Raw genomic sequence first — 66,959 nt, 5'->3', positions numbered from 1 at the left:
CTCTAACCACTAGTCTACCTGCTGGTTACTAGTCCAACGCTCTAACCACTAGGCTACCTGCTGGTTACTAGTCCAACGCTCTAACCACTAGGCTACCTGCTGGTTACTAGTCCAACGCTCTAACCACTAGGCTACCTGCTGGTTACTAGTCCAACGCTCTAACCACTAGGCTACCTGCTGGTTACTAGTCCAACGCTCTAACCACTAGGCTACCTGCTGGTTACTAGTCCAACGCTCTAACCACTAGGCTACCTGCTGGTTACTAGTCCAACGCTCTAACCACTAGGCTACCTGCTGGTTACTAGTCCAACGCTCTAACCACTAGGCTACCTGCTGGTTACTAGTCCAACGCTCTAACCACTAGGCTACCTGCTGGTTACTAGTCCAACGCTCTAACCACTAGGCTACCTGCTGGTTACTAGTCCAACGCTCTAACCACTAGGCTACCTGCTGGTTACTAGTCCAACGCTCTAACCACTAGGCTACCTGCTGGTTACTAGTCCAACGCTCTAACCACTAGGCTACCTGCTGGTTCTAAGTCCAACGCCCCCACTAGGCTACCTGCTGGTTACTAGTCCAACGCTCTAACCACTAGGCTACCCGCCCCTACCCGCCCCCCCCTCTAGGCTACCCGCCCCCCTCTGGCTCCCGCCCGCCTCCCCCTCTAGGCTACCCGCCCGCCTCTAGGCTACCCGCCCGCCTCTAGGCTACCCGCCCGCCTCTAGGCTACCTACCCGCCTCCCACCTCTAACCTTCCCGCCTCTGACCTTCCCGCCTCCCACCTCTAACCTACCCGCCTGACCTACCCGCCTCCCACCTCTAACCTACCCGCCTCCCACCTCTGACCTACCCACCTCTAACCTACCCGCCTCCCACCTCTAACCTTCCCGCCTCTAATCTACCCGCCTCCCGCCTCTGACCCTCCCGCCTCTGACCTCCCCCTCCCGCCTCCCCTCCCGCCTCTGACCCTCCCGCCTGACCTACCCGCCTCCCGCCTGACCCTCCCGCCTCTGACCTACCCGCCTCCCGCCTCTGACCCTCCCGCCTCTGACCTACCCGCCTCCCGCCTCTGACCCTCCCGCCTCTGACCTACCCGCCTCCCGCCTCTGACCCTCCCGCCTCTGACCTACCCGCCTCCCGCCTCTGACCTCCCACCTCCTACCCGCCTCCCACCTCTGACCTTCCTACCCGCCTCCCACCTCTAACCTACCCGCCTCCCGCCTCCCGCCTCTGACCCTCCCGCCTCTGACCCTCCCGCCTCTGACCCTCCCGCCTCTGACCCTCCCGCCTCTGACCTCCCGCCCTGACCTACCCGCCTCCCGCCTCTGACCCTCCCGCCTCTGACCTACCCGCCTCCCGCCTCTGACCTTCCCGCCTCTGACCTTCCCGCCTCTGACCTTCCCGCCTCTGACCTACCCACCTCCCACCTCTAACCTACCAACCTTCCCACCTCTAACCTTCCCACCTCTAACCTACCCACCTCTAACCTACCCACCTCTAACCTACCCACCTCTAACCTACCCACCTCCCGCCTCTAACCTACCCGCCTAACCTACCCGCCTCTAACCTACCCGCCTCTAACCTACCCACCTCTAACCTACCCGCCCACCTCTAACCTACCCGCCCACCTCTAACCTACCCGCCCACCTCTAACCTACCCACCCACCTCTAACCTACCTACCCACCTCTAACCTACCTACCCACCTCTAACCTACCTACCTCTAACCTACCTACCTACCCACCTCTAACCTACCCGCCTCTAACTAACCCACCCGCCTCTAACTAACCCACCCGCCTCTAACCTACCCACCCACCTCTAACCTACCTACCCACCTCTAACCTACCCACCCACCTCTAACCTACCTACCCATCTCTAACCTACCTACCCACCTCTAACCTACCTACCCACCTCTAACCTACCTACCCACCTCTAACCTACCTACCCACCTCTAACCTACCCGCCTCTAACCTACCCGCCTCTAACCTACCCACCTCTAACCTACCCACCTCTAACCTACCCACCTCTAACCTACCCACCTCTAACCTACCCACCTCTAACCTACCCACCTCTAACCTACCCACCTGCCTCTAACCTACCTACCCACCTCTAACCTACCTACCCACCTCTAACCTACCCGCCTCCCGCTTTTTTTGTGTGTATAGAAAATTGCGATCTTCTTATTTCAGCTCATGAAACCATGAAACCAAAAGGTTTGCCTTTTTATATTGTTTCCTCCTCTCACGACCTCTACGAGCCAGAATGCTGAATAACATGCTACTTTGTTTGTCCGTGTGGTTGGTCCTTTTGCAGGTAGGAATGTGAGACAAAATATCCACAGATTAGTGTCATCAACCCTTTCAGGACGCAGGATATCGTTTGTATTTCAGTTTATTTAAATTGTTAAATTCTGTTGCAATGAGACAAGGTCATCCCTAACGACCAAGCCCTCCCTAACCCGGACGACGCTAGGCCAATTGTGCGTCGCCCCATGGACCTCCCGGTCGCGGCCGGTTACGACAGAGCCTGGGCGCGAACCCAGAGTCTCTGATGGCACAGCTGGCGCTGCAGTACAGCGCCCTTAACCACTGCGCCACCGGGAGGCCCGTGTCAGAGCCTTAACCGAACACTTCCAGGACCTGTCAGAGCCTTAACCGAATGGAAAACACTTCCACGACCTGTCAGAACCTTAACCGCACTTCCAGGACCTGTCAGGCCTTAACCGAATGGCACTTCCAGGACCTGTGGAGCCTCAGGAGCCTTTAACCGAACACTTCCAGGACCTGTCAGAGCCTTAACCGAATGGAAAACACTTCCAGGACCTGTTCAGGACCTGTCAGAGCCTTAACCGAATGGAAACACTTCCAGGACCTGTCGGAGCCTTAACCGAACACTTCCAGGACCTGTCAGAGCCTTAACCGCCTTCCAGGACCTGTCAGAATGGAAAACACTTCCAGGACCTGTCAGAGCCTTACCCGAATGGAAAACACTTCCAGGACCTGTCGGAGCCTTAACCGAATGGAAAACACTTCCAGACCTGTCAGAGCCTTAACCGAATGGAAAACACTTCCAGGACGACCTGTCAGGACCTGCAGAGCTTAACCGAACACTTCCTGTTAAATCAAATCAAATCAAATTCTATTTGTCACATACACATGGTTAGCAGATGTTAATGCGAGTGTAGTGAAATGCTTGTGCTTCTAGTTCCGACAATGCAGTAATAACCAACAAGTAATCTAACTAACAATTCCAAAACTACTGTCTTATACACAGTGTAAGGGGATAAAGAATATGTACATAAGGATATATGAATGAGTGATGGTACAGAGCAGCATAGGCAAGATACAGTAGATGGTATCGAGTACAGTATATACCTATGAGATGAGTATGTAAACAAAGTGGCATAGTTAAAGTGACTAGTGATACATGTATTACATAAGGATGCAGTCGATGATATAGAGTACAGTATATACGTATGCATATGAGATGAATAATGTAGGGTAAGTAACATTATATAAGGTAGCATTGTTTAAAGTGGCTAGTGATATATTTACATCAATTCCCATTATTAAAGTGGCTGGAGTTGAGTCAGTGTCAGTGTGTTGGCAGCAGCCACTCAATGTTAGTGGTGGCTGTTTAACAGTCTGATGGCCTTGAGATAGAAGCTGTTTTTCAGTCTCTCGGTCCCAGCTTTGATGCACCTGTACTGACCTCACCTTCTGGATGATAGCGGGGTGAACAGGCAGTGGCTCGGGTGGTTGATGTCCTTGATGATCTTTATGGCCTTCCTGTAACATCGGGTGGTGTTGGTGTCCTGGAGGGCAGGTAGTTTGCCCCGGTGATGTGTTGTGCAGACCTCACTACCCTCTGGAGAGCCTTACGGTTGTGGGCGGAGCAGTTGCCGTACCAGGCGGTGATACAGCCCGCCAGGATGCTCTCGATTGTGCATCTGTAGAAGTTTGAGTGCTTTTGGTGACGAGCCGAATTTCTTCAGCCTCCTGAGGATGAAGAGGCGCTGCTGCGCCTTCTTCACGATGCTGTCTGTGTGAGTGGACCAATTCAGTTTGTCTGTGATGTGTATGCCGAGGAACTTAAAACTTGCTACCCTCTCCACTACTGTTCCATCGATGTGGATAGGGGGGTGTTCCCTCTGCTGTTTCCTGAAGTCCACAATCATCTCCTTAGTTTTGTTGACGTTGAGTGTGAGGTTATTTTCCTGACACCACACTCCGAGGGCCCTCACCACCTCCCTGTAGGCCGTCTCGTCGTTGTTGGTAATCAAGCCTACCACTGTTGTGTCGTCCGCAAACTTGATGATTGAGTTGGAGGCGTGCGTGGCCACGCAGTCGTGGGTGAACAGGGAGTACAGGAGAGGGCTCAGAACGCACCCTTGTGGGGCCCCAGTGTTGAGGATCAGCGGGGTGGAGATGTTGCCTACCCTCACCACCTGGGGGCGGCCCGTCAGGAAGTCCAGTATCCAGTTGCACAGGGCGGGGTCGAGACCCAGGGTCTCGAGCTTGATGACGAGCTTGGAGGGTACTAGGGTGTTGAATGCCGAGCTGTAGTCGATGAACAGCATTCTCACACAGGTATTCCTCTTGTCCAGATGGGTTAGGGCAGTGTTTGAGATTGCATCGTCTGTGGACCTATTTGGGCGGTAAGCAAATTGGAGTGGGTCTAGGGTGTCAGGTAGGGTGGAGGTGATATGGTCCTTGAGTAGTCTCTCAAAGCACTTCATGATGACGGAAGTGGGTGCTACGGGGCGGTAGTCGTTTAGCTCAGTTACCTTAGCTTTCTTGGGAACAGGAACAATGGTGGCCCTCTTGAAGCATGTGGGAACAGCAGACTGGTATAGGGATTGATTGAATATGTCCGTAAACACACCGGCCAGCTGGTCTGCGCATGCTCTGAAGGCGCGGCTGGGGATGCCGTCTGGGCCTGCAGCCTTGCGAGGGTTAACACGTTTAAATGTCTTACTCACCTCGGCTGCAGTGAAGGAGAGTCCGCATGTTTTCGTTGCAGGCCGTGTCAGTGGCACTGTATTGTCCTCAAAGCGGGCAAAAAGTTATTTAGTCTGCCTGGGAGCAAGACATCCTGGTCCGTGACTGGGCTGGATTTCTTCTTGTAGTCCGTGATTGACTGTAGACCCTGCCACATGCCTCTTGTGTCTGAGCCGTTGAATTGAGATTCTACTTTGTCTCTGTACTGACGCTTAGCTTGTTTGATAGCCTTGCGGAGGGAATAGCTGCACTGTTTGTATTCGGTCATGTTACCAGTCACCTTTCCCTGATTAAAAGCAGTGGTTCGCGCTTTCAGTTTCACGCGAATGCTGCCATCAATCCACGGTTTCTGGTTAGGGAATGTTTTAATCGTTGCTATGGGAACGACATCTTCAACGCACGTTCTAATGAACTCGCACACCGAATCAGCGTATTCGTCAATATTGTTATCTGACGCAATACGAAACATCTCCCAGTCCACGTGATGGAAGCAGTCTTGGAGTGTGGAGTCAGCTTGGTCGGACCAGCGTTGGACAGACCTCAGCATGGGAGCCTCTTGTTTTAGTTTCTGTCTGTAGGCAGGGATCAACAAAATGGAGTCGTGGTCAGTTTTCCGAAAGGAGGGCGGGGCAGGGCCTTATATGCGTCGCGGAAGTTAGAGTAACAATGATCCAAGGTTTTTCCACCCCTGGTTGCGCAATCGATATGCTGATAAAATTTAGGGAGTCTTGTTTTCAGATTAGCCTTGTTAAAATCCCCAGCTACAATGAATGCAGCCTCCGGATAAATGGATTCCAGTTTGCAAAGAGTCAAATAAAGTTAGTTCAGAGCCATTGATGTGTCTGCTTGGGGGGGATATATACGGCTGTGATTATAATCGAAGAGAATTCTCTTGGTAGATAATGCGGTCTACATTTGATTGTGAGGAATTCTAAATCAGGTGAACAGAAGGATTTGAGTTCCTGTATGTTTCTTTCATCACACCATGTCTCGTTAGTCATAAGGCATACGCCCCCGCCCCTCTTCTTACCAGAAAGATGTTTGTTTCTGTCTGCGCGATGCGTGGAGAAACCCGCTGGCTGCACCGCCTCCGATAGCGTCTCTCCAGTGAGCCATGTTTCCGTGAAGCAAAGAACGTTAGTCTCTGATGTCCCTCTGGAATGCTACCCTTGCTCGGATTTCATCAACCTTGTTGTCGAGAGATTGGACATTGGCGAGAAGAATGCTAGGGAGTGGTGCACGATGTGCCCGTCTCCGGAGTCTGACCAGAAGACCGCCTCGTTTCCCTCTTTTTCGGAGTCGTTTTTTTTTGGGTCGCTGCATAGGATCCATTCCGTTGTCCTGGTTGAAAGGCAGAACACAGGATCCGCGTTGCGAAAAACATATTCTTGATCGTACTGATGGTGAGTTGACGCTGATCTTATATTCAGTAGTTCTTCTCGACTGTATGTAATGCAACCTAAGATGACCTGGGGTACTAATGTAAGAAATAACACGTAAAAAAACAAAACACTGCATAGTTTCCTAGGAACGCGAAGCGAGGCGGCCATCTCTGTCGGCGCCGGAAGTCTGAGCCTTAACCGAATGGAAAACACTTCCACGACCTGTCAGAGCCTTAACCGAACACTTCCAGGACCTGTCAGAGCCTTAACCGAATGGAAAACACTTCCAGGACCTGTCAGAGCCTTAACCGAATGGAAAACACTTCCAGGACCTGTCAGAGCCTTAACCGAATGGAAAACACTTCCAGTTGATTGTGAGGAAATGTGCTTCATTGAAAGACATTGATTTATTTGTTTACATGTTGTGCGTTGAACTGCTACAGTCAGACACACAGCTTGTTGAACTGCTAGTCGGAGACACAGCTTGTTGAACTGCTAGTCGGAGACACACAGCTTGTTGAACTGCTAGTCGGAGACACACAGCTTGTTGAACTGCTAGTCGGAGACACACAGCTTGTTGAACTGCTAGTCGGAGACACACAGCTTGTTGAACTGCTAGTCGGAGACACACAGCTTGTTGAACTGCTAGTCGGAGACACACCGCTTGTTGGTCTGTTAACCTGCTACAGTCAGACACGCAGCTTGTTGAACTGCTAGTCGGAGACACACAGCTTGTTGGTCTGTTAACCTGCTACAGTCAGACACACAGCTTGTTGAACTGCTCCAGTCAGAGAGACACGCAGCTTGTTGAACTGCTCCAGTCAGAGACACACGCAGCTTGTTGAACTGCTACAGTCAGAGACACACGCAGCTTGTTGATCTGCTACAGTCACACACGCAGCTTGTTGATCTGCTACAGTCAGACACACGCAGCTTGTTGATCTGCTACAGTCAGAGACACACGCAGCTTGTTGATCTGCTACAGTCAGACACACGCAGCTTGTTGGTATGTTAACCTGCCACAGTCAGACACGCAGCTTGTTGAACTGCTACAGTCAGACACACGCAGCTTGTTGAACTGCTACAGTCAGAGACACGCAGCTTGTTGGTATGTTAACCTGCCACAGTCAGAGACACGCAGCTTGTTGGTATGTTAACCTGCTACAGTCAGAGACACGCAGCTTGTTGGTATGTTAACCTGCTACAGTCAGACACGCAGCTTGTTGGTATGTTAACCTGCCACAGTCAGAGACACGCAGCTTGTTGAACTGCTACAGTCAGAGACACGCAGCTTGTTGGTATGTTAACCTGCCACAGTCAGAGACACACAGCTTGTTGGTATGTTAACCTGCTACAGTCAGAGACACGCAGCTTGTTGGTCTTTCTCGCTGACATGAAAGATACGGGGCATATCAGCATGTCTTTCGGAAACCGGTTAGAAAGCGTGCGTGTTTAAACAGCGTCGGAATTAAATGTTGGCGACAGCTGAGAAGCCGACAGGGATTTGGTTTTAGGCTAAGGTGTGTGTGTGTGTGTGTGTGTGTGTGTGTGTGTGTGTGTGTGGAGGGTATTGTCTGTCAGGAGGGTTGTAGGCTAAGGTGTGTGTGTGGAGGGTATTGTCTGTCAGGAGGGTGTGTGGTGTGTGTGGAGGGTATTGTCTGTCAGGAGGGTTGTAGGCTAAGGTGTGTGTGTGTGTGTGGAGGGTATTGTCTGTCAGGAGGGTTGTAGGCTAAGGTGTGTGTGTGTGTGGAGGGTATTGTCTGTCAGGAGGGTTGTAGGCTAAGGTGTGTGTGTGTGTGTGTGTGTGGAGGGTATTGTCTGTCAGGAGGGTTGTAGACTAAGGTGTGTGTGTGTGTGGAGGGTATTGTCTGTCAGGAGGGTTGTAGACTAAGGTGTGTGTGTGTGTGTGTGTGTGTGGGTATTGTCTGTCAGGAGGGTTGTAGGCTAAGGTGTGTGTGTGTGTGTGGAGGGTATTGTCTGTCAGGAGGGTTGTAGGCTAAGGTGTGTGTGTGTGTGTGTGTGTGTGTGGAGGGTATTGTCTGTCAGGAGGGTTGTAGGCTAAGGTGTGTGTGTGTGTGTGTGGAGGGTATTGTCTGTCAGGAGGGTTGTAGGCTAAGGTGTGTGTGTGTGTGGAGGGTATTGTCTGTCAGGAGGGTTGTAGGCTAAGGTGTGTGTGTGTGTGTGTGTGTGGAGGGTATTGTCTGTCAGGAGGGTTGTAGGCTAAGGTGTGTGTGTGTGTGTATTGTCTGTCAGGAGGGTTGTAGGCTAAGGTGTGTGTGTGGAGGGTATTGTCTGTCAGGAGGGTTGTAGGCTAAGGTGTGTGTGGAGGGTATTGTCTGTCAGGAGGGTTGTAGGCAGGAGGGTATTGTCTGTCAGGAGGGTTGTAGACTAAGGTGTGTGTGTGTGTGTGTGTGAGGGTATTGTCTGTCAGGAGGGTTGTAGGCTAAGGTGTGTGTGTGTGTGTGTGTGTGTGTGGAGGGTATTGTCTGTCAGGAGGGTTGTAGGGTATTGTCTAAGGTGTGTGTGTGTGTGGAGGGTATTGTCTGTCAGGAGGGTTGTAGGCTAAGGTGTGTGTGTGGAGGGTATTGTCTGTCAGGAGGGTTGTAGGCTAAGGTGTGTGTGTGGAGGGTATTGTCTGTCAGGAGGGTTGTAGACTAAGGTGTGTGTGTGTGTGTGGAGGGTATTGTCTGTCAGGAGGGTTGTAGGCTAAGGTGTGTGTGTGTGTGTGTGTGTGGTGAGGGTATTGTCTGTCAGGAGGGTTGTAGGCTAAGGTGTGTGTGTGTGTGGAGGGTATTGTCTGTCAGGAGGGTTGTAGGCTAAGGTGTGTGTGTGTGTGGAGGGTATTGTCTGTCAGGAGGGTTGTAGGCTAAGGTGTGTGTGTGTGTGGAGGGTATTGTCTGTCAGGAGGGTTGTAGGCTAAGGTGTGTGAGGGTATTGTCTGTCAGGAGGGTTGTGTGTGTGTGTGAGGGTATTGTCTGTCAGGAGGGTTGTAGGCTAAGGTGTGTGTGTGTGTGGAGGGTATTGTCTGTCAGGAGGGTTGTAGGCTAAGGTGTGTGTGTGTGTGTGTGTGTGTGGAGGGTATTGTCTGTCAGGAGGGTTGTAGGCTAAGGTGTGTGTGTGTGAGGGTATTGTCTGTCAGGAGGGTTGTAGGCTAAGGTGTGTGGAGGGTATTGTCTGTCAGGAGGGTTGTAGGCTAAGGTGTGTGGAGGGTATTGTCTGTCAGGAGGGTTGTAGGCTAAGGTGTGTGGAGGGTATTGTCTGTCAGGAGGGTTGTGGCTGTGTGTGTGGAGGGTATTGTCTGTCAGGAGGGTGTGTGTGTGTGTGTGTGGAGGAGTATTGTCTGTCAGGAGGGTTGTAGACTAAGGTGTGTGTGTGTGTGTGGAGGGTATTGTCTGTCAGGAGGGTTGTAGGCTAAGGTGTGTGGTGGTGTCTGTCAGGAGGGTTGTAGGCTAAGGTGTGTGGAGGGTATTGTCTGTCAGGAGGGTTGTAGGCTAAGGTGTGTGGAGGGTATTGTCTGTCAGGAGGGTTGTAGGCTAAGGTGTGTGTGGAGGGTATTGTCTGTTAGGAGGGTTGTAGGCTGGTGTGTGGAGGGTATTGTCTGTCAGGAGGGTTGTGTGTGTGTGTGTGGAGGGTATTGTCTGTCAGGAGGGGTGTGTGTGTGTGTGTGTGTGTGTGGAGGGTATTGTCTGTCAGGAGGGTTGTGTGTGCTAAGTGTGTGTGTGTGGGAGGGTATTGTCTGTCAGGAGGGTTGTAGGCTAAGGTGTGTGTGTGTGTGGAGGGTATTGTCTGTTAGGAGGGTTGTAGGCTAAGGTGTGAGGGTATTGTCTGTCAGGAGGGTTGTAGGCTAAGGTGTGTGTGTGTGTGTGTGGAGGGTATTGTCTGTCAGGAGGGTTGTAGGCTAAGGTGTGTGGAGGGTATTGTCTGTCAGGAGGGTTGTAGGCTAAGGTGTGTGGTGGGGGTATTGTCTGTCAGGAGGGTTGTAGGCTAAGGTGTGTGTGTGTGTGTGGGTTTTAAACTGTGAACAGTGTGTGGAGGGTATTGTCTGTCAGGAGGGTTGTAGGCTAAGGTGTGTGTGTGTGTGTGTGGGGTAGGGTATTGTCTGTCAGGAGGGTTGTAGGCTAAGGTGTGTGTGTGTGTGTTTGGTATATTCTACTGTGTTTCTCTGCAGTCAGAGGTCCATGGCAGATATCTGGGAGGCACAGAGGACAGGATCAGCTGGAATAAGGCCTGCCCAGGTAGGTGGGTTTTAAACTCCATGATGAGCTGATGAATATTCATAAACTGATGAATATTCATAACACACTGTCCCCCAGGTAGATGTTAAATAACATTTGTTTATAATAAAACACGTAGGTACGTGTGTGTGTGACTGTAATGTTTGGTCTCTCACCCCTGCAGACTGCACCCCAGTGGCTGAAAACATGGAGTGTTCACATTGCCATGCATCCTCAGGTAACACACCTACACCCCCCCAAGGTAACACCTGACCTCTAACCTCTCCTCTAAATGGAGTGTTCACATTGCCATGCATCCTCAGGTAACACACCTACACCCCCCCCTAACACCTGACCTCAGGCAAGGTAACCTCTCCTCTAAATGGAGTGTTCACATTGCCATGCATCCTCAGGTAACACACCTACACCCCCCAGGTAACACCTGACCTCTAACCTCTTCCCTCCAGGTGAACATCTTCAGTGTGACCAGGAAGCGTTATGCCCACCTGTCATCCAAGGTGGATGAGGTCTCTATAGAACCGCGGCGTCCCGTGGGGTGGACTCCCTGATCACCCTGGTGTTCAGAGACCAACGCTACCACCTGCAGACGTCTGATAACCGCTTCCTGAAGAACGACGGCAGCCTGGAGGCCACGCCGGACAAGACCACCGGATACACGCTGGAGTTCCGCTCCGGCAAGGTGGCGTTCAGGGATTGTTCCGGGCGCTACCTGGCACCGTCGGGCCCAACACCATGAAGAGCGGGAAGACCTAGCCGCGTGGGGAAGGATGAGATGTTCTCTCTGGAGCAGAGTCACCCTCAGGTGGTTCTCACCGCCAGCAACAGACTAGAACCTCCCAGGCAGGTAGGACCAACACAACCTTTTAGAACAGTACTAGAGGTAGGACCAACACAACCTTTTAGAACAGTACTAGAACCTAACCAGGCAAGGTATGATCAACACAACCTTCTAGAACAGTACTAGAACCTAACCAGGCAAGGTAGGATCAACACAACCTTCTAGAACCTAACCATGCAAGGTAGGACCAACACAACCTTCTAGAACAGGACTAGAACCTAACCAGGCAAGGTAGGACCACCACAACCTTCTGGAACAGGACTAGAACCTAACCAGGCAGGTAGGACCAACACAACCTTCTAGAACCTAACCAGGCAAGGTAGGACCAACACAACCTTCTAGAACAGGACTAGAACCTAACCAGGCAAGGTAGGACCAACACACAACAACCCTAACCAGGCAAGGTAGGACCAACACAACCTTCTAGAACCTAACCAGGCAAGGTAGGACCAACACAACCTTCTAGAACCTAACCAGGCAAGGTAGGACCAACACAACCTTCTAGATCCTAACCAGGCAAGGTATGACCAACACAACCTTCTAGGCAAGGTAACAGGACTAGAACCTAACCATGCAAGGTAGGACCAACAGGCACAACCTTCTAGAACCAGGACTAGATGGATGGAGAGATGGAGAGGAGGGAGAGATGTTGAGGGGAGGGGAAGAGATGGGGAGGAGGAGAGGCTCCATTTTGTGTCTGGCTGAGAAACCGCTCTGACGCTCTGCCTGCCTGTTGTGTGTTATTCCGTAGCTATTCTGCCCCAGTGATCCTTGCAGTAGTTTGCTGATGATGCCTCCCACACACTCACTCTAAACACACACACTGTCTTTGGGCCCTGGCTGGGGGAAGTGCCGGGCTGGGCGGGAGGGGGCTGCTGCAGATTCATCTCGTGTGTAGCAGCTGCAGTGCTGGTGTTTGTCTGTATTCATGCCGAGGGGAGGCTGTCTGGTCAACTCCATCTGCTGTGAACACAACGCATGTCTTGCTTGTCTTCTTCATGGATCCAGTCAGGAAGTTGTTTTAGGAGCCCATGTTGTCTAACACAAAGTTGTTTGGGAGCCCATGTTGTCTTCAGTCAGGAAGTTGTTTTAGGAGCTTCATGTTGTCTACCTCCCAGTCAGGAAGTTGTTTTAGGAGCCCATGTTGTCTACCTCACAGTCGGGAGGTTTTAAGTTGTTTTACCTCACAGTCAGGAGCCCATGTTGTCTACCTCACAGTCAGGAAGTTGTTTTAGGAGCCCATGTTGTCTACCTCACAGTCAGGAAGTTGTTTTAGGAGCCCATGTTGTCTACCTCACAGTCAGGAAGTTGTTTTAGGAGCCCATGTTGTCTACCTCACAGTCGGGAAGTTGTTTTAGGAGCCCATGTTGTCTACCTCACAGTCGGGGAAGTTGTTTTAGGAGCCCATGTTGTCTACCTCACAGTCGGGAAGTTGTTTTAGGAGCCCATGTTGTCTACCTCAGTCGGAAGTTGTTTTAGGAGCCCATGTTGTCTACCTCACAGTCGGAAGTTGTTTTAGGAGCCCAGTGGAAGTTGTTTTAGTCTGTTGTCAGTCAGGAAGTTGTTTTAGGAGCCCATGTTGTCTACCTCAGTCAGTCCCATGGAAGTTGTTTTAGGAGCCCATGTTGTCTACCTCACAGTCGAAGTTGTTTTAGGAGCCCAGTCGGGAAGTTGTTTTAGGAGCCCATGTTGTCTACCTCACAGTCAGGAAGTTGTTTTAGGAGCCCATGTTGTCTACCTCACAGTCAGAAGTTGTTTTAGGAGCCCATGTTGTCTACCTCACAGTCGGGAAGTTGTTTTAGGAGCCCATGTTGTCTACCTCACAGTTGGGGAAGTTGTTTTAGGCCCATGTTGTCCCATGTTTGTCTTAGGACCTCACAGTCGGGAAGGTTTTAGAATGTTGTTTTTGTTTTAGGAGCCCATGTTGTCTACCTCACAGTCGGGAAGTTGTTTTAGGAGCCCATGTTGTCTACCTCACAGTCGGGAAGTTGTTTTAGGAGCCCATGTTGTCTACCTCACAGTCGGGAAGTTGTTTTAGGAGCCCATGTTGTCTACCTCACAGTCGGGAAGTTGTTTTAGGAGCCCATGTTGTCTACCTCACAGTCGGGAAGTTGTTTTAGGAGCCCATGTTGTCTACCTCAGTCGGGAAGTTGTTTTAGGAGCCCATGTTGTCTACCTCAGTCGGGAAGTTGTTTTAGTGTTGTTTTAGTTGTTTTAGGAGCCCATGTTGTCTACCTCACAGTCGGGGAAGTTGTTTTAGGAGTTGTTTTAGGAGCCCATGTTGTCTACCTCAGTCAGGAAGTGGTATTTTTATGTGTTTTAATCACATCCACTAAATATACAGAGCATGTCTGATGCTTTAAGGACACGGTTTGATTTAAATAATTAAGGGACACACGTGACTAGAGGGAGTCTAACTACAGTTCATTTGATTGTGTTAGTGCTGTGCTAAAAATACAAAACAGTCGGAAGTTGTTTTAGGAGCCCACACGTGACTGTTTGACTAGTGCTCTGCCTCGCTCTGCCTCGCTCTGCCTCGCTCTGCCTGTTCTGCCTCGCTCTGCCTCGCTCTGCCTCGCTCTGCCTCGCTCCGTCATCAGGTCAGGGTACTGGGTGGTAGCTGGTTAGTGACAGTGACTAAGTTCAGAGCAGGGTACTGAGTGGAGGTTGGCTATTTAAGTCTGATGGCCTTGCGGTAGAAGCTGTTTTTCAGTCACTTGGCCCCAGCTTTGATTCACCTGTACTGACCTCTCCTTCTGGATGATAGCGGGGTTGAACAGGCAGTGGCTCGGGGTTGTTGTCCTTGATGATCTTTTTTGGCCTTCCTGTGATATCGGGTGGTGTAGGTGTCCTGGAGGGCAGGTAGTTTGCCCTCGGTGACGCGTTGGGCAGACCGCACCTCCCTCTTGAGAGCCCTGCGGTTGTTGGAGGGGCAGTTGCCGGTACCAGGCGGTGACACAGCCTGACAGGATGCTCTCAATGGTACATCTGGTAAAGTTTGTTATGGTCTTTGGTGCCAAGCCGAATTTCTTCAGCCTCCACCTTCTTCACCACACTGTCTGTGTAGGTGAACCGTTTCAGATTGTCCATGATGTGTACGCTGAGGAACTTGAAGCTTTCCACCTTCTCCACTGCTGTCGATGTGGATAGGGGTTCTCCTTCTGCTGTTTCCTGAAGTCCACTGTCTCCGCCGTTGTTGGTGATCAAGCCTACCGTTGTTGTCGTCTGCAAACTTGATGATTGAGTTGGAGGTGTGAATGGCCACGCAGTCGTGGGTGAACAGGGAGTACAGGAGGGGGCTCAGAACGCACCCTTGTGGGCCCCTGTGTTGAGGATCAGCAAAGTGGAGATGTTGTTTCCTAGGGGGCGGCCTGTCAGGTCCAGGACCCAGTTGGGGAGGGTAGACTCCAGCTGGTTTGCTGGTGCTGAATTCTGAGCTATAGTCAATGAACAGCATTCTGACATAGGTTTTCCTGTTGTCCAGATGGGGGAAAGGGCAGTTTGATGACGATTGCACCAGCTCTCTGTCTGGTCTCTCTGTCCTGTGTGAGTCTCCTGATTTACAGTGGGGCAGGGTTCTGGCTAGGGAGTGGGCTGGTGCTGCCTCTGTCTCGGTCTGTCTGTGGCTGGCGCTAGCTGCTGTAAGAGTGTGTGTGTGGAACAGACTGATCTGGCTCCCCATGTATCCCAGCTGCTCTCCAGATAAACCCAGCCTGGAGGACCAACACAATCAGACATCCTCTCTCTCAGTTCAACCCAGCCTGGAGGACCAACACAATCAGACATCCTCTCTCTCTCCAGTTCAACCCAGCCTGGAGGACCAACACAATCAGACATTCTCTCTCTCTCGTTGCACCGTTGTCACGATATTATTTAGATTTTTAAAACTTTAACTCTGCAAGTCGGTTAAGAACAAATTCTTATTAACAATGACGGGCCTAAAGACCTGTAGGGACTGGGCCTGGGATTAAAAATATAGGCCGGGCCGGAGGCCCCGTCGGTAGGGTGGACCCCTGGGCCGGAGGCCCCGTCGGTAGGGTGGACCCCTGGGCCGGAGGCCCCGTGGTAGGGTGGACCCCTGGGCCGGAGGCGCAGTAGATCATTCTATAAATGCTCTTTGTCATACCATCTTTGTGATTGTGACTTTAGTTACCAGGAATAAACTCTACCCTTCCTTCCTTGGGAAGTCCTCATTATAAATGTTGTCGTTCTAGTTCTCTCGCGGCTCTGAAAATTCCCAGATGCAAATGGTATTCATCAGAAGAGAACCTTTCACTAGATGTAAAGTCTCCAGTGGATGTAAAGTGGCTCCTATGAAAAGTAGCTGGTGTTTTATCCCTGTGGATAAATTCCAAAGAATAGTATTTCCCTTCCTGTCTTCCAACCCTCTCTAAAACCCCCTCAGATATGTCCTGCCACAATAGACAACCAACCCCCTCTAAAAAACCCTCAGATCTGTCCTGTCTACCCTGTTACAATAGACAAGCAACCCACTCTAAAACCCCCTCAGATATGTCCTGCCACAATAGACAACCAACCCTCTCTAAAACCCCCTCATATATGTCCTGCCACAATAGACAAGCAACCCTCTCTAAAACCCCTCATATATGTCCTGCCACAATAGACAACCAACCCTCTCTAAAACCCCTCATATGTCCTGCCACAATAGACAACAACCCCCTCTAAAACCCCCTCAGATATGTCCTGCCACAATAGACAACCAACCCCCTCTAAAAAACCCTCAGATCTGTCCTGTCTACCCTGTTACAATAGACAACCAACCCCCTCTAAAACCCCCTCAGATCTGGGTTAAACCCTCCCTGGTGTGTGTGTGTGTGGACGGTAATGTTTTTCAGGAGTCCCTCAACGGGAGAGAGGTTCTGAAACGGACCATGGAAGTTTCAACATGTCTTCACCGTCCCTGGTGGCTCTCTGTAGACATTAAACATCTCTGCCGCTCGGACGGGACGGGGCTCTCTGCCGCTCAGACGGGACGGTGCTCTGTTTGTCTTTCATTCCTCTGGCTGTGTCCTCCTAACTGCTTTTTCACCCATAATTCCATGGGGGATTTAACCCTGGAGCTGTGGCAGGGGTCTGGCTGTAGCCTGGCAGCTGTGTGTTTTAGATGTGTGTATGCACAGCTGTTGGACATACTCTAATCCCAGCTCTCTGTTGCTGAGCATGACCAGACAGTATGTGACTGACGGGCTGTAGTGTGGCGGGCTGTAGTGTGGCGGGCTGTAGTGTGGCGGGCTGTAGTGTGGCGCTGCTTGTGACGGGCTGTAGTGTGGCGGGCTGTAGCTTGTGGCGGGCTGTAGTGTGGCGCTGCTTGTACGGGCTGTAGTGTGTCTGCTTGTGGCGGGCTGTAGTGCGGCGGGCTGTAGTGTGTCTGCTTGTGGCGGGCTGTAGTGCGGGGGCTGTAGTGTGATGTCCTGTAAGTGTGACGGGCTGTAGTGCGGGCTGTAGTGTGTCTGCTTGTGGCGGGCTGTAGTGTGGCGGGCTGTAGTGTGTCTGCTGTTTGGGCTGTAGTGCGGCGGGCTGTAGTGTGTGTCTGCCCCGACTGTGCGGCGGGCTGTAGTGTGTGTCTGCAAACTGTGACGGGCTGTAGTGCGGCGGGCTGTGAGTGGAGCGCTGCTTTAATGGGCTGTAGTGTGGCGGGCTGTAGTGTGGCGCTGCTGTGGCGGGCTGTAGTGTGGCGCTGCTTGTGGCGGGCTGTAGTGTGGCGCTGGCCTGTAGTGTGGCGGGCTGTCAGCGTGACGCTGCTGGCGGGCTGTGTGTGGCGGGCTGTCAGCGTGGCGGGCTGTAGTGTGGCGGGCTCTAGTGTGGCAACATTTGGGAAGCTTTCGACACCTTGTAGAGTTCATGCCCGACTAATTAGGGCAGTTCTGAGGGCCAAAGGGGGCTGCAACTCAATATCAGGGAGGTGTTTAATGTTTTGTTCAAATCTGTAGTGCGTTTCTGTTCGTACCTGACCCTCTGTCAGTCTCTAACCCTGCTCTCCTCTTGGCCCCGCCCAGGCATGGACCTGTCAGCCAATCAGGACGGGAGGAGACCAGGAAGTGTTCCAGGTGGAGATGAGTCGTGAGAACAGGAAGTGTGCTTTCCGCACCGCCGCCGGGAAATACTGGACCCTCACCTCTTCTGGAGGACTACAGTGTACCGCCTCTACTAAGTAATGACACACACACACACAGACAGACTCGGATACACACAGACAGACACGGATACACACACAGACAGACACGGTCTTGTATAACTAACCTTGTGGGGACACAATTCAGTCATTCTAAATCCTATTTTCCCTAAACCCTAACCTGTAGTTTAACCCAACTAACCTGTAGTTTAACCCAACTAACCTGTAGTTTAACCCAACTAACCTGTAGTTTAGCCCAACTAACCTGTAGTTTAGCCCAACTAACCTGTAGTTTAGCCCAACTAACCTGTAGTTTAGCCCAACTAACCTGTAGTTTAGCCCAACTAACCTGTAGTTTTAGCCCAACTAACCTGTAGTTTTAGCCCAACTAACCTGTAGTTTAGCCCTAACCTGTAGTTTAGCCTAACCTGTAGTTTAGCCCTAACCTGTAGTTTAGCCCTAACCTGTAGTTTAGCCCTAACCTGTAGTTTAGCCCTAACCTGTAGTTTAGCCCTAACCTAAACCATAACCCGTAGTTTAACCCTAACCTAAACCTAACCCGTAGTTTAACCCTAACCCGTAGTTTAACCCTAACCTGTAGTTTAACCCTAACCTAAACCATAACCTGTAGTTTAGCCCTAACCTGTAGTTTAGCCCTAACCTGTAGTTTAGCCCTAACCTGTAGTTTAGCCCTAACCTGTAGTTTAGCCCTAACCTGTAGTTTAGCCCTGACCCGTAGTTTAGCCCTGACCTGTAGTTTAACCTAACCTAAACCATAACCTGTAGTTTAGCCCTAACCTGTAGTTTAGCCCTAACCTGTAGTTTAGCCCAACTAACCTGTAGTTTAGCCCAACTAACCTGTAGTTTAGCCCAACTAACCTGTAGTTTAGCCCAACTAACCTGTAGTTTAGCCCAACTAACCTGTAGTTTAACCCTAACCTAAACCATAACCTGTAGTTTAACCAACCTGTAGTTTAGCCTAACCTGTTAGTTTAGCCTAACCTGTAGTTTAGCCCTAACCTGTAGTTTAACCCTAACCTAAACCATAACCTGTAGTTTAACCCTAACCTGTAGTTTAACCCTAACCTAAACCATAACCTGTAGTTTAGCCCTAACCTGTAGTTTAGCCCTAACCTGTAGTTTAGCCTAACCTGTAGTTTAGCCCTAACCTAAACCATAACCCGTGGTTTAGCCCAACTAACCTGTAGTTTAGCCCAACTAACCTGTAGTTTAGCCCAACTAACCTGTAGTTTAACCTAACCTAAACCATAACCTGTAGTTTAACCTAACCTGTAGTTTCCTAACCTGTAGTTTAAACCTGTAGTTTAGCCCTAACCTGTAGTTTAACCTAACCTAAACCATAACCTGTAGTTTAACCTAACCTGTAGTTTAACCTAACCTAAACCATAACCTGTAGTTTAGCCCTAACCTGTAGTTTAGCCCTAACCTGTAGTTTAGCCCTAACCTGTAGTTTAGCCCTAACCTAAACCATAACCCGTAGTTTAACCTAACCTAAACCATAACCCTAGTTTAACCCTAACCCGTAGTTTAACCCTAACCTGTAGTTTAACCCTAACCTAAACCCTAACCTGTAGTTTAACCCTAACCTAAACCATAACCTGTAGTTTAACCACAACCTGTAGTTTAGCCCTAACCTGTAGTTTAGCCCTAACCTGTAGTTTAGCCCTAACCTGTAGTTTAGCCCTAACCTGTAGTTTAGCCCTAACCTGTAGTTTAGCCCTGACCCGTAGTTTAACCCTAACCTGTAGTTTAACCCTAACCTGTAGTTTAGCCTAACCTGTAGTTTAGCCCTAACCTGTAGTTTAGCCCTAACCTGTAGTTTAGCCCTAACCTGTAGTTTAGCCTAACCTGTAGTTTAGCCCTAACCTGTAGTTTAGCCCTAACCTGTAGTTTAGCCCTAACCTGTAGTTTAGCCCTAACCTAAACCATAACCCGTAGTTTAACCCTAACCTAAACCCTAACCCGTAGTTTAACCCTAACCCGTAGTTTAACCTAACCTGTAGTTTAACCTAACCTAAACCATAACCTGTAGTTTAGCCCTAACCTGTAGTTTAGCCCTAACCTGTAGTTTAGCCCTAACCTGTAGTTTAGCCCTAACCTGTAGTTTAGCCCTAACCTGTAGTTTAGCCCTGACCCGTAGTTTAGCCCTGACCCGTAGTTTAACCCTAACCTAAACCCTAACCCGTAGTTTAGCCCTAACCCGTAGTTTAGCCCTAACCCGTAGTTTAGCCCTAACCCGTAGTTTAGCCCTAACCCGTAGTTTAGCCTAACCCGTAGTTTAGCCCTAACCCGTAGTTTAGCCTAACCCGTAGTTTAGCCCTAACCCGTAGTTTAGCCCTAACCCGTGGTTTAGCCCTAACCCGTAGTTTAGCCCTAACCCGTAGTTTAGCCCTAACCCGTGGTTTAGCCCTAACCCGTGTTTAGCCCTAACCCGTGGTTTAGCCCTAACCCGTGGTTTAGCCCTAACCCGTTTTTCAGCCTAACCCGTAGTTTAGCCTAACCCGTAGTTTAGCCTAACCCGTAGTTTAGCCCTAACCCGTGGTTTAGCCCTAACCCGTAGTTTAGCCCTAACCCGTGTTTAGCCCTAACCCGTAGTTTAGCCCTAACCCGTGTGTTTTTAGCCCTAACCCGTGTGTTTTAGCCTAACCCGTGTTTAGCCCTAACCCGTAGTTTAGCCCTAACCCGTAGTTTGCCCTAACCCGTAGTTTTAGCCCTAACCCGCCCTAACCCGTAGTCATAGCCCTAACCCGTGGTTTAGCCTAACCCGTGGTTTAGCCCTAACCCGTGGTTTAGCCCTAACCCGTAGTTTAGCCCTAACCCGTAGTTTAGCCCTAACCCGGTTTAGCCCTAACCCGTAGTTTAGCCCTAACCCGTGCTTTAGCCTAACCCGTAGTTTAGCCCTAACCCGTAGTTTAGCCCAACCTGTAGTTTAGCCCTAACCCGTGGTTTAGCCCTAACCCGTGGTTTAGCCTAACCCGTGGTTTGGCCCTAACCCGTAGTTTAGCCCTAACCCGTAGTTTAGCCCTAACCCGTAGTTTAGCCCTAACCCGTGGTTTAGCCCTAACCCGTAGTTTAGCCTAACCCGTAGTTTGCCCTAACCCGTGGTTTAGCCCTAACCCGTAGTTTAGCCCTAACCCGTGTGCCCTAACCCGTGGTTTAGCCCTAACCCGTGGTTTAGCCCTAACCCGTAGTTTAGCCCTAACCCGTAGTTTAGCCTAACCCGTAGTTTAGCCCTAACCCGTGGTTTAGCCTAACCCGTAGTTTAGCCCTAACCCGTAGTTTAGCCTAACCTGTAGTTTAGCCCTAACCTGTAGTTTAGCCCTAACCTGTAGTTTAGCCCTAACCTGTAGTTTAGCCCTAACCTGTAGTTTTAGCCTAACCTGTAGTTTAGCCCTAACCTGTAGTTTAGCCCTAACCTGTAGTTTAGCCCTAACCTGTAGTTTTAGCCTAACCTGTAGTTTTAGCCCTAACCTGTAGTTTTAGCCCTAACCTGTAGTTTTATCCTAACCTGTAGTTTTATCCTAACCTGTAGTTTTATCCTAACCTGTAGTTTTATCCTAACCTGTAGTTTTATCCTAACCTGTAGTTTAGCCCTAACCTGTAGTTTAGCCCTAACCTGTAGTTTAGCCCTAACCTGTAGTTTAGCCCTAACCTGTGGTTTAGCCCTAACCTGTAGTTTTATCCTAACCTGTAGTTTTATCCAGCCTAACCTGTAGTCGTTTATCCTAGCCCTAACCCGTAGTTTAGCCCTAACCCGTAGTTTAGCCTAACCCGTAGTTTAGCCCTAACCCGTAACCCTGACCCGTAGTTTAGCCCTGACCCGTGTTTAACCTAACCTAAACCCCAACCCGTAGTTTAGCCCTAACCCGTAGTTTAGCCCTAACCCGTAGTTTAGCCCTAACCCGTGGTTTAGCCCTAACCCGTAGTTTAGCCCTAACCCGTAGTTTAGCCCTAACCCGTGGTTTAGCCTAACCCGTAGTTTAGCCCTAACCCGTAGTTTAGCCTAACCCGTAGTTTAGCCCTAACCCGTAGTTTAGCCCTAACCCGTAAAGCCCTAACCCGTAGTTTAGCCTAACCCGTGGTTTAGCCCTAACCCGTAGTTTAGCCCTAACCCGTAGTTTAGCCCTAACCCGTGGTTTAGCCCTAACCCGTAGTTTAGCCCTAACCCGTAGTTTAGCCCTAACCCGTAGTTTAGCCTAACCCGTAGTTTAGCCCTAACCCGTAGTTTAGCCCTAACCCGTAGTTTAGCCCTAACCCGTAGTTTAGCCCTAACCCGTAGTTTAGCCCTAACCCGTAGTTTAGCCCTAACCCGTAGTTTAGCCCTAACCCGTAGTTTAGCCCTAACCCGTAGTTTAGCCCTAACCCGTAGTTTAGCCCTAACCCGTAGTTTAGCCCTAACCCGTAGTTTAGCCCTAACCCGTAGTTTAGCCCTAACCCGTAGTTTAGCCTAACCCGTAGTTTAGCCCTAACCCGTAGTTTAGCCCTAACCCGTAGTTTAGCCCTAACCCGTAGTTTAGCCCTAACCCGTAGTTTAGCCCTAACCCGTAGTTTAGCCCTAACCCGTAGTTTAGCCCTAACCTGTAGTTTAGCCCTAACCCGTGGTTTAGCCTAACCCGTAGTTTAGCCCTAACCCGTAGTTTAGCCCTAACCCGTAGTTTTAGCCTAACCCGTAGTAGTTTAGCCCTAACCTGTAGTTTTATCCTAACCCGTAGTTTAGCCCTAACCCCGTAGTTTAGCCCTAACCCGTAGTTTAGCCCTAACCCGTAGTTTAGCCCTAACCTGTAGTTTAGCCCTAACCTGTAGTTTTATAACCTGTAGTTTTATCCTAACCTGTAGTTTTATCCTAACCTGTAGTTTTATCCTAACCTGTAGTTTTATCCTAACCTGTAGTTTTATCCTAACCTGTAGTTTTATCCTAACCTGTAGTTTTATCCTAACCTGTAGTTTTATCCTAACCTGTAGTTTATCCTAACCCTAACCTGTAGTTTTATCCTAACCCTAACCTGTAGTTTTATCCTAGCCCTAACCTGTAGTTTATCCTAGCCCTAACCTGTAGTTTTATCCTAACCTAACCTGTAGTTTAGCCCTAACCCGAAAACATAACCTCAACCGTAACTCCTATCCCTATTGTAAATCTCTAACATAGTCTAACCGTAACTCCTAACCCTTATCGTAAATCCCTAACATTAGTTCTAACCGTAACTCCTAACCCTTATCGTGAATCTCTAACATTAGTTCTAACCGTAACTCCTAACCCTTATCGTAAATCTCTAACATTAGTTCTAACCGTAACTCCTAACCCTTATCGTAAATCTCTAACATTAGTTCTAACCGTAACTCCTAACCCTTATCGTAAATCTCTAACATTAGTTCTAACCGTAACTCCTAACCCTTATCGTAAATCTCTAACATTAGTTTTAACCGTAATTCCTAACCCTTATCGTAAATCTCTAACATTAGTTCTAACCGTAACAAGTATAGTTGAACATGTGTGCACACACACACACACACACCACCTCTATATGAATGCTGAGTGGCAGTGATTGTGTTGCTGATCGGACTGTGATCCCTGCAGCGTGTCGGCTGGTAGCCGTCTGCGGCAGCGTGCCCGGCTAAGCGGCAGCGTGCCGGCTAGCGTCAGCGTGCCGGCTAGCGGCATGCCGGCTAGGGGTGGCTGCCAGATAATAGCGTGCCGGCTAGCAAGCGTGCCGGTTCGGCACGTGCCGGCTAGCGGCAGCGTGCCGGCTAGCGGCAGCGTGTCGGCTAGCGGTGCGTGTCGGCAGCTTCATTGCTCCATGAAGGGGTGGCTCCAGTAATAGATGTTATTACAATGTTCTACCCTGTTGAGAATTATAGTGTGTGTGTGTGTGTGTGTGTGTGTGTGTGTGTAGGACTACCAACTGTTACTTTGACATGGAGTACTGTGGTAAGAAGCTGACTCTCCGTGTGTGTGTGTGTGTGTGTGTGTAGGACTACCAACTGTTACTTTGACATGGAGTACTGTAGTAAGAAGCTGACTCTCCGTGTGTGTGTGTGTGTGTGTGTAGGACTACCAACTGTTACTTTGACATGGAGTACTGTGGTAAGAAGCTGACTCTGTGTGTGTGTGTGTAGGACTACCAACTGTTACTTTGACATGGAGTACTGTGGTAAGAAGCTGACTCTCCGTGCCGCCAACGGGAAATACGTCGCAGCCAAGAAGAACGGACAGCTAGCCGCCACCGTCGACGTTGCCGGTCAGTGTGAAAACAGCCTTTGGGTAGTAAAGAGCAACCCAACAGGGTGTTCAGTATGCAGATGTCTTGGTTCAAGGGTCATACCAACTCCTAGTCAGTCTCTCCCTGTTCCAGATGACTTGGTTCAAGGGTCATACCAACTCCTAGTCTCTCCCTGTTCCAGATGACTTGGTTCAAGGGTCATACCAACTCCTAGTCTCTCCCTGTTCCAGATGTCTTGGTTCAAGGGTCATACCAACTCCTAGTCAGTAACTCCATGTTCCAGATGACTTGGTTCAAGGGTCATACCAACTCCTAGTCAGTCTCTCCCTGTTCCAGATGTCTTGGTTCAAGGGTCATACCAACTCCTAGTCAGTCTCTCCCTGTTCCAGATGACTTGGTTCAAGGGTCATACCAACTCCTAGTCAGTCTCTCCCTGTTCCAAAGATTTGGTTCAAGGGTCATACCAACTCCTAGTCAGTCTCTCCCTGTTCCAGATGAATTGGTTCAAGGGTCATACCAACTCCTAGTCAGTCTCTCCCTGTTCCAGATGACTTGGTTCAAGGGTCATACCAACTCCTAGTCAGTCTCTCCCTGTTCCAAAGATTTGGTTCAAGGGTCATACCAACTCCTAGTCAGTCTCTCCCTGTTCCAGATGAATTGGTTCAAGGGTCATACCAACTCCTAGTCAGTCTCTCCCTGTTCCAAATGATTTGGTTCAAGGGTCATACCAACTCCTAGTCAGTCTCTCCTGTTCCAAATGATTTGGTTCAAGGGTCATACCAACTCCTAGTCAGTCTCTCCCTGTTCCAGATGTCTTGGTTCAAGGGTCATACCAACTCCTAGTCTCTCCCTGTTCCAGATGACTTGGTTCAAGGGTCATACCAACTCCTAGTCAGTAACTCCATGTTCCAGATGACTTGGTTCAAGGGTCATACCAACTCCTAGTCTCTCCCTGTTCCAGATGTCTTGGTTCAAGGGTCACACCAACTCCTAGTCTCTCCCTGTTCCAGATGTCTTGGTTCAAGGGTCATACCAACTCCTAGTCTCTCCCTGTTCCAGATGACTTGGTTCAAGGGTCATACCAACTCCTAGTCAGTCTCTCCCTGTTCCAGATGACTTGGTTCAAGGGTCATACCAACTCCTAGTCAGTAACTCCATGTTCCAGATGACTTGGTTCAAGGGTCATACCAACTCCTAGTCTCTCCTGTTCCAGATGTCTTGGTTCAAGGGTCACACCAACTCCTAGTCTCTCCCTGTTCCAGATGTCTTGGTTCAAGGGTCATACCAACTCCTAGTCTCTCCCTGTTCCAGATGACTTGGTTCAAGGGTCATACCAACTCCTAGTCAGTCTCTCCCTGTTCCAGATGTCTTGGTTCAAGGGTCACACCAACTCCTAGTCTCTCCCTGTTCCAGATGTCTTGGTTCAAGGGTCATACCAACTCCTAGTCAGTCTCTCCCTGTTCCAGATGTCTTGGTTCAAGGGTCACACCAACTCCTAGTCTCTCCCTGTTCCAGATGTCTTGGTTCAAGGGTCATACCAACTCCTAGTCTCTCCCTGTTCCAGATGTCTTGGTTCAAGGGTCATACCAACTCCTAGTCAGTCTCTCCCTGTTCCAGATGACTTGGTTCAAGGGTCATACCAACTCCTAGTCTCTCCCTGTTCCAGATGACTTGGTTCAAGGGTCATACCAACTTCTAGTCTCTCCCTGTTCCAGATGACTTGGTTCAAGGGTCATACCAACTTCTAGTCTCTCCCTGTTCCAGATGACTTGGTTCAAGGGTCATACCAACTCCTAGTCTCTCCCTGTTCCAGATGACTTGGTTCAAGGGTCATACCAACTCCTAGTCAGTCTCTCCTGTTCCAGATGACTTGGTTCAAGGGTCATACCAACTCCTAGTCTCTCCCTGTTCCAGATGACTTGGTTCAAGGGTCATACCAACTCCTAGTCTCTCCCTGTTCCAGATGACTTGGTTCAAGGGTCATACCAACTCCTAGTCTCTCCTGTTCCAGATGACTTGGTTCAAGGGTCATACCAACTCCTAGTCTCTCCCTGTTCCAGATGACTTGGTTCAAGGGTCATACCAACTCCTAGTCTCTCCCTGTTCCAGATGACTTGGTTCAAGGGTCATAACCAACTCAGTCTCTCCCTGTTCCAGATGACTTGGTTCAAGGGTCATACCAACTCCTAGTCTCTCCCTGTTCATACATGTGGCTTCTGTGCCGTGGTGCACAATAGGAACAGTCTGGTTTCATTACAACTCTTTTCTTTTGAATTAGTCCTTTTTGGAAGTTTTTCTTGCTAAGCCCTTTACAACACGTGGAGTCTCCCAAATAAATATTTTGGAGTGTCCCCAGGCTATGAGGGCGTAACCTTTTTATATTAGGCTTTTTTTGGTCTTTGGCAACATGGGTAATATGGGTGTTTGTCCCTCCAGGTGAGTCGGAGGAGTTCCTGATGAAGCTGATTAACCGTCCAATCATCGTCCTCCGTGGGGAACACGGTTTCATCGGGTGTCGTAAGGTCACAGGAACCCTGGACTCCAACCGTTCCTCGTACGACTACTTTACCCTGACCTTCAGAGAGGGGACGTACAGCTTACAGGGTTAGTACACACACACACACACACTACTTTACCCTGACCTTCAGAGAGGGGACGTACAGCTTACAGGGTTAGTACACACACACACACACACACACACACACACACACACTACTTTACCCTGACCTTCAGAGAGGGGACGTACAGTTTACAGGGTTAGCACACACACACACACACACACACACAGACACACACACACACACACACACACACACACACACACACACACACACACTACTTTACCCTGACCTTCAGAGAGGGACGTACAGTTACAGGGTTAGTACACACACACACACACACACACACACACACACACACACTACTTTACCCTGACCTTCAGAGAGGGGGCAGTTTACAGGGTTAGTACACACACACACACACACACACTACTTTCCCTGACCTTCAGAGAGGGGACTACAGCTTACAGGGTTAGTACACACACACACACACACACACACTACTTTACCCTGACCTTCAGAGAGGGGGCGTACAGCTTACAGGGTTAGTACACACACACACACACACACACACACACACTACTTTACCTGACCTTCAGAGAGGGGACGTACAGTTTACAGGCTTAGTACACACACACACACACACACACGCACACGCACACACACACACTTTACCCTGACCTTCAGAGAGGGGACGTGGCTTACAGGGTTAGTACACACACACACACACACTACTTTACCCTGACCTTCAGAGAGGGGACGTACAGTTTACAGGCTTAGTACACACACACACACACACTACTTTCCCCTGACCTTCAGAGAGGGGGCCCTACAGGGTCAGTACAGACAGACATGGACACACACAGGCTTTGCCTGAGACCTGAAGATTTCCATTGGCTTCCCAAACTAATGTCTGTAGGATTTATCTGGGCGGACTAACAGACAAAATAATGGGGTTGTATGTTTGGACGAGCAGTTAGCCTGCCCTTTCCAGGGATGGGGTAGAGTCTGACAGCTCAGATGAACTGGAGGAGCCTCCTCATGACAACGAGCAGATTAAGGCTAGTCCTGGGTTATAAATCATGTCTCCAGGACACAGATTAAGACTCGTCCTGGGTTATAAATCATGTCTCCAGGACACAGATTAACACTCGTCCTGGGTTATAAATCATGTCTCCAGGACACAGATTAAGACTCGTCCTAGGTTATAAATCATGTCTCCAGGACACAGATTAAGACTCGTCCTGGGTTATAAATCATGTCTCCAGGACACAGATTAAGACTCGTCCTGGGTTATAAATCATGTCTCCAGGACACAGATTAAGACTCGTCCTGGGTTATAAATCATGTCTCAGGACACAGATTAAGACTCGTCCTGGATTATAAATCATGTCTCCAGGAGACAGATTAAGACTCTTCCTGGGTTATAAATCATGTCTCCAGGACACAGATTAAATGACTTGTCCTGGGTTATAAATCATGTTTCAGGACACAGATTAAGACATCGTCCTGGGTTATAAATCATGTCTCAGGACAGAGATTAAGACCTGTTAGATCCCCCTTATAAATCATGTCTCCAGGACACAGATTAAGACTCTCCTGGGACATAATCATGTCTCCAGGACACAGATTAAGACTATCATCCTGGGTTATAAATCCCCTCTCCAGGACATATCATCATTAAGACTCGTCCTGGGTTATAAATCATGTTCCAGGACACAGATTAAGACATCGTCCTGGGTTATAAATCACCCTCCACTGAACATGCTTCTTAATCCTATTCTCTTCCTACTTATAGACTATTCATAATCTGTCTCCAGGAAACCACCTGCTGAAATTCCTAGAATATTATTTGTATTTTGACATATCATCATGGTTGAACCCCCCTCTCCTCAGACATATCATCATGGTTGAACCCCCCTCTCCTCAGACATATCATCATGGTTGAACCCCCCTCTCTCCTCAGACATATCATCATGGTTGAACCCCCCTCTCCTCAGACATATCATCATGGTTGAACCCCCCTCTCCTCAGACATATCATCATGGTTGAACCCCCTCTCCTCAGACATATCATGGTTGAACCCCCCCTCTCCTCAGACATATCATCATGGTTGAACCCCCCTCTCCTCAGACATATCATCATGGTTGAACCTGACATTCATCAACCCCCTCTCCTCAGACATATCATCATGGTTGAACCCCCCCTCTCCTCAGACATATCATCATGGTTGAACCTGTTGAACCCCCCTCTCCTCAGACATATCATCATGGTTGAACCCCCCCCTCTCCTCAGACATATCATCATGGTTGAACCCCCCCTCTCCTCAGACATATCATCATGGTTGAACCCCCCTCTCCTCAGACATATCATCATGGTTGAACCTGTTGTAAACGCCCCCCCCTCTCAGACATATCATCATGGTTGAACCTGTTGAACCCCCCTCTCCTCAGACATATCATCATGGTTGAACCTGTTGAACCCCCTCTCCTCAGACATATCATCATGGTTGAACCTGTTGTAAATGCCCCCCTCTCCTCAGACATATCATCATGGTTGAACCTGTTGAACCCCCCCTCTCCTCAGACATATCATCATGGTTGAACCTGTTGAACCCCCCTCTCTCCTCAGACATATCATCATGGTTGAACCTGTTGAACCCCCTCCCCTCAGACATATCATCATGGTTGAACCTGTTGTAAACGCCCCCTCCTCAGACATATCATCATGGTTGAACCTGTTGTAACGCCCCCCTCCTCAGACATATCATCATGGTTGAACCTTTGTAATCGCCCCCCCTCCTCAGACATATCATCATGGTTGAACCTGTTGAACCCCCTCTCCTCAGACTCGACGGGGAAGTTCTGGATGGTTGGCAGCGAGGCGTCGGTGGTGAGCAGCAGTGACGACCCCGTCGACTTCCTGTTAGAGTTCTGCGACTACAACAAGGTCGCTATCCGCTCCGTCGCCGACGGGAAGTATCTCCACGGCGACCACGCCGGCGTCTTGAAGGCCAACGCCGACGACCTGGAGACCGCCACACTCTGGGAGTACTGACCCCCTTCCCGAGACCCCGTTACTACGACAACGAAGCGGCAGCATCCCTAACTCCTCCCTCTATCCCTCCATCCTTCTCTCAACTCTGTCCTAACCCCTCCCAGACCAGGGCTGTGTTCAGTGGGGTAAAATGTTCACGATATGGGGAATGTAAAGACCTAGAGCTGACCCCATTATCTGTTTTCACTTGATAATGAATCCCGTCTCATCTACATCACACGTTTCTATGTGCTCTGAACTGGACCTTTTTTTGTGTGAACTGGACAAAGGAGGGAGAGAAAGAGCTGGGGGAGGTTATGTCCTAATGTAAAGGCTTTCTTCGCCTCCTTTCCCTCCTTTTCTCTCTCTGCCTTTTCTCCTTCTCCTTTTCCCTCCTTTTCTCTCTCTGCCTTTTCTCCTTCTCCTTTTCCCTCCTTTTCTCTCTCTGCCTTTTCTCTCTCTGCCTTTTCTCTCTGCCTTTTCCTCTCTGCCTTTTCTCTCTCTGCCTTTTCTCTCTCTGCCTTTTCTCTCTCTGCCTTTTCTCTCTGCCTTTTTCCCCTCTCTGCCTTTTCCTCTCTGCCTTTTTCCCCTCTCTGCCTTTTCCCCTCTCTGCCTTTTTCCCCTCTCTGCCTTTTTCCCCTCTCTGCCTTTTTCCCCTCTCTGCCTTTTCCCCCTCTCTCTCTGCCTTTTTCCCCTCTCTGCCTTTTTCCCCTCTCTGCCTTTTTCCCCTCTCTGCCTTTTTCCCCTCTCTGCCTTTTTCCTCTCTGCCTTTTCCCCTCTCTGCCTTTTTCCCCTCTCTGCCTTTTTCCCCTCTCTGCCTTTTTTCCCCTCTCTGCCTTTTTCCCCTCTCTGCCTTTTTCCCCTCTCTGCCTTTTTCCCCTCTCTGCCTTTTTTTTTTCCCTCTCTGCCTTTTTTTTTTCCTCTCTGCCTTTTTTCCCTCTCTGCCTTTTTTCCCTCTCTGCCTTTTTTTCCCCTCTCTGCCTTTTTTTTCCCTCTCTGCCTTTTTTTCCCCCTCTGCCTTTTTTCTGCCTTTTTTCCCCTCTGCCTTTTTTCCCCTCTGCCTTTTTCCTCTCAGTTCCGTTCTGCAGTACCCACCTGTATTTGTTACCAAAGGTAGTGGGGCTGTGCACTATTTCCCCCCCCGTCCAATAGCAACGTGGCTTGATGTGTCACTCAGTCCTAGATGTATGATTGGCCCACTCTCAAACAGCTGACCCCCCACAGAGCAGAGCTTTGTTAAACCCCCTCCCCCTCAACTAAACACTTCTTCAACTGAACTCTCTCTCTCTCTATTTGGATCTGTCTCTCTGTCTCTGTCTCTCTGTCTCTCTGTCTCTACATCCAGGTGTCTGTCCCTGTGATCTCTGTATTCAACAACACATGGTGGTCAGACAGTATTTATCATGTAGGACCTGATTTTGGCCAGGATTCAATCCCACAATGCAATGTTCACGATAAACGCTGCACGTGTCGGCTTATTCTGAAATGACCTTTTTATTTTAAATGTCTAAAAGCAGTGATGGTTTTGAACCCTAAATAGAACCAGGTTCTGTCTGGAACTAGAGGCTGGTCTCTGAGCGTTGGGTAAAAACTGGAATGGATTCAGTCCTCATCTCATTAATATTGTATCACAGGAAACGTTCCAATGTAACCTAGAGGAAATGATGTCATCCTCTAGCTGGGAGCTCATTGGTGGATATTTTGATCTCCCAGACAGGAAATAACCTGTTATGTTGTTTTCGTGAAGGAAGTGTGTGTGTGTGTCCTACAGCTGTCCAGAGCTCTGATCTGGTGGGACGTTAACCTCTGACTGGAAGAATTTCTTTAATTTTCTCTCTAAGGCACAGCTATTATCATGGAGAATGATCTGTTGATACAAACACCATCTCTCACATGACTTCCTGGTCTCACACTCCTCCTCACAACTGGAATCTGGTGCTTAATCTCATAATTCTCATGTAAATGTGACCCACTGTGATCTAGCCAGCGGTCAACGATGTGGTGTAGTGGATGGATGGAAAGGTGTGTGTGTGTGTGTGTGTGACTGTTGGTTCACACAGGTGGGAGGTTAGACCGCCATTGTAGTTCTGATAATGCCTGTGTCTAACTCAGTGTTTCTGGGTAATTTACTAAATGTAACTATATATAAAAATATTCCAAACCTTTTTTACTTTGAAACTGGAACTTTCCTTTTTTATTTTTTTGGTGATTAATCTGTTGTGCCATTGGTTCACCTGGATGCCAACAACCAATAAAAATGGGGATTTTGAACACTACTACCTGTCTGTTCTCTCTGTTTTTAACTGGACCACTTCCTGTTCAACTACAACACATTGTGATTGAGTTTACGTCGTCCTGTCAAATCATGAAGTGGAGGATTTTCTTTGAGTGAATTTCTTTTTTTAGCTCCTCCCTCTAAAGCATTTTAGTGCACAGCTCCTCCTCTAAAGCATTTTAGTGCACAGCTCCCCCTGTAAAGCATTTTAGTGCACAGCTCCTCCTCTAAAGCATTTTAGTGCACAGCTCCTCCCTCTAAAGCATTTTAGTGCACAGCTCCTCCCTCTAAAGCATTTTAGTGCACAGCTCCTCCTCTAAAGCATTTTAGTGCACAGCTCCTCCCTCTAAAGCATTTTAGTGCACAGCTCCCCCTGTAAAGCATTTTAGTGCACAGCTCCTCCCTCTAAAGCATTTTAGTGCACAGCTCCTCCCTCTAAAGCATTTTAGTGCACAGCTCCTCCCTCTAAAGCATTTTAGTGCACAGCTCCTCCCTCTAAAGCATTTTAGTGCACAGCTCCCCCTGTAAAGCATTTTAGTGCACAGCTCCTCCTCTAAAGCATTTTAGTGCACAGCTCCTCCCTCTAAAGCATTTTAGTGCACAGCTCCTCCCTCAAGCATTTTAGTGCACAGCTCCTCCCTCTAAAGCATTTTTAGTGCACAGCTCCTCCCTCTAAAGCATTTTAGTGCACAGCTCCTCCCTCTAAAGCATTTTAGTGCACAGCTCCTCCCTCTAAAGCATTTTAGTGCACAGCTCCCCCTGTAAAGCATTTTAGTGCACAGCTCCTCCCTCTAAAGCATTTTAGTGCACAGCTCCTCCCTCTAAAGCATTTTAGTGCACAGCTCCTCCCTCTAAAGCATTTTTAGTGCACAGCTCCTCCCTCTAAAGCATTTTAGTGCACAGCTCCTCCCTCTAAAGCATTTTAGTGCACAGCTCCTCCCTCTAAAGCATTTTAGTGCACAGCTCCTCCCTCTAAAGCATTTTAGTGCACAGCTCCTCCCTCTAAAGCATTTTAGTGCACAGCTCCTCCCTCTAAAGCATTTTAGTGCACAGCTCCTCCCTCTAAAGCATTTTAGTGCACAGCTCCTCCCTCTAAAGCATTTTAGTGCACAGCTCCTCCCTCTATAGTCCCTCTAAAACATGGCTTCAGGGGCCCAGTTTTTCTCAGAAAACAATCTGGAGTTCAATGAATAGAACGGAGTCCCCATTCGAAGGGATTCGTACGTTCTATTCATTCTATTTCTAAACACGTAATCTGATCAATAACTTAAAAACTGGGCCCTGGAGGGTGGGAGCTCTAACTTATATTTACCATTAGCAGACCCCCTTACTCTACACATTAACCTTTTGTGACTAGGGGGCAGTATTTTCATTTTTGGAAAAATAACGTACCCAAAGTAAAAAGGATATTTTGTCAGGACAAGATGCTAGAATATGCATATAATTGACAGCTTAGGATAGAAAACACTCTAAAGTTTCCAAAACTAAAAATATTGTCTGAGTATAAAATAACTGATATTGCAGGTGAAAGCCTGAGAAAAATCCAATCCACAAGTGCCTCGTGTTTTGAAAGCTCTGCGTCCCTATTGAGCAGTTACATTAGGGGGCGGCAGGTAGCCCTAGTGGTTAGAGCGTTGGGCAAGTAACTGAAAGGTTGCCAGATCGAATCCCTCGAGCTGACAAGGTAAAAATCGGTCGTTCTGCCCCTGAACAAGGCAGTTAAACCCACTGCTAAACCTGCTGTTCCTAGACCAGTTAAACCCACTGTTCCTAGACCAGTTAACCCACTGTTCCTAGACCAGTTAACCCACTGTTCCTAGACCAGTTAACCCACTGTTCCTAGACCAGTTAACCCTCTGTTCCTAGACCAGTTAACCCGCTGTTCCTAGACCAGTTAACCCGCTGTTCCTAGACCAGTTAACCCACTGTTCCTAGACCAGTTAACCCGCTGTTCCTAGACCAGTTAACCCGCTGTTCCTAGACCAGTTGACCCACTGTTCCTAGACCAGTTGACCCACTGTTCCTAGACCAGTTAACCCACTGTTCCTAGTCCGTCATTGTAAATATGAATTTGTTCTGAACTGACTTGCCTAAAGGTTAAAGGTCAAATTAAAAAACAACTCGGTCAAATAGAGGTGTTCTGTTCAGCTAATTCTGCTTTAGTCATTTGAGATGGGAGTTCTGTGGAATAATGTATGTTGCCTTGAATTCGTTCTGGATTTGGGGACTGAAGAAACCCCCGATGTCTAGTTAAATGAAAGTATTAAAAAAGCCAAGTCAAAAAAAAAAAAAGCCAAGTCAGTTGGGAACAAACTCTTATTTCCAATGATGGCCTTGGAACAGTGGGTTAACTGCCTTGTCCCCAACGTTGTCAGCTCGGGGATTCGATCTTGCAACCTTCCAGTTACTTGCCCAATGCTCTAACCACTAGGCTACCCTGCTGCCCAAGCCTTTATATAAGTTACCTACACAATTTAAAATGTCAACTATTTCTCTCTCAAACAATTGATGCAGTTAATCAACCAGGAAAGACTGGCATGTTGTAAGTTCTGTGTGGGCAGTTACATTTAGGCTTATTACTTACAAATCACGTTAGCTCAACCGTCCAGTGCGGGGCAGGGGGACACCGATCCTGTGATCATCTGCATATGTAACGGCCCAAGGCAAGTGCCCTGAGGTACGCCGCACTTTTACATATGTTCGACAAGGTTCTATTGGATAAGTAACTCTTCTACCATGTGATGTCATAAGTGAGTTTAAAAAAAAAATCAATAACATAAAAGGTCTGAAGTCACAGCTCCAACTATCATATTTGTATCAATTTATTTTAGCCAATCACCTGAGTCAGTACAAGTTGAGTGCCCTTCCCTATACACATGCTGAAAGTCAGTAGTTTTTTTTTTAAAAAAGAGCATTGTATTTGTTCAATGCTCCCGATGCAATACAACTAGGGTTTGCAGGACCTGGTCTTCTGAGATGGTGGCAGAACAACACCTTATCATGGACAGACCTCTTCCCATTTTCCCATTGAGTCTATGTTTTGAAGAGCTTGCTATCTCAGGTTACACCCAGCACTTTAGTCTCATACATTTTTTTTGGAGAAATGTCCTCCGGTCTGATGAAACAAAAATAGAACTGTTTGGCCATAAAGACCATCGTTATGTTTGGAGGAAAAAGGGGGATGCTTGCAAGCTGAAGAACACCATCCCAACTGTGAAGCACGGGGTGCTTTGCTGCAGGAGGGACTGGTGCACTTCACAAAATAGATGGCAGGAATGAGGAGGGAAAATGATGTAGATACAGTGGGGCAAAAAAGTATTTAGTCAGCCACCAATTGTGCAAGTTCTCCCACTTAAAAAGATGAGAGAGGCCTGTCATTTTCATCATAGGTACACTTCAACTATGACTGAGAAAAAAAATCCAGAAAATCACATTGCAGGATTTTTTAATTAATTAATTTGCAAATTATGGTGGAAAATAAGTATTTGGTCACCTACAAACAAGCAAGATTTCTGGCTCTCACAGACCTGTAACTTCTTTAAGAGGCTCCTCTGTCCTCCACTCGTTACCTGTATTAATGGCACCTGTTTGAACTTATCAGTATAAAAGACACCTGCCCACAACCTCAAACAGTCACACTCCAAACTACACTATGGTCAAGACCAAAGACCTGTCAAAGGACACCAGAAACAAAATTGTAGGAATTGTGAAAAACTGAGTTTAAATGTATTTGGCTAAGGTGTATGTAAACTTCCGACTTCAACTGTGTATACTAGGTGGTGTCAGACGAAGGCCCCAAAATTGTTGAGGACTCCAGCCAACCTAGTCATAGACTGTTTTCTCTGCAACCGCACGGCAAGTGGTGCCGGAGCACCAAGTCTAGGACCAAAGGCACTTTAACAGCCTCTACCCCCAAGCCATGAGACTGCTGAACAATGAATCAAAATGGCCACCCGGACAAGCGCCTTTTACTGAGGAGTGGCTCGGTCTGGCCACTCTATCGTAAAGGCCTGATTGGTGGAGTACTGCAGAGATGGGAGAACCTTCCAGAAGGACAACCATCTCCACAGAGGAACTCTGCGGCTCTGTCAGAGTGACCATCAGGTTCTTGGTCACCTCCATCATCTCCCCCGATTGCTCAGTTTGGCCGGGCTGCCAGCTCTAGGAAGAGTCTTGGTGGTTCCAAACTTCTTCCATTTAAGAATGATGGAGGCCACTGTGTTCTTGGGGACCTTCAATGCTGCAGAAATGTTTTGGTACCTTTCCCCAGATCTGTACCTCGACAGAATCCTGTCTCGGAGCTCTACGGACAATTCCTTCAACCTCATGGCTTGGTTTTTGCTCTGACATGCTCTGATATTGTGTTGTCATTATGGGGTATTGTGTTTAGATTGATGAGGACTTTTTATTTAATCCATTTAGAATAAGGCTGTAACGTAACGAAATGTGTAAAAAGGGAAAGGGGTCTGAATACTTTCCTGTGTCTGGTACTGTGTATTAGACCTCGGTATTGTGTTGATATGTAGGCTCTGTGTATTAAATGTATTTCAGTCCTGACTAATAATGTTCTGTACTGTGTTGATATGTAGGCTCTGTGTTGATATGTAGGCTCTGTGTTGATATGTAGGCTCTGTGTTGATATGTAGGCTCTGTGTACTGTGTGTGATATGTAGGCTCTGTGTTGATATGTAGGCTCTGTGTTGATATGTAGGCTCTGTGTTGATATGTAGGCTCTGTGTTGATATGTAGGCTCTGTGTTGACATGTGTTGATATGTAGGCTCTGTGTACTGTGTTGATATGTAGGCTCTGTGTACTGTGTTGATATGTAGGCTCTGTGTACTGTGTTGATATGTAGGCTCTGTGTTGATATGTAGGCTCTGTGTTGATATGTAGGCTCTGTGTACTGTGTTGATATGTAGGCTCTGTGTTGATATGTAGGCTCTGTGTTGATATGTAGGCTCTGTGTACTGTGTTGATATGTAGGCTCTGTGTTGATATGTAGGCTCTGTGTACTGTGTTGATATGTAGGCTCTGTGTTTACTGTGTTGATATGTAGGCTCTGTGTACTGTGTTGATATGTAGGCTCTGTGTTGATATGTAGGCTCTGTGTTGATATGTAGGCTCTGTGTACTGTGTTGATATGTAGGCTCTGTGTTGATATGTAGGCTCTGTGTACTGTGTTGATATGTAGGCTCTGTGTTGATATGTAGGCTCTGTGTTGATATGTAGGCTCTGTGTACTGTGTTGATATGTAGGCTCTGTGTTGATATGTAGGCTCTGTGTTGATATGTAGGCTCTGTGTACTGTGTTGATATGTAGGCTCTGTGTTGATATGTAGGCTCTGTGTACTGTGTTGATATGTAGGCTCTGTGTTGATATGTAGGCTCTGTGTTGATATGTAGGCTCTGTGTACTGTGTTGATATGTAGGCTCTGTGTTGATATGTAGGCTCTGTGTTGATATGTAGGCTCTGTGTACTGTGTTGATATGTAGGCTCTGTGTTGATATGTAGGCTCTGTGTTGATATGTAGGCTCTGTGTTGATATGTAGGCTCTGTGTTGATATGTAGGCTCTGTGTTGATATGTAGGCTCTGTGTTGATATGTAGGCTCTGTGTTGATATGTAGGCTCTGTGTTGATATGTAGGCTCTGTGTTGATATGTAGGCTCTGTGTTGATATGTAGGCTCTGCGTATTACGTCATGTGGACCCCAGGAGGAGTAACGGATGCTTTTGCAGAGGATAATGGAGATCCTAATAAGTACAACATTATTGATGGATAATCAATTTTCCACACGAAGTTGACAACAGAAATTCTACACAGCAATCCTTCTCTTTCACTTATTAGATCTTCAATACAAAGAAATATGATGGTTCAGTTATCATTTCATTTCTGTTTGTCCACTTTACCAGTGTAATAGTCATTGATAAATGACCTATTATGTTAAGTTAATATAATATAATGTTGTTAAGTTAATATAATGTTAAGTTAATATAATATAATATGTTAAGTTAATATAATATGTTAAGTTAATATAATGTTAAGTTAATATAATATAATATGTTAAGTTAATATAATATAATGTTAAGTTAATAAAATGTTTAGTTAATATAATATAATATGTTAAGTTAATATAATATAATGTTGTTAAATATAATATTATGTTGTTAAGTTAATATAATATTATGTTAAGTTTAGTCACAAAATGTCTCTGTTGACAGACAAGTCCGTCAACCAATCAGCTGAGCAGCCTGATCTCTTGTGTATAATTTCTATGAACCATAACCATAATATCTATCAATTCATCATCGATCCAGAGGGCTTTAACAGTTATCATGTCTTCTCTCACACACACACACACACACACACACACACACACACACACACACACACACACACACACACACACACACACACACACACACACACACACACACACACACACACCCACCCAGCAGGTCTCCAATCCACTCTGTTAGAGAGGCAGCCTGGGAAACAGAGATCCCCAGAGCCCCTCCCTGGGTCTGAATGAATGATTTAGCTGAAAAGATGAGTCACACTAATATGACCCAGATCCCTGCAACTCACAGAGAGGGTTATGGGTAAAGAGTTGCGCTGCAGGCTGGTCCCCGGTGCCCCCCTCCTCTCCTCGTTTTCTCAGTCAGTCAATCAGTCTCTCTCTATTTTGTCTCCCTCCCTCTCTGTGTCAGGCTCTCTCTACCTCCCTCTCCATTTTGTCTCACTCTCCGTCTGTCTGTCTCCCTCCCTCCCTCTTCGTCTGTGTCAGTCTCCCTCTCTCTCCGTCTGTCAGTCTCCCTCCCTCCCTCCTGTCAGTCTCTCTCCATTTTGTCTCCCTCCGTCTGTGTCAGTCCCTCCCTCCCTCCCCCTCCCTCCCTCCCTCCCTCCCTCCCTCCCTCCCTCCCGTCAGTCTCTCTCCATTTTGTCTCCCTCTCTCCCTCCGTCTGTGTCAGTCTCCCTCTCTCCCTCTGTCTGTGTCAGTCTCTCTCTTCTCTCAGATTCTCTCTATATTTTCTCCTCTCTCCCTCCGTCTGTGTCAGATTCTCTCTCTATATTTTCTCCTCTCTCCCTCCGTCTGTGTCAGTCTCTCTCTTCTCTCAGATTCTCTCTCTATATTTTCTCCTCTCTCCAGTAGTGGTGATGGGGGGAGGGGGGAGTGGAAGACCGTGTCAAATGGCTGCTGCTTCCACCCACATCTGAAACCTCTGTTGCCATGGCAACACCAGCTGCAGCACAGAGCCAGCCACTCCCCCATCCCCTCCCTCCCACCAGCCCACCCCTCGGTCTGGAGGGGGATCAGAGTGTGTGTGCGTGAGTGTGTTGAGGCATGTCATTGACAGAGACAGCTACTTGTGAGAGACTGGGTACAGGGGACAGGCGTAATGAGAGGTGAGGGGACGGGAGGGGTGAGAGGGCAGGGGACGGGGGTAAGGAGGGGTGAGGGGGCAGGGGATGGGGTTAAGGAGGGGTGAGGGGTAAGGAGGGGTGAGGGGTTAGGGGACAGGAGGGGTGAGGGGGCAGGGGATGGGGGTAAGGAGGGGTGAGAGGGCAGGGGACAGGAGGGGTGAGGAGGCAGGAGGGGTGAGAGGGCAGGGGACGGGGGTAAGGAGGGGTGAGAGGGCAGGAATGGTGAGGGGGCAGGGGGTAAGGAGGGGTGAGAGGGCAGGGGGCGGGGGTAAGGAGGGGTGAGAGGGCAGGGGGGGGGGGGGTAAGGAGGGGTGAGAGGGCTATGTGGGGTGGGTGTGTCTGGTGGTCTGGCTTTGATCATATGAGCTGTGATCATCGAGGAAGACTGAGAAAACTAATGAATACTCTGGTCTGAACAGAATGATATACTGCTCTGGTCTGAACAGAATGATATACTGCTCTGGTCTGAACAGAATGATATACTGCTCTGGTCTGAACAGAATGATATACTGCTCTGGTCTGAACAGAATGATATACTGCTCTGGTCTGAACAGAATGATATACTGCTCTGGTCTGAACAGCCTGCAACAGAATGATATACTGCTCTGGTCTGACCAGAATGATATACTGCTCTGGTCTGAACAGAATGATATACTGCTCTGGTCTGAACAGAATGATATACTGCTCTGGTCTGAACAGAATGATATACTGCTCTGGTCTGAACAGAATGATATACTGCTCTGGTCTGAACAGAATGATATACTGCTCTGGTCTGAACAGAATGATATACTGCTCTGGTCTGAACAGAATGATATACTGCTCTGGTCTGAACAGAATGATATACTGCTCTGGTCTGAACAGAACGATATACTGCTCTGGTCTGACCAGAATGATATACTGCTCTGGTCTGAACAGAATGATATACTGCTCTGGTCTGAACAGAATGATATACTGCTCTGGTCTGAACAGAATGATATACTGCTCTGGTCTGACCAGAATGATATACTGCTCTGGTCTGAACAGAATGATATACTGCTCTGGTCTGAACAGAATGATATACTGCTCTGGTCTGAACAGAATGATATACTGCTCTGGTCTGAACAGAATGATATACTGCTCTGGTCTGAACAGAATGATATACTGCTCTGGTCTGAACAGAATGATATACTGCTCTGGTCTGAACAGAATGATATACTGCTCTGGTCTGAACAGAATGATATACTGCTCTGGTCTGACCAGAATGATATACTGCTCTGGTCTGAACAGAATGATATACTGCTCTGGTCTGACCAGAATGATATACTGCTCTGGTCTGAACAGAATGATATACTGCTCTGGTCTGAACAGAATGATATACTGCTCTGGTCTGACCAGAATGATATACTGCTCTGGTCTGAACAGAATGATATACTGCTCTGGTCTGAACAGAATGATATACTGCTCTGGTCTGAACAGAATGATATACTGCTCTGGTCTGAACAGAATGATATACTGCTCTGGTCTGAACAGAATGATATACTGCTCTGGTCTGAACAGAATGATATACTGCTCTGGTCTGAACAGAATGATATACTGCTCTGGTCTGAACAGAATGATATACTGCTCTGGTCTGAACAGAATGATATACTGCTCTGGTCTGAACAGAATGATATACTGCTCTGGTCTGAACAGAATGATATACTGCTCTGGTCTGAACAGAATGATATACTGCTCTGGTCTGAACAGAATGATATACTGCTCTGGTCTGAACAGAATGATATACTGCTCTGGTCTGAACAGAATGATATACTGCTCTGGTCTGAACAGAATGATATACTGCTCTGGTCTGACCAGAATGATATACTGCTCTGGTCTGAACAGAATGATATACTGCTCTGGTCTGAACTCATCTTCTTTCCATTTGACATTTCTCTTTCCATTTGACCTCCTCTCTCCCCCTCCCTTGCCTCCTTTCCCTCCCTGACCTCCCACTCTCCCCCTCCCTGACCTCCCGCTCTCCCCCTCCCTGACCTCCTCTCTCCCCCTCCCTGAACTCCCGCTCTCCCCCTCCCTGACCTCCCGCTCTCCCCCATCCCTGAACTCCCCTCTCCCTGAACTCCTCTGTCCCCTCTCCCCTGACCTCCTCTATCCCTGACCTCCTCCCCCCTCCCTTGCCTCCTCTCTCCCCCTCCCTTGCCTCCTCTCTCTCCCTTGCCTCCTCTCCCCTACCTGACCTCCCCTCCCCTCCCTGACCTCCCGCCTCCCTCCTCCCCTGACCTCCTCTCTCTCCCCCTCCCTGACCTCCTTCTCCCCCTCCCTGACCTCCCCCCCCTCCCTGACCTCCCTGACCTCCCGCCTCCCCCTCCCGACCTACTCTCCCCCCTCCCCAAACTACTCTCTCCCCCTCCCTGACTTCCCGCCTCCCCTCCCCGACCTACTCTCTCCCTCCCCGACCTACCTCTCCCCCTCCCCTGACCCTCGCCTCCCCCTCCCCGATCTCCTCTCTCCCCCTGCCCGACCTCCTCCCCCCTCCCCGACCTCCTCTCTCCCCCTCCCCCGACCTCCTCTCTCTCCCCTCCCCGACCTCCTCTCTCCCTCCCTGACCTCCTCTCCCCCCTCCCCGACCTCCTCCTCCCCCCTCCCCGACATCCTCTCTCCCCCCCTCCCCGACTTCCTCTCTCCCCTCCCCGACCTCCACTCTCCCCCTCCCCGACCTCCTCTCTCCCCCCTCCCTCCCTCCTCTCCCCTCCCCCGACCTCCTCTCTCCCCTCCCCGACCTCCTCCCCCCCTCCCCGACCTCCTCTCTCCCCCCTCCCGACATCCTCTCCCCCCTCCCGACATCCTCTCCCCCCTCCCGACATCCTCTCCCCTCCCCAACCTCCTCTCTCCCCCTCCCGACTTCCTCTCTTCCCCCTCCCCAACCTCCTCTCTCCCTCTCCCCTCCCGACCTTCCTCTCTCCTCCCTCCCTGACCTCATCTCCCTCCCTGACCTCCTCTCTCCCCCTCCCTGACCTTCCTTTCTCCCCCCTCCCTGGCCTTCTCTCTCCCCCTTCCTCTTGTACTCAATCGCAAAATGTCTGACACAAACACAAGTATGCAAGTACACAAACACACATTGTAAACCCCGTGGTAGCCAGTCTATGCAGTTTGTTGGTCAGTCAGTAAACAGGCTCTCTCTTGAAAACAGATTGAATGAATATGACAGATTTTACACTAAGAGACAGACAGGACACAAACACACAACGGGGTCACACCAGTCTCAGAGGTCACGGCACTGCGCTGCACAGCTGTAAAAACACACTGGATAAAAGAACACGCTGTGAGAGGAGGGAGAGGCCCTGGGGGAACGCAGAGCAAGTTCCTACATGAACACAAGCTAGCCCAGGGGGTGAAAGGTAGAGGAGAGAGGAGAGAGGGGGTGAAGGGTAGAGGAGAGAGAGGTGAAAGGTTGAGGGTAGAGGAGAGAGGGGGTGAAAGGTAGAGGAGAGAGTGGAAGGCAGAGGGTAGAGGAGAGAGAGGGTGAAAGGTAGAGGAGAGAGGGAGAGAGAGAGGAAAGGTAGAGGAGAGAGGAGAGAGAGGGTGAAAGGTAGAGGAGAGAGGGAGAGAGAGGGTGAAAGGTAGAGGAGAGAGAGGGTGAAAGGTCGAGGGTAGAGGAGAGAGAGGGTGAAAGGTAGAGGAGAGAGAGGGTGAAAGGTCGAGGGTAGAGGAGAGAGGGGGTGAAAGGTAGAGGAGAGAGAGGGTGAAAGGTCGAGGGTAGAGGAGAGAGGGGGTGAAAGGTAGAGGAGAGAGGAGAGAGAGAGGGTGAAAGGTAGAGGGTAGAGGAGAGAGAGAGGGTGAAAGGTAGAGGGTAGAGGAGAGAGAGAGGGTGAAAGGTAGAGGGTAGAGGAGAGAGAGAGTGGAAGGTAGAGGGTAGAGGAGAGAGAGAGGGTGAAAGGTAGAGGGTAGAGGAGAGAGAGAGGGTGAAAGGTAGAGGGTAGAGGAGAGAGAGAGGGTGAAAGGTAGAGGGTAGAGGAGAGAGAAAGTGGAAGGTAGAGGGTAGAGGGTAGAGGAGAGAGAGAGGGTGAAAGGTAGAGGGTAGAGGAGAGAGAGAGGGTGAAAGGTAGAGGGTAGAGGAGAGAGAGAGGGTGAAAGGTAGAGGGTAGAGGAGAGAGAGGGTGGAAGGTAGAGGGTAGAGGAGAGAGTAGATAGAGAGGGTGGAAGGCAGAGTGTAGAGAGGGTGGAAGGCAGAGGGTAGAGGAGAGAGAGGGTGAAAGGTAGAGGGTAGAGGAGAGAGAGGGTGAAAGGTAGAGGGTAGAGGAGAGAGAGAGGGTGGAAGGTAGATGGTAGAGGAGAGAGAGGGTGAAAGGTAGAGGGTAGAGGAGAGAGAGGGTGAAAGGTAGAGGGTAGAGGAGAGAGAGGGTGAAAGGTAGAGGAGAGAGGGTGAAAGGTAGAGGAGAGGAGAGAGAGGGTGAAAGGTAGAGGAGAGAGAGGGTGAAAGGTAGAGGGTAGAGGAGAGAGAGGGTGAAAGGTAGAGGGTAGAGGAGAGAGAGGGTGAAAGGTAGAGGAGAGAGGAGAGAGAGGGTGAAAGGTAGAGGAGAGAGAGGGTGAAAGGGAGAGGAGAGAGGAGAGAGAGGGTGAAAGGGAGAGGAGAGAGGAGAGAGAGGGTGAAAGGTAGAGGGAGGGTTAGGCTGCTCCACCACAACAGACTGGGAGGGTCAGGCTGCTCTACACCACAACAGACTGGGAGGGTCAGGCTGCTCCACCACTACAGACTGGGAGGGTCAGACTGCTCTACACCACAACAGACTGGGAGGGTCAGGCTGCTCCACCACAACAGACTGGGAGGGTCAGGCTGCTCTACACCACAACAGACTGGGAGGGTCAGGCTGCTCTACACCACAACAGACCGTAACGTAGTCTAGTCAGGGTCATATCCCTGTAACGTAGTCTAGTCAGGGTCATATCCCCGCAACGTAGTCTAGTCAGGGTCATGTCCCCGTAACGTAGTCCAGTCAGGGTCATATCCCTGTAACGTAGTCTAGTCAGGGTCATATCCCCGTGCCGAAGTCTAGTCATATCCCCGTAACGTAGTCTAGTCAGGGTCATATCCCTGTAACGTAGTCTAGTCAGGGTCATATCCCCGTAACGTAGTCTAGTCAGGGTCATATCCCTGTAACGTAGTCTAGTCAGGTCATATCCCTGTAACGTAGTCTAGTCAGGGTCATATCCCTGTAACGTAGTCTAGTCAGGGTCATATCCCCGTAACGTAGTCTAGTCAGGGTCATATCCCCCCCTAACGTAGTCTAGTCAGGGTCATATCCCTGTAACGTAGTCTAGTCAGGGTCATATCCCCGCACCGTAGTCTAGTCATATCCCTGTAACGTAGTCTAGTCAGGGTCATATCCCTGTAACGTAGTCTAGTCAGGTCATATCCCTGTAACGTAGTCTAGTCAGGGTCATATCCCCGCAACGTAGTCTAGTCATATCCCTGTAACGTAGTCTAGTCAGGTCATATCCCTGTAACGTAGTCTAGTCAGGGTCATATCCCTGTAACGTAGTCTAGTCAGGTCATATCCCTGTAACGTAGTCTAGTCAGGGTCATATCCCTGTAACGTAGTCTAGTCAGGTCATATCCCTGTAACGTAGTCTAGTCAGGGTCATATCCCCGTAACGTAGTCTAGTCATGGTCATATCCCTGTAACGTAGTCTAGTCAGGGTCATATCCCTGTAACGTAGTCTAGTCAGGTCATATCCCTGTAACGTAGTCTAGTCAGGGTCATATCCCTGTAACGTAGTCTAGTCAGGTCATATCCCTGTAACGTAGTCTAGTCAGGGTCATATCCCCGTAACGTAGTCTAGTCAGGGTCATATCCCTGTAACGTAGTCTAGTCAGGGTCATATCCCCGTAACGTAGTCTAGTCAGGGTCATATCCCCTAACGTAGTCTAGTCAGGGTCATATCCCTGTAACGTAGTCTAGTCAGGGTCATATCCCTGTACCGTAGTCTAGTCAGGGTCATATCCCTGTAACGTAGTTAGTCAGGGTCATATCCCCCTAACGTAGTCTAGTCATATCCCTGTAACGTAGTCTAGTCAGGGTCATATCCCCGTAACGTAGTCTAGTCATATCCCTGTAACGTAGTCTAGTCAGGGTCATATCCCCGTAACGTAGTCTAGTCAGGGTCATATCCCCGTAACGTAGTCTAGTCATATCCCTGTAACGTAGTCTAGTCAGGTCATATCCCTGTAACGTAGTCTAGTCAGGGTCATATCCCTGTAACGTAGTCTAGTCAGGGTCATATCCCTGTAACGTAGTCTAGTCAGGGTCATATCCCCGTAACGTAGTCTAGTCATATCCCTGTAACGTAGTCTAGTCAGGGTCATATCCCCGTAACGTAGTCTAGTCATATCCCTGTAACGTAGTCTAGTCAGGGTCATATCCCTGTAACGTAGTCTAGTCAGGGTCATATCCCTGTAACGTAGTCTAGTCAGGGTCATATCCCCCCCTAACGTAGTCTAGTCATATCCCTGTAACGTAGTCTAGTCAGGGTCATATCCCTGTGTGCTCTGTCTGTGGCCTTCGTGTGCTCTGTCTGTGGCCTTGGTGTGCTCTGAGTATAAAGGTCTGTGATACGATGGACTACATTAAACTAAGCTAAGTGTGTATAAAGATTTAGTATACGATGGACTACCTTAAGCTAAGAGTATAAAAGTCTAGGATACGATGGACTACATTAAACTATTAAAGCTAAGTGTGTATAAAGATTTAGTATACGATGACTACCTTCAGATAAGCTAAGAGTATAAAGGTCTAGGATACGATGGACTACCTTAAGCTAAGAGTATAAAGATCTAGGATACGATGGACTACCTTAAGCTAAGAGTATAAAGGTCTAGGATACGATGGACTACCTTAAGCTAAGAGTATAAAGGTCTAGGATACGATGGACTACCTTAAGCTAAGAGTATAAAGAAGAGTATAAAGGTCTAGATACGATGGACTACCTTAAGCTAAGAGTATAAAGGTCTAGGATACGATGGACTACCTTAAGCTAAGAGTATAAAGGTCTAGGATACGATGGACTACCTTAAGCTAAGAGTATAAAGGTCTAGGATACGATGGACTACCTTAAGCTAAGAGTATAAAGGTCTAGGATACGATGGACTACCTTAAGCTAAGAGTATAAAGATCTAGGATACGATGGACTACCTTAAGCTAAGATAAAGTAGGATAAAGGTCTAGGAGTATAAAGGTCTAGATGGGACTACCTTAAGCTAAGAGTATAAAGGTCTAGGATACGATGGACTACCTTAAGCTAAGAGTATAAAGATCTAGGATACGATGGACTACCTTAAGCTAAGAGTATAAAGGTCTAGGATACGATGGACTACCTTAAGCTAAGAGTATAAAGGTCTAGGATACGATGGACTACCTTAAGCTAAGAGTATAAAGGTCTAGGATACGATGGACTACCTTAAGCTAAGAGTATAAAGGTCTAGGATACGATGGACTACCTTAAGCTAAGAGTATAAAGATCTAGGATACGATGGACTACCTTAAGCTAAGAGTATAAAGGTCTAGGATACGATGGACTACCTTAAGCTAAGAGTATAAAGGTCTAGGATACGATGGACTACCTTAAGCTAAGAGTATAAAGGTCTAGGATACGATGGACTACCTTAAGCTAAGAGTATAAAGGACGATGGACCTTAAGCTAAGAGTATAAAGGTCTAGGATACGATGGACTACCTTAAGCTAAGAGTATAAAGGTCTAGGATACGATGGACTACCTTAAGCTAAGAGTATAAAGGTCTAGGATACGATGGACTACCTTAAGCTAAGAGTATAAAGGTCTAGGATACGATGGACTACCTTAAGCTAAGAGTATAAAGGTCTAGGATACGATGGACTACCTTAAGCTAAGAGTAGTATAAACTACCTTAAGCTAAGAGTCTAGGATACGATGGACTACCTTAAGCTAAGAGTATAAAGGTCTAGGATACGATGGACTACCTTAAGCTAAGAGTATAAAGGTCTAGGATACGATGGACTACCTTAAGCTAAGAGTATAAAGGTCTAGGATACGATGGACTACCTTAAGCTAAGAGTATAAAGGTCTAGGATACGATGGACTACCTTAAGCTAAGAGTATAAAGGTCTAGGATACGATGGACTACCTTAAGCTAAGAGTATAAAGGTCTAGGATACGATGGACTACCTTAAGCTAAGAGTATAAAGGTCTAGGATACGATGGACTACCTTAAGCTAAGAGTATAAAGGTCTAGGATACGATGGACTACCTTAAGCTAAGAGTATAAAGGTCTAGGATACGATGGACTACCTTAAGCTAAGAGTATAAAGGTCTAGGATACGATGGACTACCTTAAGCTAAGAGTATAAAGGTCTAGGATACGATGGACTACCTTAAGCTAAGAGTATAAAGGTCTAGGATACGATGGACTACCTTAAGCTAAGATAAAGATCTAGGATATGGAACCTTAAGGTCTAGGATACGATGGACTACCTAAGAAGCTAAGAGTATAAAGGTCTAGGATACGATGGACTACCTTAAGCTAAGAGTATAAAGGTCTAGGATACGATGGACTACCTTAAGCTAAGAGTATAAAGGTCTAGGATACGATGGACTACCTTAAGCTAAGAGTATAAAGATCTAGGATACGATGGACTACCTTAAGCTAAGAGTATAAAGGTCTAGGATACGATGGACTACCTTAAGCTAAGAGTATAAAGGTCTAGGATACGATGGACTACCTTAAGCTAAGAGTATAAAGGTCTAGGATACGATGGACTACCTTAAGCTAAGAGTATAAAGGTCTAGGATACGATGGACTACCTTAAGCTAAGAGTATAAAGGTCTAGGATACGATGGACTACCTTAAGCTAAGAGTATAAAGGTCTAGGTACTGGACTACCTTAAGCTAAGAGTATAAAGGTCGATGGACTACCTTAAGCTAAGAGTATAAAGGTCCTAGGATATAAAGGTCTAGATGGACTACCTTAAGCTAAGAGTATAAAGGTCTAGGATACGATGGACTACCTTAAGCTAAGAGTATAAAGGTCTGGAGGAAGCTAAGAGTATAAAGGTCTAGATGGACTACCTTAAGCTAAGAGTATAAAGGTCTAGGATACGATGGACTACCTTAAGCTAAGAGTATAAAGGTCTAGGATACGATGGACTACCTTAAGCTAAGAGTATAAAGGTCTAGGATACGATGGACTACCTTAAGCTAAGAGTATAAAGGTCTAGGATACGATGGACTACCTTAAGCTAAGAGTATAAAGGTCTAGGATACGATGGACTACCTTAAGCTAAGAGTATAAAGGTCTAGGATACGATGGACTACCTTAAGCTAAGAGTCTATAAAGGTATAAAGGTCTAGGATACGATGGACTACCTTAAGCTAAGAGTATAAAGGTCTAGGATACGATGGACTACCTTAAGCTAAGAGTATAAAGGTCTAGGATACGATGGACTGGACTACTTAAGCTAAGAGTATAAAGGTCTAGGATACGATGGACTACCTTAAGCTAAGTTAAGTGTATAAAGGTCTAGGATACGATGGACTACCTTAAGCTAAGAGTATAAAGGTCTAGGATACGATGGACTACCTTAAGCTAAGAGTATAAAGGTCTAGGATACCTAAGCTATGGACGATACCTTAAGCTAAGAGTATAAAGGTCTAAGATACGATGGACTACCTTAAGCTAAGAGTATAAAGGTCTAGGATACGATGGACTACCTTAAGCTAAGAGTATAAAGGTCTAAGATACGATGGACTACCTTAAGCTAAGAGGACTATAAAGGTCTAGGATACGATGGACTACATTAAGCTAAGAGTATAAAGGTCTAGGATACGATGGACTACCTTAAGCTAAGAGTATAAAGGTCTAGGATACGATGGACTACCTTAAGCTAAGTTAAGTGTATAAAGGTCTAGGATACGATGGACTACCTTAAGCTAAGAGTATAAAGGTCTAGGATACGATGGACTACCTTAAGCTAAGAGTATAAAGGTCTAGGATACGATGGACTACCTTAAGCTAAGTTAAGTGTATAAAGGTCTAGGATACGATGGACTACCTTAAGCTAAGAGTATAAAGATCTAGGATACGATGGACTACCTTAAGCTAAGTTAAGTGTATAAAGGTCTAGGATACGATGGACTACCTTAAGCTAAGAGTATAAAGGTCTAGGATACGATGGACTACCTTAAGCTAAGAGTATAAAGGTCTAGGATACGATGGACTACCTTAAGCTAAGTTAAGTGTATAAAGGTCTAGGATACGATGGACTACCTTAAGCTAAGAGTATAAAGGTCTAGGATACGATGGACTACCTTAAGCTAAGTTAAGTGTATAAAGGTCTAGGATACGATGGACTACCTTAAGCTAAGTTAAGTGTATAAAGGTCTAGGATACGATGGACTACCTTAAGCTAAGTTAAGTGTATAAATATAAAGGTCTAGGATACGATGGACTACCTTAAGCTAAGAGTATAAAGGTCTAGGATACGATGGACTACCTTAAGCTAAGAGTATAAAGGTCTAGGATACGATGGACTACCTTAAGCTAAGAGTATAAAGGTCTAGGATACGATGGACTACCTTAAGCTAAGAGTATAAAGGTCTAGGATACGATGGACTACCTTAAGCTAAGAGTATAAAGGTCTAGGATACGATGGACTACCTTAAGCTAAGTTAAGTGTATAAAGGTCTAGGATACGATGGACTACCTTAAGCTAAGAGTATAAAGGTCTAGGATACGATGGACTACCTTAAGCTAAGAGTATAAAGGTCTAGGATACGATGGACTACCTTAAGCTAAGAGTATAAAGGTCTAGGATACGATGGACTACCTTAAGCTAAGAGTATAAAGGTCTAGGATACGATGGACTACCTTAAGCTAAGAGTATAAAGGTCTAGGATACGATGGACTACCTTAAGCTAAGAGTATAAAGGTCTAGGATACGATGGACTACCTTAAGCTAAGTTAAGTGTATAAAGGTCTAGGATACGATGGACTACCTTAAGCTAAGTTAGCAGGTATGGAACCACCAGACAGGACCAGAATGTGAAAACTAAAATGTTTATTGAGCAGAAACATGCTTTAATCAAAAATATCTCTGGAACAGTAGCAAGGTCAATGGGTCAAAGGTCAGAATATCTCTGGAACAGTAGCAAGGTCAATGGGTCAAAGGTCAGAATATCTCTGGAACAGTAGCAAGGTCAATGGGTCAGAGGTCAGCACCCCGAAACAAAACAAACGTAAAGAGTAGAAAGCAACAGCTAGCAGGGTTCGCTCTGCCATGATCACATCTCAGGAGGGGTTATAGGTGTCTGTAGTAGAGGAGGAGGGGTTATAGGTGTCTGTAGTAGAGGAGGAGGGGTTATAGGTGTCTGTAGTAGAGGAGGAGGAGGGTTATAGGTGTCTGTAGTAGAGGAGGAGGGGTTATAGGTGTCTGTAGTAGAGGAGGAGGGGTTATAGGTGTCTGTAGTAGAGGAGGAGGGGTTATAGGTGTCTGTAGTAGAGGAGGAGGGGTTATAGGTGTCTGTAGTAGAGGAGGAGGGGGGTTATAGGTGTCTGTAGTAGAGGAGGAGGGGTTATAGGTGTCTGTAGTAGAGGAGGAGGGGTTATAGGTGTCTGTAGTAGAGGAGGAGGGTTATAGGTGTCTGTAGTAGAGGAGGAGGGGTTATAGGTGTCTGTAGTAGAGGAGGAGGAGGGTTATAGGTGTCTGTAGTAGAGGAGGGGGGAGGGTTATAGGTGTCTGTAGTAGAGGAGGAGGGTTATAGGTGTCTGTAGTAGAGGAGGAGGAGGGGTTATAGGTGTCTGTAGTAGAGGAGGAGGGTTATAGGTGTCTGTAGTAGAGGAGGAGGGTTATAGGTGTCTGTAGTAGAGGAGGAGGGGTTATAGGTGTCTGTAGTAGAGGAGGAGGGGTTATAGGTGTCTGTAGTAGAGGAGGAGGGGGTTATAGGTGTCTGTAGTAGAGGAGGAGGGGGGTTATAGGTGTCTGTAGTAGAGGAGGAGGAGGGGTTATAGGTGTCTGTAGTAGAGGAGGAGGGGTTATAGGTGTCTGTAGTAGAGGAGGAGGTTATAGGTGTCTGTAGTAGAGGAGGAGGAGGGGTTATAGGTGTCTGTAGTAGAGGAGGAGGGTTATAGGTGTCTGTAGTAGAGGAGGAGGGGTTATAGGTGTCTGTAGTAGAGGAGGAGGGGGTTATAGGTGTCTGTAGTAGAGGAGGAGGGTTATAGGTGTCTGTAGTAGAGGAGGAGGGGGGGTTATAGGTGTCTGTAGTAGAGGAGGAGGGGGGTTATAGGTGTCTGTAGTAGAGGAGGAGGAGGGTTATAGGTGTCTGTAGTAGAGGAGGAGGAGGGGTTATAGGTGTCTGTAGTAGAGGAGGAGGGGGTTATAGGTGTCTGTAGTAGAGGAGGAGGAGGGTTATAGGTGTCTGTAGTAGAGGAGGAGGGTTATAGGTGTCTGTAGTAGAGGAGGAGGGGGGTTATAGGTGTCTGTAGTAGAGGAGGAGGGGTTATAGGTGTCTGTAGTAGAGGAGGGGGGTTATAGGTGTCTGTAGTAGAGGAGGAGGGGGTTATAGGTGTCTGTAGTAGAGGAGGAGGAGGGTTATAGGTGTCTGTAGTAGAGGAGGAGGGGGGTTATAGGTGTCTGTAGTAGAGGAGGAGGGGTTATAGGTGTCTGTAGTAGAGGAGGAGGGGTTATAGGTGTCTGTAGTAGAGGAGGAGGGTTATAGGTGTCTGTAGTAGAGGAGGAGGGTTATAGGTGTCTGTAGTAGAGGAGGAGGAGGGGTTATAGGTGTCTGTAGTAGAGGAGGAGGGGTTATAGGTGTCTGTAGTAGAGGAGGGGGGTTATAGGTGTCTGTAGTAGAGGAGGAGGGGGGTTATAGGTGTCTGTAGTAGAGGAGGAGGGTTATAGGTGTCTGTAGTAGAGGAGGAGGGTTATAGGTGTCTGTAGTAGAGGAGGAGGGTTATAGGTGTCTGTAGTAGAGGAGGGGGGTTATAGGTGTCTGTAGTAGAGGAGGAGGAGGGGTTATAGGTGTCTGTAGTAGAGGAGGAGGGGTTATAGGTGTCTGTAGTAGAGGAGGAGGAGGGTTATAGGTGTCTGTAGTAGAGGAGGAGGAGGGGTTATAGGTGTCTGTAGTAGAGGAGGAGGGGTTATAGGTGTCTGTAGTAGAGGAGGAGGGGTTATAGGTGTCTGTAGTAGAGGAGGAGGGGGCTATAGGTGTCTGTAGTAGAGGAGGAGGGGTTATAGGTGTCTGTAGTAGAGGAGGAGGGGTTATAGGTGTCTGTAGTAGAGGAGGAGGGTTATAGGTGTCTGTAGTAGAGGAGGAGGGGGGTTATAGGTGTCTGTAGTAGAGGAGGAGGGGTTATAGGTGTCTGTAGTAGAGGAGGAGGAGGGGTTATAGGTGTCTGTAGTAGAGGAGGAGGGGTTATAGGTGTCTGTAGTAGAGGAGGAGGAGGGGTTATAGGTGTCTGTAGTAGAGGAGGAGGGGGTTATAGGTGTCTGTAGTAGAGGAGGAGGGGTTATAGGTGTCTGTAGTAGAGGAGGAGGGGTTATAGGTGTCTGTAGTAGAGGAGGAGGGTTATAGGTGTCTGTAGTAGAGGAGGAGGGGTTATAGGTGTCTGTAGTAGAGGAGGAGGAGGGGTTATAGGTGTCTGTAGTAGAGGAGGGGGTTATAGGTGTCTGTAGTAGAGGAGGAGGGTTATAGGTGTCTGTAGTAGAGGAGGAGGGTTATAGGTGTCTGTAGTAGAGGAGGAGGGGGGTATAGGTGTCTGTAGTAGAGGAGGAGGAGGGGTTATAGGTGTCTGTAGTAGAGGAGGAGGAGTTATAGGTGTCTGTAGTAGAGGAGGAGGGGGTTATAGGTGTCTGTAGTAGAGGAGGAGGGGGTTATAGGTGTCTGTAGTAGAGGAGGAGGGGTTATAGGTGTCTGTAGTAGAGGAGGAGGGGTTATAGGTGTCTGTAGTAGAGGAGGAGGGGTTATAGGTGTCTGTAGTAGAGGAGGAGGGTTATAGGTGTCTGTAGTAGAGGAGGAGGGTTATAGGTGTCTGTAGTAGAGGAGGAGGGTTATAGGTGTCTGTAGTAGAGGAGGAGGGGTTATAGGTGTCTGTAGTAGAGGAGGGGGGTTATAGGTGTCTGTAGTAGAGGAGGGGTTATAGGTGTCTGTAGTAGAGGAGGAGGGGGGTTATAGGTGTCTGTAGTAGAGGAGGAGGGGGTTATAGGTGTCTGTAGTAGAGGAGGAGGAGGGGTTATAGGTGTCTGTAGTAGAGGAGGGGGGTTATAGGTGTCTGTAGTAGAGGAGGAGGGTTATAGGTGTCTGTAGTAGAGGAGGAGGGGTTATAGGTGTCTGTAGTAGAGGAGGAGGGTTATAGGTGTCTGTAGTAGAGGAGGAGGGGTTATAGGTGTCTGTAGTAGAGGAGGAGGGGTTATAGGTGTCTGTAGTAGAGGAGGAGGGGTTATAGGTGTCTGTAGTAGGGAGGAGGGGGTTATAGGTGTCTGTAGTAGAGGAGGAGGGGGGTTATAGGTGTCTGTAGTAGAGGAGGAGGGTTATAGGTGTCTGTAGTAGAGGAGGGGGGGCTTATAGGTGTCTGTAGTAGAGGAGGAGGGTTATAGGTGTCTGTAGTAGAGGAGGAGGGGGGTTATAGGTGTCTGTAGTAGAGGAGGAGGGGGTTAGGTGTCTGTAGTAGAGGAGGAGGAGGGTTATAGGTGTCTGTAGTAGAGGAGGAGGGGGGTTATAGGTGTCTGTAGTAGAGGAGGAGGAGGGTTATAGGTGTCTGTAGTAGAGGAGGAGGAGGGGTTATAGGTGTCTGTAGTAGAGGAGGAGGGGTTATAGGTGTCTGTAGTAGAGGAGGAGGGGTTATAGGTGTCTGTAGTAGAGGAGGGGGGTTATAGGTGTCTGTAGTAGAGGAGGAGGAGGGGTTATAGTGTCATGGGCAGGTTATAGGTGTCTATATTGTTCAGGTTATTGTCTGTAGTGACCCATAGTGTCTATGGGGGTGAGGGTTCAGGTTGGCTGACCTGGTTGAGGGGGGTGGTAGGTGGAGGAGTGGGGTCACGTAGGGGGCGGGGGGCAGGGGTGGCGATGAGGCAGAATGACACGAGGAGGGACCAACAAGGGCGCTCGCACCGCCTGGGAGGGGGGCTGCTCGAGGTCGCCAGCAACCACCACAGGTTCCGGGGGCCCACTCTCTTCCTGAAGTCTCTGAGAGGGAGAAAGATAGAGAGAGGGAGAAAGAGAGGAGAGAGAGAGAAATGTCAAGTTAGTCAGGGTGATAGCTGTTAGTCAGGGTGATAGCTGTTAGTCAGGGTGATAGCTGTTAGTCAGGGCGATAGCTGCTAGTCAGGGTGATAGTCAGGGTGAAAGTAGTTAGTCAGGGTGATAGCTCATGGTCAGGGTGAAGTAGTTAGTCAGGTGATAGCAGTTAGTCAGGGTGATAGTCAGGGTCAAAGTTAGTCAGGGTGATAGCAGTTAGTCAGGGTGATAGCAGTTAGTCAGGGTGATAGCTAGTTAGTCAGGGTGATAGCAGTTAGTCAGGGTGATAGCAGTTAGTCAGGGTGATAGCAGTTAGTCAGGGTGATAGTCAGGTGAAAGTAGTTAGTCAGGGTGATAGCTGTTAGTCAGGGTGATAGCAGTTAGTCAGGGTGATAGTCAGGTGATAGCAGTTAGTCAGGGTGATAGCTGTTAGTCAGGGTGATAGCAGTTATCAGGGTGATAGCAGTTAGTCAGGGTGATAGCAGTTAGTCAGGGTGATAGCTGTTAGTCAGGGTGATAGTCAGGGTGAAAGTAGTTAGTCAGGGTGATAGCAGTTAGTCAGGGTGATAGTCAGGGTGAAAGTAGTTAGTCAGGGTGATAGCTGGGTGATAGTAGTTAGTCAGGTGATAGCTGTTAGTCAGGGTGATAGCAGTTAGGTCAGGGTGAAAGTAGTTAGTCAGGGTGATAGCAGTTAGTCAGGGTGATAGTCAGGGTGAAAGTAGTTAGTCAGGGTGATAGCTTTTAGTCAGGGTGATAGCTGTTAGTCAGGGTGATAGTCAGGGTGATAGCAGTTAGGGTGATAGGGTGATAGCTGTTAGTCAGGGTGATAGCTGTTAGTCAGGTGATAGCAGTTAGTCAGGTGATAGCAGTTAGTCAGGTGATAGCTGTTAGTCAGGGTGATAGTCAGGGTGAAAGTAGTTAGTCAGGGTGATAGCTAGCAGGGTGATAGTCAGGGTGATAGCAGTCAGGGTGAAAGTAGTTAGTCAGGGTGATAGCCAGGGGTGATAGCAGTTAGTCAGGGTGATAGCTGTTAGCCAGGGTGATAGCAGTTAGTCAGGGTAGCAGTTCGTCAGGGTGATAAGGGTGATAGCTGTTAGTCAGATTACCCATAGTCCAGAAGGACAGTATTACAGCATCAGGGTGATAAAGTTGGTCACTGAAAGGGTTGAGCTAGTTAGCCCTCTTTCTGAATGTCCTGGGTGATAGCTGTTAGTCAGGGTGATAGCTGTTAGTCAGGTCCCCTAGCTCAGGGTGATAGCTAGTTAGAGAGACACACATTAGCTGGTCCCTGATAGCTCAGCTGGTGATAGCTTAGTTAGTCAGGGTGATAGCTGTTAGTCAGGGTGATAGCTGTTAGTCAGGGTGATAGCTGTTAGTCAGGGTGAGAGCCACACACATTAGCTGTTAAGTCAGGGTGATAGCTGTTAGCCAGGGTGATAGCAGTTAGTCGGTCCCCTGTAAGCTGGGGTGATAGCAGTTGGTCAGCTGGTCCCCTGTAAGCTCAGCTGGTGAGAGACACACACATTAGCTGGGGTGATAGCTCAGCTGGTAGAGAGACACACCCATAGCTGGTCCCCTGTAAGCCAGCTGGTAGAGGACACACATTAGCTGGTCCCCTTAAGCTAGCTGGTAAGAAACACACTGACCTGGTCCCCTGTTCTTCTGGTAGAGCACTTTAGCTGGCCCTCTTTCTGCTGGTCCACAATGATGGTCGCTGTAAGCATCTTGCTGGTAGAGACACACACATTAGCTGGTCCCCTGTAAGCTCAGCTGGTAGAGACACACACATTAGCTGGTCCCCTGTAAGCTCAGCTGGTAGAGAGACACACACATTAGCTGGTCCCCTGTAAGCTCAGCTGGTAGAGAGACACACACATTAGCTGGTCCCCTGTAAGCTCAGCTGGTAGAGACACACACACATTAGCTGGTCCCCTGTAAGCTCAGCTGGTAGAGACACACACATTAGCTGGTCCCTGTAAGCTCAGCTGGTAGAGAGACACACACATTAGCTGGTCCCCTGTAAGCTCAGCTGGTAGAGAGACACACACATTAGCTGGTCCCTGTAAGCTCAGCTGGTAGAGAGACACACACATTAGCTGGTCCCCTGTAAGCTCAGCTGGTAGAGAGACACACACATTAGCTGGTCCCCTGTAAGCTCAGCTGGTAGAGACACACACACATTAGCTGGTCCCCTGTAAGCTCAGCTGGTAGAGAGACACACACATTAGCTGGTCCCCTGTAAGCTCAGCTGGTAGAGAGACACACACATTAGCTGGTCCCCTGTAAGCTCAGCTGGTAGAGAGACACACACATTAGCTGGTCCCCTGTAAGCTCAGCTGGTAGAGAGACACACACATTAGCTGGTCCCCTGTAAGCTCAGCTGGTAGAGAGACACACACATTAGCTGGTCCCCTGTAAGCTCAGCTGGTAGAGACACACACACATTAGCTGGTCCCCTGTAAGCTCAGCTGGTAGAGACACACACATTAGCTGGTCCCCTGTAAGCTCAGCTGGTAGAGAGACACACACATTAGCTGGTCCCCTGTAAGCTCAGCTGGTAGAGACACACACACATTAGCTGGTCCCCTGTAAGCTCAGCTGGTAGAGAGACACACATTAGCTGGTCCCCTGTAAGCTCAGCTGGTAGAGAGACACACACATTAGCTGGTCCCCTGTAAGCTCAGCTGGTAGAGACACACACACATTAGCTGGTCCCCTGTAAGCTCAGCTGGTAGAGAGACACACATTAGCTGGTCCCCTGTAAGCTCAGCTGGTAGAGAGACACACACATTAGCTGGTCCCCTGTAAGCTCAGCTGGTAGAGAGACACACACATTAGCTGGTCCCCTGTAAGCTCAGCTGGTAGAGAGACACACATTAGCTGGTCCCCTGTAAGCTCAGCTGGTAGAGAGACACACACATTAGCTGGTCCCCTGTAAGCTCAGCTGGTAGAGAGACACACACATTAGCTGGTCCCCTGTAAGCTCAGCTGGTAGAGACACACATTAGCTGGTCCCCTGTAAGCTCAGCTGGTAGAGACACACACATTAGCTGGTCCCCTGTAAGCTCAGCTGGTAGAGAGACACACACATTAGCTGGTCCCCTGTAAGCTCAGCTGGTAGAGAGACACACATTAGCTGGTCCCCTGTAAGCTCAGCTGGTAGAGACACACACACATTAGCTGGTCCCCTGTAAGCTCAGCTGGTAGAGAGACACACACATTAGCTGGTCCCCTGTAAGCTCAGCTGGTAGAGACACACACACATTAGCTGGTCCCCTGTAAGCTCAGCTGGTAGAGAGACACACACATTAGCTGGTCCCCTGTAAGCTCAGCTGGTAGAGACACACACACATTAGCTGGTCCCCTGTAAGCTCAGCTGGTAGAGACACACACATTAGCTGGTCCCCTGTAAGCTCAGCTGGTAGAGAGACACACACATTAGCTGGTCCCCTGTAAGCTCAGCTGGTAGAGAGACACACACATTAGCTGGTCCCCTGTAAGCTCAGCTGGTAGAGAGACACACACATTAGCTGGTCCCCTGTAAGCTCAGCTGGTAGAGAGACACACACATTAGCTGGTCCCCTGTAAGCTCAGCTGGTAGAGAGACACACACATTAGCTGGTCCCCTGTAAGCTCAGCTGGTAGAGAGACACACACATTAGCTGGTCCCCTGTAAGCTCAGCTGGTAGAGAGACACACACACATTAGCTGGTCCCCTGTAAGCTCAGCTGGTAGAGAGACACACACACATTAGCTGGTCCCCTGTAAGCTCAGCTGGTAGAGCATGGTGCTAGCAACGGCAGGATAGTGGGTTCGATTCCCGGGAACCACCCATACGCAAAACGCATGACTAAGTTGCTTTGGATAAAAGCATCTGCTGAAAGCCATATTATATTATTATAATTAGCTGTTGGCCAAGAACGCCTTGGTTGGCTAGCGTGTTAGCTCTTTGTTGGTTTGGAAAACGGCTAGCGCGTTAGCCTTGTTGGTTTGGAATGGCTAGCGCGTTAGCTCTTTGTTGGTTTGGAATGGCTAGCGTGTTAGCTCTTTGTTGGTTTGGAACGGCTAGCGGCGTTAGCTCCTTTGTTGGTTTGGAAATGGCTAGCGCGTTAGCTCTTTGTTGGTTTAGAATGGCTAGTATGTTAGCTCTTTGTTGGTTTAGAATGGCTAGCGTGTTAGCTCTTTGTTGGTTTGGAATGGCTAATGCGTGTTAGCTCTTTGTTGGTTTGAAATGGCTAGCGCGTTAGCTCTTTGTTGGTTTGGAATGGCTAGCGTGTTAGCTCTTTGTTGGTTTGAAATGGCTAGCGCGTTAGCTCTTTGTTGGTTTGGAATGGCTAGCGCGTTAGCTCTTTGTTGGTTTGGAATGGCTAGCGCGTTAGCCTTTGTTGGTTTGGAATGGCTAGCGCGTTAGCTCTTTGTTGGTTTGGAATGGCTAGCGCGTTAGCTCTTTGTTGGTTTGGAATGGCTAGCGTGTTAGCTCTTTGTTGGTTTGGAATGGCTAGGGTCCCCAAGGAGAGGTTTGGAATGGCTGGGGTATCCTATTTAGTTAGCTTGCTGTTGCTAGCTAATTTGACCTGGAACATAATCATGGAGGTGTTATTTTACCTGAAAAGCACAAGGTCCTCTACTCCAACAATTAATCCACACATAAAAACGGTCAACCGAATCGTTCTAGGCTTCTTCTCTGGACGTTACATTGTGACTGGCAAATTTAATAAAATTAGGTGCATTATCGCCACCGACCTTGTTCGTCTTTCAGTCACCCACGTGGGTATAACCAATGAGGAGATGTCACGTGGGTACCTGCTTCTATAAACCAATGAGGAGATGTCACGTGGGTACCTGCTTCTATAAACCAATGAGGAGATGGCAGGTGGGTACCTGCTTCTATAAGCCAATGAGGAGATGTCACGTGGGTACCTGCTTCTATAAACCAATGAGGAGATGGCAGGTGGGTACCTGCTTCTATAAGCCAATGAGGAGATGGGAGAGGCAGGACTGGCAGCGTGATCTGCGTCAGAAATAGAACTGACTTCTATTTTAGCCCTTGGCAACGCAGACGCTCGTTGGCAGGTGCGCGCAGTGTGGGTGCAATAACTGAATAATATAGATTTCTAAATTTATTTTGCACCGACGGATTAAATATGTTAAATATAATGACATCACAATTAATGACATTCCCCATACACACAATACCCCATAATGACATCACAATACCCCATAATGACATCACAATACCCCATAATGACATCACAATACCCCATAATGACATCACAATACCCCATAATGACAAACCAAAAACAGGTTAAGACTTTTTTTTCCAAATGTATTACAAATAAAAATTTAAAATATCACATTTACATAAGTATTCAGACCCTTTACTCAGCACTTTGTTGAAGCACCTTTGGCAGCGATTACAGCCTCAAGTCTTCTTGGGTATGGTTCTACAAGCTTGGCACACCTGTATTTGGGGAGTTTCTCCATTCTTCTCTGCAGATCCTCTCAAGCTCTGTCAGGTTGGATGGGGAGCATCGCTGCACAGCTATTTTCAGGTCTCTCCAGAGATGTTCTGGCTGGGCCACTCAAGGACAGACTCAAGGATGATCAACGGAAACAGGATGCAGCTGAGCTCAATTTCGAGTCGCATAGCAAAGGTCTGAATACTTATGTAAATAAGGTATCTGTTTTTATCTTTAATAAATGTGCAAAAATGTATAAAAACGTTTTTTTGCTTCGACATTATGGGGTATTGTGATGTCATTATGGGGTATTGTGATGTCATTATGGGGTATTGTGATGTCATTATGGTTTTAATCTATTGTAGAATAAGGCTTTAATGTAACAAAATGTGGAAAAAGTCAATTGGTCTGAATACTTTCTGAATTATACTGTATATAATAGGTAGTGTTCACCGTGGGGTCTGTGTGTGTTCGTGTTACTGTGTGTGTGTGTGTGTGTCACCGTGGTCTGTGTGCTCACCGTGGGGTCTGTGTGTGTTACTGTGTTACTGTGTGGTCTGTGTTCGTGTTACTGTGTGTGTGCTCACCGTGGGGTCTGTGTGTGTGTGTGTGTAATGGGGTCTGTGTGTGTGTGTGTGTGTGTCACCGTGGGTCTGTGTGTGTGTGTGTGTGTGTGTGTGTGTGTGTGTGTGTGTGTGTGTGTGCTCACCGTGGGGTCTGTGTGTGTTCGTGTTAATGTGTGTGTGTGTGTGTGTGCTCACCGTGGGGTCTGTGTTCGTGTTACTGTGTGTGTGTGTGTGTGTGTGTGTGTGTGTGTGCTCACCGTGGGGTCTGTGTGTGTTCAGTTAATGTGTGTGTGTGTGTGTGTGTGTGTGTGTGTGTGTGTGTGTGTGTGTGTGTGGCGTGCTGATAATAGGTAGTGTCACCGTGGGGTCTGTGTCCACTGTGTTGTGTGTGTGTGGCTCACCGGGGGTCTGTGTGTGTGTGTGTGTGTGTGTGCTCACCGTGGGTCCTGTTACATCCCTGTTACTGTGTGTGTGTGTGTGTGTGCTCACCGTGGGGTCTGTCCAGAGAGAGCACTTCCAGTGCCTACAGGGAGCGCTGGGGAACCGCTCCTCACTGAAGTGGGATCCACTGATTGGTTGGGACAGGTAACACATGTAGCTTCCAGGACACCACATCCTGTTACATCCCTCAGACTTCACCAGACCTGTTCCACACTTCACACACTTCCTGACCCGAGCTGCTGTCATCCGCTCCTCACTGTAGGGGATAGAGAGGAGTTAGGACCCTAGATGGGACCCTAGTTGGTAACCAGTTGGTAACCTAGTTGGGACCCTAGTTGGTAACCTAGATGGGACCCTAGTTGGGACCCTAGATGGGACCCTAGATGGGACCCTAGATGGGACCATAGTTAGGGCCATAGTTGGTAACCTAGATGGGACCATAGTTAGGGCCCTAGTTGGTAACCTAGATGGGACCCTAGTTGGGACCCTAGTTAGGGCCCTAGTTGGTAACCTAGATGGGACCATAGTTAGTGGGACCATAGTTAATATATTGTTTTCACTATATATTTTACCTCTTGGGATGTCATTTGAAAACATAATGTTAACTTTCACTCCTATGCGGATGACACACAGCTGTACATTTCAATGAAACACGGTGAAGCCCCAAAATTGCCCTTGCTAGAAGCCTGTGTTTCAGACATAAGGAAGTGGATGGCTGCAAATTTTCTACTTTTAAACTCGGACAAAACAGAGATGCTTGTTCTCGGTCCCAAGAAACAAAGAGATCTTCTGTTGAATCTGACAATTAATCTTAATGGTTGTACAGCCGTCTCAAATAAAACTGTGAAGTACCTCGGCGTTACTCTGGACCCTGATCTCTCTTTTGAAGAACATATCAAGACTGTTTCTAGGACAGCTTTTTCCATCTACGTAACATTGCAAAAATCAGAAACTTTCTGTCCAAAATGATGCAGAAAAATTAATCCATGCTTTTGTCACTTCTAGGTTAGACTACTGCAATGCTCTACTTTCCGGCTACCCGGATAAAGCACTAAACAAACTTCAGTTGGTGCTAAATACGGCTGCTAGAATCCTGACTAGAACCAAAAAATGTGATCATATTACTCCAGTGCTAGCCTCCCTACACTGGCTTCCTCTCAAGGCAAGGGCTGATTTCAAGGTTTTACTGCTAACCTACAAAGCATTACATGGGCTTGCTCCTACCTATCTCTCTGATTTGGTCCTGCCGTACATACCTACACGTACGCTACGGTCACAAGACGCAGGCCTCCTAATTGTCCCTAGAATTTCTAAGCAAACAGCTGGAGGCAGGGCTTTCTCCCTATAGAGCTCCATTTTTATGGAACGGTCTGCCTACCCATGTCAGAGACGCAAACTTGGTCTTAACCTTTAAGTCTTTACTGAAGACTCATCTCTTCAGTGGGTCATATGATTGAGTGTAGTCTGGTCCAGGAGTGGGAAGGTGAACGGAAAGGCTCTGGAGCAACGAACCGCCCTTGCTGTCTCTGCCTGGCCGGTTCCCTCTCTCCACTGGGATTCTCTGCCTCTAACCCTATTACAGGGGCTGAGTCACTGGCTTACTGGGGCTCTCTCATGCCGTCCCTGGAGGGGGTGCGTAACCTGAGTGGGTTGATTCACTGATGTGGTCATCCTGTCTGGGTTGGCGCCCCCTTGGGTGTGCCATGGCGGAGATCTTTGTGGGCTATACTCGGCCCTGTCTCAGGATGGTAAGTTGGTGGTTGAAGATATCCCTCTAGTGGTGTGGGGGCTGTGCTTTGGCAAAGTGGGTGGGGTTATATCCTTCCTGTTTGGCCCTGTCCGGGGCGTCCTCGGATGGGTCCACAGTGTCTCCTGACCCTCCTGTCTCAGCCTCCAGTATTTATGCTGCAGTAGTTTATGTGTCGGGGGGCTAGGGTCAGTTTGTTATATCTGGAGTACTTCTCCTGTCCTATTCGGTGTCCTGTGTGAATCTAAGTGTGCGTTCTCTAATTCTCTCCTCCTTCTCTCTCTTGGAGGACCTGAGCCCTAGGACCATGCCCCAGGACTACCTGACATGATGACTCCTTGCTGTCCCCAGTCCATCTGACCGTGCTGCTGCTCAGTTTCAACTGTTCTGCCTTATTATACGACCATGCTGGTCATTTATGAACATTTGAACATCTTGGCCATGTTCTGTTATAATCTCCACCCGGCACAGCCAGAAGAGGACTGGCCACCCCACATAGCCTGGTTCCTCTCTAGGTTTCTTCCTAGGTTTTGGCCTTTCTAGGGAGTTTTTCCTAGCCACCGTGCTTCTACACCTGCATTGCTTGCTGTTTGGGGTTTTAGGCTGGGTTTCTGTACAGCACTTTGAGATATCAGCTGATGTACGAAGGGCTATATAAATAAATTTGATTTGATTTGATTTAGGGCCCTAGTTGGTAACCTAGATGGTACCCTAGTTGGTAACCTAGATGGGACCATAGTTGGGACCCTGAATAGTCAGATCTGATGGTTCTGGCAGGCTACTTCCTGTCTGAGGAGCTGTGGACAGCAACAACAGGAAGTACCTGACGTGTATGGTAAGTGTGTTTGTAGTGAGTGTGTTAACACTATGTGTTTTAGAGTGTATGTGTGTGTGTGTGTGTTAACGTGTGTGTGTGTGTGTGTGTGTGTGTGCGTGTCTGTGTGTGTTAGCGTGTATTAACACTGTGTGTGTGTTAGTGTGGAGAGACAGGAAGCACCCGCCTGCTAAACTTCCTGCCCAGTCATCCGGGAAACAGAGCTGTTTACCCAGTACCCTCTCTGGTGTGAGAGGAACAGGACACAGAGCAGGGTTTAGCTCCATGCCTGCACTAACACCTGGGGGTTATTCACTATGAACGAAACAGAACCAACCGAGTTCATTTAGAAACACTCATTTTCAACGCAACTAGGTCGGCCCTGTGACCAATCACAGCCCAGAGAGTCAACTAGGTCGGCCCTGTGACCAATCACAGCCCAGAGAGTCAACTAGGTCGGCCCTGTGACCAATCACAGCCAGAGAGTCAACTAGGTCGGCCCTGTGACCAATCACAGCCCAGAGAGTCAACTAGGTCGGCCCTGTGACCAATCACAGCCCAGAGAGTCAACTAGGTCGGCCCTGTGACCAATCACAGCCCAGAGAGTCAACAAGGTCATTGTACAGACGACACAGCTGGTATGTCACTAGGTCGGCCCTGTGACCAATCACAGCCCAGAGAGTCAACAAGGTCATTGTACAGACGACACAGCTGGTATGTCACTAGGTCGGCCCTGTGACCAATCACAGCCCAGAGAGTCAACAAGGTCATTGTACACTTGGGATTTCACGAGACAGCTTCCTGGTGGTCTGAGCTAAAAATGAACCATTAGATTGTCACCAAACACTAGTAGCCTGTTGGCAATGTTCTCCACGACAATGTCTGGCTTTAATTACAGGATAAAAACATCAACACCAGTGATTACATTTTTCACCCCGAAAAAAAAAAAAAGAAGGTTTTAATCTTTTCGACCTGTGGTATATTTTTGCATTAGACTGGGGGGAAGCCGGGTCGAATGAAAGATGGACAGTCGTGTTGGCCAATAAGATCAGCTTCACAGTCATATCAGGTGACTTGGGGGGTGGGACTACAGTAGGTTTCAGTCGTGGTTGGCCAATAAGATCAGCTTTACAGTCATATCAGATGACTTGGGGGGTGGGACTACAGTAGGTCTCAGTGTGGTGGCCAATAAGATCAGCTTCACAGTCATATCAGGTGACCTGGGGGGTGGGACTACAGTAGGTTTCAGTTGTGGTTGGCCAATAAGATCAGCTTCACAGTCATATCAGATGACTTAGGGGGTGGGACTACAGTAGGTCTCAGTCGTGTTGGCCAATAAGATCAGCTTCACAGTCATATCAGGTGACTTGGGGGTGGGACTACAGTAGGTTTCAGTCGTGGTTGGCCAATAAGATCAGCTTTACAGTCATATCAGATGACTTGGGGGTGGGACTACAGTAGGTCTCAGTCGTGTTGGCCAATAAGATCAGCTTCACAGTCATATCAGGTGACCTGGGGGTGGGACTACAGTAGGTTTCAGTTGTGGTTGGCCAATAAGATCAGCTTCACAGTCATATCAGATGACTTAGGGGGTGGACTACAGTAGGTCTCAGTCGTGGTTGGCCAATAAGATCAGCTTCACAGTCATATCAGGTGACCTGGGGGTGGGACTACAGTAGGTTTCAGTCATGGTTGGCCAATAAGATCAGCTTCACAGTCATATCAGGTGACCTGGGGGTGGGACTACAGTAGGTTTCAGTCGTGGCTGGCCAATAAGATCAGCTTTACAGTCATATCAGGTGACCTGGGGGTGGACTACAGTAGGTCTCAGTCGTGTTGGCCAATAAGATCAGCTTTACAGTCATTTCAGATGACCTGGGGGTGGGACTACAGTAGGTTTCAGTCGTGTTGGTCAATAAGAACAGCTTTACAGTCATATCAGGTGACTTAGGGGTGGGACTACAGTAGGTTTCAGTCGTGTTGGCCAATAAGATCAGCTTCACAGTCATATCAGGTGACTTAGGGGGTGGGACTACAGTAGGTCTCAGTCGTGTTGGCCAATAAGATCAGCTTTACAGTCATATCAGGTGACTTAGGGTGGGACTACAGTAGGTTTCAGTCGTGTTGGCCAATAAGATCAGCTTTACAGTCATATCAGGTGACTTAGGGGGTGGGACTACAGTAGGTCTCAGTCGTGTTGGCCAATAAGATCAGCTTTACAGTCATATCAGGTGACTTAGGGGGTGGGACTACAGTAGGTTTCAGTCACCGTGTTGGCCAATAAGATCAGCTTTACAGTCATATCAGTGACTTAGGGGGTGGGACTACAGTAGGTCTCAGCCGTGTTGGCCAATAAGATCAGCTTTACAGTCATATCAGGTGACTTAGGGGGTGGGACTACAGTAGGTCTCTTGCGTAATATGGGCCTAGCTACTGGCATTATGACAGGATGCACTCAGAACGGATCCTAGGGATTCTTCCATCGCTTTTGGCATAAAAATGGCTTATCGGGGAAATCCCACAAATCCACTCATTTGAAAGGGGTGTCCACATACTTTTGTCTATATAGTGTATGAAGGAGAGATGGTGAGGACCCCTCTCTCTGGTCAGGCACTTACAAGGCCACCTGCATGGACCATATTAACATATGAAGGAGAGATGGTGAGGACCCTCTCTCTGGTCAGGCACTTACAAGGCCACCTGCATGGACCATATTAACATATGAGGGGAGAGATAGCAAGGACCCCTCTGGTCAGGCACTTACAAGGTCACCTGCATGGACCATATTAACATATGAGGAGAGATAGCAAGGACCCCTCTCTCTGGTCAGTAACATACAAGGCCACCTGCATGGACCATATTAATATATGAGGGAGAGATAGCAGACCCCTCTCTCTCTGGTCAGGCACTTACAAGGCCACCTGCATGGACCATATTAACATATGAGGGAGAGATAGCAAGGACCCCTCTTCCTGGTCAGGCACTTACAAGGCCACCTGCATGGGACTCATATTAACATATGAAGGAGAGATGGTGAGGACCCCTCTCTCTCTGGTCGTAAGCACTTACAAGGCCACCTGCATGGACCATATTAACATATGAGGGAGAGATAGCAAGGACCCCTCTCTCTCTGGTCAGGCACTTACAAGGCCACCTGCATGGACCATATTAACATATGAGGGAGAGATAGCAAGGACCCCTCTCTCTCTGGTCAGGCACTTACAAGGCCACCTGCATGGACCATATTAACATATGAGGGAGAGATAGCAAGGACCCCTCTCTCTCTGGTCAGTAACATACAAGGCCACCTGCATGGACCATATTAACATATGAGGGAGAGATAGCAAGGACCCCTCTCTCTCTGGTCAGGCACTTACAAGGCCACCTGCATGGACCATATTAACATATGAGGGAGAGATAGCAAGGACCCCTCTCTCTCTGGTCAGGCACTTACAAGGCCACCTGCATGGACCATATTAACATATGAGGGAGAGATAGCAAGGACCCCTCTCTCTCTGGTCAGGCACTTACAAGGCCACCTGCATGGACCATATTAACATATGAGGGAGAGATAGA

The 66,959-nt window shown here is 48.2% G+C and overlaps 1 pseudogene; it reads left to right on the top strand.

Moving 5' to 3' along the window:
* The first annotated feature begins 10,558 nt into the window (after window positions 1-10,558).
* Window positions 10,559-29,853, top strand: LOC112241191 (annotated as a pseudogene).
* The last annotated feature ends 37,106 nt before the right edge of the window (window positions 29,854-66,959 follow it).

The sequence above is a fragment of the Oncorhynchus tshawytscha genome, unplaced genomic scaffold (genome assembly GCF_018296145.1).
Source record: "Oncorhynchus tshawytscha isolate Ot180627B unplaced genomic scaffold, Otsh_v2.0 Un_contig_7416_pilon_pilon, whole genome shotgun sequence".
Classification (NCBI taxonomy): domain Eukaryota; kingdom Metazoa; phylum Chordata; class Actinopteri; order Salmoniformes; family Salmonidae; genus Oncorhynchus; species Oncorhynchus tshawytscha.
The sequence above is the reverse complement of the archived record's forward strand: the minus strand, read 5'-3'. Positions and strand labels throughout refer to the sequence as shown.